Source organism: Lolium perenne, chromosome 5 (genome assembly GCF_019359855.2).
Source record: "Lolium perenne isolate Kyuss_39 chromosome 5, Kyuss_2.0, whole genome shotgun sequence".
Lineage (NCBI taxonomy): Eukaryota > Viridiplantae > Streptophyta > Magnoliopsida > Poales > Poaceae > Lolium > Lolium perenne.
In genome coordinates, this window is record NC_067248.2 from 186,376,275 (window position 1) to 186,448,363 (window position 72,089).

Below are 72,089 nucleotides of genomic sequence, written 5' to 3' on the forward strand. Positions count from 1 at the left end.
CATCACAAAATAAAATACCATCCCGATGATCCATCGCTATTTGCAAAGCGCAATTGAACATAGCAAATCAAGAAAGTCTAGAAGTCACCATCGTCACTCTTGAAAGTTCAGATCTTGCTGAAAAAATAGTGTTCTGATTCTTGCTTCTTTGTACTTACACTATAATTGCTTTCTTACAGATCTAAATTTTACTGACAGAGAATACGTCATCATAGTAAAAGAATTGAGAATCATTACGGGGTTGATGCATTCATATAGAATGATCTCTTCTTCCATACACCAATACCTAATCAGGTTAGATTTCATATGTAGTAGTTCGACATGGAATTTTTTTCTAAATGTCAAGCAGCTATTATTTTTCTTAGTTGTGCTTCAAATCAAGATGATGCCACTGCAATTAATGGATTTGACCAAGGTTTCTATTGATGTCGGTTGCAGTTACCCAACTATGGATGTATATGTACAAGCTGACAGAGCTCCAAGTGCTGAACATTTCGTTCCCATCTGTCAGGGTACTATCTGTAGACTCTATGTTGTATGGTAGTGTAGTGTTTTTGTTCCGTTGGAGACATATTGCCTTTCTATTGACAGTACTGTAAGTTGGTACATGTGTGTTCACTCACAGTGTACCACTTTTTAGTGCCTCCGAACAATGTTGTTGTCTGTACTTTTGGGCCCATCCCGGAGAAACAATTTCTCTATCGTTTGCATTTCACTCTTATCTATCTGGCCGTTTCCAGTCTACTCAACTATATCACTCTACAAATAGTAGACCATCAAGATCTCCCTATCTTCCGCTTTCATGTATTTTAATTCATTTGTTCATCTGCAACAACTATGAGATAGAATACTATGTCATTTCTTAATGAGCTCGATCTCAGTCCAATCTGTAGGCTGCCCAATTGGGTGATTTCGGTCTTTACCGGAAATGGTAACCGGCCCATCAAGGACCTCAGATGCAATGCCAATTTCGTGGTGTCTACCAACAACAACACAATCGATGGACCAGTTCTCACCCTCTCTTTGGATTAAGATGATAGTGATGCAAGCCTAAACTGGCCGTAGGAACTACTTCACTTTGCTGCCTGATATCTATGTTAGTAGTTGTGTAGCTTAGTGCCATGGGGTCAGTTTATTTCCTCCATGCTTTCAACATAAAAGCAGCAAACTATCGACGATTCAACATCAAAATCCATTGCAGCAAAAAAAAAAGCAGACCACCAACGATTCAGTCCTAACTTGATCTATAAAACCATAGAGAATGTCACCCTTCCGACACCCCTTTCAAACCAAAAAACCGGCATCCATACAAAAGAGATAACTCCACGGGCGCGGCGTGCCGCCGTGCCAAGGCCTACTAGTATAGGATTACATAAAGATGATCTTGATCATGTAGGGCAGCTCACAAGATCGATACATGAAGCACAAAGTGGAGAAGATAATCATCTACCTACTGCTATGGACCCATAGTCCAGGGATGAACTACTCACGCATCACTTCGGAGGTGGGCATGGGGATATAGATGCCTCCGGCGATGATTTCCCCCTCCGGCAGGGTGCCAGGAAGAGCTTCAGAACCCCCCGAGATGGGTTCGGCGATGGCGGCCACGACGGAACTTTTCGCGGATGGAGGCTCGGGCATCCAGGGTTTTCCCGAGAAAGATGTATAAATATGCGGAGGATTGAGGTCGGTTGGGCGCCTGGTGGCCCCACACCTACCCTAGGCGCGGGCCAGGCCTAGGCCGCGCCTAGGGGTGGTGTGGGCACCCTAGTGCGCCTCTTCGTCTCCCCTCCGACTTCGTCTTCGTTTGGTAAATATTGACTTTGACTTTTGTTTCGTCCAATTCCGAAAATATTTCTTGTACAACTTTTCTGAAATACAAAAACAGCAGAAAACAGGGAACTGACACTATGGCATCTTGTTAATAGGTTAGTGCCGGAAATCATGTAAAAGTGCAACGAAGTGTGAACAAAACATATAATAAGCATGGTGCATCAAAAATTATAGATACGTTTGAAGACGTATCAGGGTTGCCTACTTCCAGGCGCAATACGACATGGAGATGCACAGCACCACCGGCCTCGTCGGTGGGCCGAACAGCTGGAACAGGGACAGGGGCCTCATATTCTGGGGCGTTCCGAGGCGCACCCTAGAGAACGTCATCGATGGCATCCACAACGGCGCTCCATGGTTGGAGGCGCCATCCTCACCACCACCATCTCCCGCAGTGCGCTGGCAGCCGAGGAGGACATACTCATCCTCCTCCAACTCTTCCTCATCAGGGCCGGCCGACGCCGCCCTTGTCGCACCGCTCCGCGCCCCACACCGTCCCCAAGCGCGTGGTGAAGGAGGAGTCGGCGACGCCCATCAATCTGAGACGCGGCGGCAGCGGCAGCCGACAGCAGCAAAGGCGCGGCGGCAGCGCCCTCCTCATCTCGAAGCTGGAGGTGAAGGAGGAGCAGGACGACGAGGAAGCGGCAAAGGCGGCGCTGCTGGCGAAGTACGAGCGGCAGCAGCGACGACCCCGAGGACTGCCCAGGGCTGCGAGCGGCGTGCTTGGCGTCGCTGAACGACAAGGATGCCTGGAGGGGCGACCACGAGACGGCGATCGCCATGCCCATCCGCGACACCGGCAAGCCGCTCGTGGACCTCACCCACGACGGCGAGGTAGGACCAAGCGGCCTGGTGAAGGACGAGCCCGTCGACGAGCCTGACGAGCGCGTCAAGCAGGAGGTCATCACCGACGACATGTACAGCTTCCACCAGTACTACGACGCCTCCGGCCGCCGCAAGTACTTCTAGATTAGGGTTTAGTTTAAATTTAATCAAATCTCGTTCGAATCTATGTAATATATAGCAAATTTGGATGGATTAACTCAACTTTTAAATTCCCAAAAATTTATTTGGAGGACGCGGCTGGGGAGCGACGTCACCCAAACGCTCGATCCGTCGCCGTTTGGGGATGGTTTTGGGACGCGGCTCAACGAAACATTGTTTCACATCCTCGCCTAGCCAGTAACACCACTAGTCGGTGCACGATACGGAATGCTCCTTGTGTGGTATGGTATGAAATAAAGAATTTGAATCTACAACCCAACTTATAGCATCATCACGAACAACACTATGATATTATTTATCTTCAACGACTAACTAGTTCTCACGTAACGTAGAAGTAGTGGTATTTGTATCACCCTTTGCTTTGCATATTTAGCATTCGCGAGGTCTCTTATGTATTTCATACACTCAGCTTAAAAAGTTCAACCATAAATAACTAACCTTCCAAAGTTTAGCGAAATCTAACATTTTTAATCAACCAGAGTCTCTAAGTATTGAACTTTGTATAACTTGACCTAATTAAACAAAACAAAAAATCTAGCTTTAGTTAAACTAATTTAAAAGCCTCGTAACTAACAATGAGGAGTTATCGTAAGAAGATTTGTAGGTTTTGAAGTAGTTGCGGCTGTCCTCTCCTTAGGTTGGTTCGGACTCCTCCTGCAGCGGATCATGCCTTCTGCGAATACGTTGTCAATCTCTGCCTTTGACATTGCTCTAGTTCTGTCTCCGCTGCCGTCCATTGCCCCGCACGAATTTCTTCTCGAATGATGTCCCGTGGCATGCTGCTCCGACTTGCGAGCTTTGCACCTCGGGTGTCCATCACAATCTGTTGCTCGCCATTGAAGACGCCCGAATGCTTGCTTGTAGCAAGATCATTTCCAGTGTTGTTCGTGGTCCATTCTTAGTTAGAAAATCGCGACAGATGGCGATCTTTTTTAGGCGACCACATGACGCCAATCAACCACCGTGCGTCACATCCCATTTTAACGTTGAAATCATTACATTTGACAGTTAATTTTTTTGTATAATTAATTGTTTAAACCATTTTATACTACATTTTTTTTACTTTCATTAACCTACTTTGTTACTACCCATGTATCAACGTTTATTAATACAATGTTTAACATTCAATCTTCCATATTAAATGGGACCAGCATGGTAATTTTAAATATTCTTGTGCTACATGAAATTGTGTTTTTCTAGTGGACAGTGTATATATTTTTTTTCATCAAATTTGAGACACCTTTAAGACTTTCAGTAAACTAAATTGTCTAATGAAAAATTGACATTCACGCAAAAAGATATTTTCTACCACATAAATCTACAATAGTCTATTTATGTGGGTTCTTTTTCACTTTTCATGCATGTCTTAAATATCCTAGGATTCCAGAGCATATGAGCAACTTGGTTCCTAAAGTACGATTGTCTATCTAAATAGCGAAGTGTTTGCCATTTTTATTTAAACAGAGAATTCTAGAGATTATCGACAAGTCATTACCCTTGGATCCCTACTCGCGGTATCTTTTGTATCAATTGTTCCTTCGTACGTTTTTTGGGTCTCTATGATTTACTAGATTATGTAAACATAAGATTAGGAAAAGTGCAGGATTAGAGTGTCATGCACTCATGCTATCCTTAATCCTTAGGGTTTATAAGTGATGTTTGATACAACATAGGAAAACCATAGGAATTCTAAAAGGGGTTGGAGTGGATGAAATTTTTCCTCCAAAACATACCAAATTGATTATTTAGGAGCTCCTCATAATGATAATACCTGCGACGCGCTTGCTTGCTACGTTTGGCCGTCCAGCGATTGGCGGAGAACACACTGCAGTGCACATGCTATGCTATGCTGCAGCCTGCACGCCTTGCAGCTAGGCTGGGCTAGCCTTGTTTTTATTTTTAGAGAGGCTGGCCATTATTGAGACGTGTTTGGTTGCAAGTCCATACTTTTTCTTGCATCCAATAAAAAAACAGGTGTTTGGTTGTCTGATCCATTTTTAAATCTGGATCCATATATATGAAAGTCGGCGGGAGAAATGTTCACCTTTGCTCGGCTCATCGCCGAATGTCGTGCCACCATTTCCTCCCATTTGAGCTCTCAGTCCGGCGAGGAGCTTCACCGACGAGCAAGTAAGTGGCGCCATCAATGTCGATCACTGCCATATAACGGTTGCAAGCGGGCTTCCTCATTTTCTCCGAGCTGGTCGTGGCCGTCTCCATTCCTCCGATGGCACTGGGTACTGCAAACCCTAGAGCTTGTAGCTAAGATATTTGAACTAGTGGTAGATTTTAATTTGAGTAGTGGATGTGGCAGATAAGTAGTCGTATGACTCATATTGCTTGTCGGTTCTGAATTATGTGCATGTATGGCGATAGATCGAAGACTTTGTGGGCGTATGGAAGATTTTTGTTAGTTGTTAGTGTATTCCGCTGGCATTAATGTGTAGTATTTTCTTGTTTATAAATCTTGCTCATGTGTATAATGGTATTGTGTAGATGTTGATTATGTATGCTAAAGTTGTAGGTCTGACAAAATCTTGCTCATGTGCAGTATGCTAGCTTCTACACTATGTAGTTCTTGCCGATGTTGAGTTCAAAAATTTTCATTGTCGTGCACTCCATGTATAAACTGTTGGTACGAGGATTCTCGGAGGTGAGAGCAGTGATTTTTCATGTGATTTTTTTCTTACCATTTATATACAATGATACTCCATTACTAACAAGATATCTTTCTATTTTAGCTAGCTTTTATATAGAACGATAATCCTTACTAGCAAGAAATAAATGCAAGGCACGCCGCAAAAATTAGCAACACGTAGCATATTCGTTGGTTAAGAAAAAAAAGAGTGAGGCAAATCCGTGTGCATCCTAGAACATTGCTTGTCTTGTTAGAGGCGGAAATAGGCGCCAACTATTGGCGTGGAGCAAAAACTACATAAAAGCTCCGAATGCAAAGGATGCATCTAATCTTGCTTCTGGCCTTCACCACGATCAAGTTGGTCATTTCTCATTATCATACTAACAGGCCCCCGCTGTGTCGCGTTCAATTGGATTAGATAAATCGGGGTATGACAAAAACAAGGAAAAGGAAAAGGTGACTTACGTTGACCAAGGAAATCGGACAATAGGTTCCTGCCCACTAGATTGGGATTACAGTGAGGCAATCCGTCTTCGCAGGAAGTATGTCTATCTACCTTAGGAAGTTGCCTACGTCTATCTACCCTAGGAAGTTGCCTACAATTTTTCAACTGATATGTTGGTATAGAAAGATCTGCTTAGGGCAAAAGCAAATCAAAAAGCCCTTGCTTGGAGCTTCACGTTAAACTCCATCCAACTGATGGCTCCAATACCCCTCTAAGGTCAAAACCGAATAAGAAAACGGAATATTCTCTCTCATAGTTTTGAAATAGAGCTCTTTTTGTTTTTATTTAGTGTTGCGTCGCTACGGGTTCAGCGACAAGTTCCTCGATTGGTTAGCCATCCTGCTCAGCTCTGCTAGCACCCGTGTGCTGATCAACGGAGAGCCTGGCCCACCTATATGGCATCGACGCGGGCTGCGCCAAGGCGACCCTCTATCCCCGCAGCTCTTCGTGCTCGCTGTCGACGTGCTCGGGCGCCTGATCAGCCACGCTGCGACACTCGGCATCCTCCAGCAGCTACACCCTCGTCGCCATGTCCCCGTCATGTCCCTCTACGCCGACGACGTGGTGCTCTTCTGCCGCCCATCCCGCAGCGACACCACCGCCATCCGTGAGCTCTTACACCTCTTCGGACAGGCATCTGGCCTCCACGTCAACTACGGCAAGAGCTCGGCGGCCCTCATCAACTGCTCGGACGATGACATAGCCACAGTTACCGCCGGCCTGGGATGCCCCGTTGTGGAGTTGCCCATCACCTACCTGGGTATTCCCCTCACCATCAGGCGCCCCACGAGAGCTCAGATGCAGCCCGTGATCGACCGTGTTGCGGCAAAGCTTCCCACCTAGAAGGCGCATCTGATGGACAAGGCCGGGCGGCTGAAACTGATAAAGTCCGTGCTCAGTGCAATCCCCATCCACCAGCTCCTCGTCTATGCCCCGGACAAGAAGACGTTGCACCTCATCGAAAAGATACAGCGAGGTTTCCTCTGAGCCGGGCGCAAGGAGGCCCATGGTGGCAACTGCCACGTCAACTGGGACCGGGTTTGTCGTCCCATCGACCGTGGCGGCCTCGGCGTCCTAAACCTTGACAAGGCTGGCATCGCTCTTCGCCACCGCTGGCTTTGGTTCGGTCGAACAGACCCAAGCAGAGCCTGGCAGGGCCTTGACCTGCAATTCTCGGCCGTGGAACGCGCGCTGTTCTTCGCCTCGACGACCATGGTCCTCGGCAACGGGCGCACGGCGCTCTTCTGGGAAGACCGCTGGCTGGGCGGGTGCTCCATCAGCGAGATTGCTCCCCACCTGTACGCGTGCATCCCCAAACGCAGACGCCGCATTAGGACGATCGCGGATGGCATGCGTGACCACTCCTGGGCGCGCGACATCCACGGCTCGATTGGGATCCCTGAGATTGGCGAGTACCTCCTGCTCTGGCGACAGCTCGAGCCCGTGGAACTGTCCAACCAGGCCGATACCCTTACCTGGAAGTGGAGCGACACCGGAACCTACTCCGCCAAGTCCTGCTACAACGACATGTTCCAGGGATCAACCCACTGCGGCGCCTGGAAGCTCACTTGGCGCACCTGGGCCCCTCATCGCGTCAAGTTTTTCCATTGGTTAGCTAACCTCGACCGATGCTGGACGGCCGCACGCCTACAACGCCGGGGACTCCAACACCACCCCCGCTGCCTCCTTTGCGATCAGGAGATGGAGTCCATGCAGCACCTCCTGACAGGATGCTGCTTCTCCCAGCAGGTTTGGTTCGAGGTCTTGGCCTGGCTGCGCGCCACCTGCAACCCCCCGGAACGTGACGACTCGCTCCAAACCTGGTGGCACAGGGCACATCGGACCTCCCCTACTCCCAGCCACAAGGGCCTAGCCTCCATTACCCTGCTCATCCCTTGGATGCTCTGGAAGCACCGCAACAATTGCGTGTTCAATGGAGCTCAACCCTCCATCAGCACCGTCGTCAACAACATCAAGGAGGAGGCCGCGCTATGGGCAAGGGCTGGAGCGCAGGGGCTACGCCTGATCCTTCCTCAGACCTGGGATGTACACTAGTTTTTTTCCTTTTTGTCCCTTCCGTGTTGTATCGCCTCTTTGGGGGCCTGTAACCGCAAACCTTCTACCTATCCAATGAAATGAAACGCAAAGGCTTTTTGCGTTTTCTCGAAAAAAAAAAAATTTTATAATAGTAACATTACAAATTTGTTGTTGACACCTTTTGTAACATCGTGTGTGTGTCGTACTGCTTGCAACAACGCTGGTCGGGCCGTCAATTTCTGGGAACAAACATGAATTCAAACATATCAAGCAGACTATGAAGCATATACAACATAAGAATCTTCCAACAAACAGCCTGCATTCCTAACGTGACCACTAGGTGTGATATACTTATCGATGCTGCTATCTTGGTCAACACTTCAGCGCAGTGAATAAATTCCAAGACTTCTTCCACTGTAGTGTCATTATCATGATAACCAGGAGAACACAGTGCCCACTTTGACACTCAACTGCAGCTCATAGGTAGCTAGAAGAAAGAATGGCTGAGCGTCGCCAATTTCTTCAAAATCATCCACCACCCTGAGCAACGACTGTGGAATCACAAACTGAACATCAGTAGCTCAGTTAGCAGCTGACCTGACATGGCCTCAGTCTTTTCATGATCCGGTTTCGGCTTTCTTAATCTCAAATATCAGCTTCGTCCACAACCAGAGGAGGAACTCTTCTGCAGAATGGTCCATAAGAGATGCAAGGGCCTCCAACATTCTCGGTGCCTCAACATGCTCCTTGGTGGATGCGACAACATACTCCACGAACTCTGGTATTTCCTCGCCAAAAATTTCAGTGGTCTTCTCTGAAATCCAAGGCCTCATCTTCTCATGCAATCCATGCTGCAGAAAATAGTATTTGATGTCATAAGAATGTGATGGGAGCTAATATCGTACAAGCATCGCCTGAAGGCAATAAATTGACTGGATCTCTTTTTGCGTTTACGTAAGTCAAACATCTTTTTCAAGCACTGAAATCTAAAATTTTGTAAGTTTGGATAATTATTTTTCACCTTATCATAAATTGCCCAATCAACATCATAAGCAAACAGTTCTTCCTTCGTCTTAGGCACAGCAGCAAGCAGCTGTTTTGCATCCAAAGTTTCCTCGTTCCCTGACTTGGATGGGGCTTGCAATTGTAAACCCACCTTCTCTCCTGGGGCACCGCTGTCCTGCTTATCCGATACTAGACCTGGTACAGATACAATGCCCGTTTCTTCATCACTGCTCTTATGAAACCCATCACCTGTCCAATGAAGCAAAAACAAAAGTTCAAGATATAACTAGAATATGGAGAACATATTGTAATTAGAAAGCAAAAAAAATACACTCACTTTCCATATGCTGACGTTTCCTCTTGTGATCAACTGTAGGTTCCCAGTCCATAGGGATATGCATTGATGAGACTGCATCAATTTGCAGAGAAGACGTTCCATCTTCAGACAGTTCCCCATCTTCCCTAATTTGCAGCGAAGACTCTCCATTTTCAGACACTTCCCCATCTTCCCTAATTTGCAGAGAAGACTCTCCATCTTCAGACACTTCCCCATCTTCCCTAACTTCCAATTTACTCTTCATTCTGTCTTCAATCATAAAACGGATCTTTTGCATAGCATCCTTGTCAGCGTCAGAATATTCTTCTGTGTCATACCGACATCTTTTTGTTTTCCCTTGACTGCTCATCTGCCCACCAACAACAGCTCCCATTTCCGTTAAATCTGGAATAGCTCTTGACGAGTCATTTCCATTGTCAGCTAAACATACCATTCCATCCATTGTTTCAGTTTCTGCTTCTCTGGCATTCTGTTCTGTGGTATTCTCCCCTAATTTCGTGGCTTCGTTGACATTAAGCTATTTTAGCAAAATAAAACAAGCATAGATGAGAACAAAATAAGCATTTCACTGGACTGAGAACCCAAGGACAGAAAAACCATTGCAAATCAAAGCTTCAAAAGGAAATTTAAAATGCTCCTGCAAACAAAGCAAAACTGGGAAAAACTCACTTCTTCAAATGCTTTGGCTTCACCGATGTACGATTGGCAAAAAAAAAGTAACCAAATCTTCATAACAAAAAAAGGTACAAATGTTAAAACTTCGTAATACGAACCTACAAGTTCAGAGTTGCTTTCAAGTATTATAACATTAATGGTAAGCAATTTTACAAGGTTAAGACTTCCTTTTATAGACAGCTCGCTGAACTCAATCATTCAGCAGCGCTAAGATGGTTTCATATATTACCGACTTCAAGTATTATATGATCTACTACACAACAATTGTTTTAACAAACACTGCAGAAGAATAGAGACATCACTAGTAGTTCTGGGCTTCTGGCAACAATCCTACTTTAGTAACATGCACAAGATACATATATGGTTCCCAAGTCCCAACACTTGAAAATTTCAAGAAATCATTACTGTGATCACTATAAATTACTTAACTAAATGAAACCTTGCATCAACTCCACAAGTTTTGAAGCCAATTCAGCTTAAGTTCTTAATTTTCACGCAGATCACCACCCTTATGTTAGGTGCACTTATACAAATACCACTCGGCTCTCCGTCCATTTAACAGTTATAAGTGCGGCATCAAATAACAAAAATACCCCTAGGGCCCCCACATGTCAGAATCATCTCTGCATTCACTGCCACATGGGCCCATCTTCCAGACCTTCTGCCTCTAGAGAGGTGCATCAAGCCGCTCCCCACTACTCCACCCGAATTCCCCAAGTCACCAGGGCTCCCCTCCCCCCGCCTATTTTCCCCAAGTTACCATGGCTCCCCTGCCCCCAAGTCACCATGCATATCTACAAATTGATATATATGATGCACTAATAAATCATTATTATATCCCCATCATGATAATAATAACTCGAACAAGGGTTAACTTCATTCCAGGAAATCATATATCCTAATCTATATATTTATCAGTAAATGTTGCAAGCATAAATAGCAGTCAGATGCATCCGAGTACATACCACCAGTTCTTGGCCATCAATGCTCAGTTTGTTGAGCAACTGCCTTGCACGAAGACCGCCTTCGGCAGAATCAAATTCACAAAAGCCAAACGCAGTACGAGTTCCATCTGGGTTTCTGACTCGATTCCAACTTTTTACAACTCCACAGACCTGTAGCAAAAAAGATGGAAATACATATTACTTTCTACTCAACTGATCCAAAGAATATGGCATCTAATGCCTCCCAAACTTTCCTTCTATACGCTCAAATTAACTAACTTTTATCCATGATAAATATCCTATAACATGCTTTGACATAACCTAAACGGTCTTCCAAGGTCAGTTGAACCCACAACCTTATTCTAGTGATACCATCCAAAGAGATCATCTTATGAACATAGGAAGTACTATAAGTTAATAAGAGGCAAAACAACAATACCTGAAGAAGAGAAAGAACAAAATTACTGTTCACTGTTGACGCAATCCTGCCAACAAATACTATAAATTGTGGTTCATCAGCTGGAGCAACAGGTGCGAAAACGGTAGGTGGTCTGGACACGGCTACAGGGCCAGATGTTCCGTCAATTACTGCTGGCCGTTGATGTGATAAAACACCAATGGGAGGATATATGGGTCTTGGAGGGAAGCCTAGAGGCTGTTGGTAGACAGGATACTGCGTGATATACCTAGGATCTACTGTAGACAAAAAAAAACCAGAAAATTCCTTCTGCCATATTAGTAAGCCTTCAGTAATTCAAACACGTAATGCAACTAATGCTATCCTTACAAACAAATAAAGCTAGCGACCAAACAAAAACAAAAACAACCTATAGTTAGGAAAGTATGAATAGCTTCAAGAAACAAGAGAAAATAATAAGATCATTCAGCTGAGACATGCAAGTAATTTCAGGCAGAATAGCCTGAGAAAAATCTATACTTCTCCAATCAAGAGGACGAGTAAAACTGGTCATTACTCTCAGCTTCCCTTTGAGCAGAAGGGTGCATTGGTAGGTTTAATTGCAAAATTTAGAGATATTGTACATAAGTGGAAATTTATAGTAAATTACCAAGTATAAAAAATACTTATATGCATATCTTGATATCAATACAAATAGTCAGAATGACATTTACGCAAAACAAAATATATGATAACTTTCAAGTTGGCAGATTTCTGCAGCCTAGAGGCAAATCTAGGTAGATATACAATTATTAGCTAACCGAACTCAATAGGTTTGTAGTGCTTATTTGCAAAACTCAGTGAGATCGTGGCATCGTGCTACCATAACCAATGCATACCATACGATCGCTTCAAGATTTGTTTAGGTATCAATGGCTTATTAAAATGGCTGGGGTGAGTTGAACATAAAAATGGAAATGATATAGCACGGACCTAAGGAATGTTACTTTGAAGTTTGCAGGTATCCGCGGTGGGATGATGTACATATACACAATATTATTTAAATAGCATGCATCATTTTATATTCATATATACACAATATTATGCATGCTAATTCAGTAGGCAAAGTAAGACGACAGTATGTAACAATTAGACCACTCAAAGGATGTGCACTGCATTTGATTTAATGTAAAATAAGCATTACCAAACAACAACAAGGGTATCTCAAAAAAAAAAAAACAAGGTCGTGAAAACACACCAAAGGTCGTGTACAATCATTAGATCTTCTGAAACAAACACGAGGCTCGCTCTCGTGTAGGGAAGTGTGTCCCGGCACAACCAAATACTGTCACAGAGAAGCAGTCAGCCATAGGTAAACGGGTAAATAATAATAAAAAATTGCAGCCAATTTTATTTTAAAATCTAACACCGAATCTGAATCTGTGGTCCCCTCTGACTTGATCTAATCCGACATAGTAATTCCAAAAGTTGACAAGAACCATCTTAACATGATGAGAGAGACCGGTTGCAAAACCCACAAGGGATTTTCTTTTCCACAGAAAAAGATCAGAAATTACCTGTTCTTTGATCTAACTCAAAGTCATGCGCTGTTTCAAAAAAAAGAAAAAGATCAACAATTTTCATTGCAGTAACTGAACAAACGTACTTACCATAGGGGTTGAATGGGGGGCCTGGGAATGGAATGAATCCACCCGGCGGCGGTGGCCGAGGCAGGTATGCGTGAGGACCGTGGAAGGCGGCGGGCGGGAATACCGGGGGCCGTCTCATTTGGTAGAAGGACGCCGGGTACGGCGCCGGCGGCGGAACGGCGAAAGGTCGGAAGCGACCGTCGAACGGAACAGGAATAGGGTGCCTGGGTGCGGGGCCGGCGGCGTTGATCCGCGCATTGTACACGGGGGCGGGGGCGGCGACGGTGGCACTGGGCTGGGCGGCGGAGGCGCTGTGCGGGGCGTGTGGGCGCGACATGCCGGCCGCAGCGCCGGAGGAAGAGGAGAATCAGGCGGCAGAAGAAAATTTTGGAACTGGGACCTCCAAGAGAAGAATCGGCGCCGCCGAGGGAAGAAATCGTGGCCAATTTAAACCTAAACCTCGCTAGGGTTTCGCCATTTGCCTGCCCGATTTCAAACGGGCCAACGGCGGCTAGCCGGGGCCGGCTACCGCGTTTGGAGCGGCCGATCGAGGCTAACCGCGTTTTGGCAGGCGGATTGAGGTGTTGGCGTTTACGCTTTCTTCCCTCGGTGGCGTAGATTCTTCTCTTGGAGGTCTGAGAGCCTAAATTTTCTTCCGCCGGCTGCCTCTACTCTTCCTCCGATGCAGTGTCCGGCATGTCACGCCCAAACGGCCCGTCCTGCGCCTCCGCCGCCCAACCCAATGCCACCGTCGCCGCCAACAGCTGCCGTTTCTCTTTCTCCAACACCGCGGTCGACATGTCACGCCTACCGCCGCCTAGGTCTACGCTTCCACCGCCCAACCTACACGCACAAGCGCTGCCACCCCACACTTAGGCTAGCCCCATTCAGATCCCCTTTGCTAGCCGCCTCCAACCCCTCGGCACTTTGCCGTCGCCAACACCGTACCCAACTCCCTTGTACCTATGGAACCCTACTATATGGCCTTTCATGTCACATGTGGCTTTTCGTGTACAAGCAAGTTGGGTAGATTCAATCCATACCCAATCACTACCCCTTCCCCCCAAGACCTTCCTCGCGAGGTTTTCTAAAACTATGGGCACTCCAAATCCGTATATGATACATGGCTAAGTTTTAGAGGGTGGCTGTGATTTCTACCGTGGGTTGCTGGTCTTTATATAGAGAGAGCGATATTCGGTTTTTATCAAGAAATTAATGCACGCGGATTGGTGACCGTATCCTCCGCGTCACCGGGATGCGTTGGCCGGATGTCATTGGTCAAAAATTTGGTAGTGGATCTAGATACAATCTATTTGGTTGACCACTGTAACACGGCACTCGCAAGATCACGATAGCACGTGCTTGTTTTGTTCGCGAGACAAGGCTTATAACATTATACCTGTCATGATTTTCGGATAAGTGTGTTAACTAATCGTATTTGACACGATCATATAGGATCATTGTATAAGATATGCATGATTTGGTGTAATCAAGATGGTTATGAACTACCATATTCGTAAAGATTTGTTTAGGTTGTGACTTGACCTATAAGTCCTCGGCGACATATATCTCCCTGGCAAAGGGGGAAATCACGGCAAACACGGAGGGTTTCAAACTATGAGTATACTTACCACCATAAATATGGTTTGTCATACTTGAAAATTCATATGGTTTACGTGGTTTATGTGATAGATACCCAACTTTTTGTTGAGTTTCAATCTAATATTTTGGGTTAGCTAGTCCTTAGCCTTGAACTAACATGGCAAAGTTAGCAATGGACAAGATATACCAAAATCTATATTAACTAGCTAAATACTCATGCATTGATTTGTAAAAAATCATCATGATTGTGTAGAAAAAAAAAGATCGGGTATAGAAGTTTCTTTTACATAAAAGGCACAAAGTATCTGCCTTTAAATTAATAGAGACCAAGGTTTAAAATAGCTCACTATTTCTTCACGAATGGCACGCTATAGCATACCCGGAGGGTCAGCGCTAAAGTTTATTAATTTTTCTCGCTATCACACTATTTATGAATAGCATGCTATATCGCGCTAAAACATCGTAATATTATCGCGTTATTTTTCCAGCCTATTGGCCCAAAGGCATAAGCTTTGTTCCTTAAGAAAATAAAGGTTTATTTCTCTTTGTCGTGTTGATGAACTATAAGCTATTGGTTACTCCTTGTAAAATGTTGATGTTGGGCTTCTAAAAAATTGAAAAACTTTTGTTTGTATGTGGTTATGTATGTATGGTCCTTCACTTTGGACTATATCATTGTTTTTTTTCTGAAATCCTTCATTGTGGGGTATATCTAATATATCTTTTTAAAACACTATTTAAAATATAGCACGCTGTTAGCACGATGTAGTTTGCGTTTGGGAGAGGACGCCACTATTTCATTTACCACACTATTTGAAAAACCTTGATAGAGACCCAACAACGAACTAACGAGCCATAACAATACACTGAGGGTGTCACCTTGACATTAAACAACAACACACGGATGAAACAAAGGGATAAATAGTAAGAAGTTTGACATATTGATACGTCTCCAACGTACCTATAATTTCTGATGTTCCATGCTTGTTTTATGACAATACTTACATGTTTTGCTTGCACTTTATAATGTTTTTATGCATTTTCCGGAATTAACCTATTAACAAGATGCCGAAGTGCCAGTTCCTGTTTTCTGCTGTTTTTGGTTCCAGAAAGGCTGTTCGGGCAATATTCTCGGAATTGAACGAAATCAACGCCAAAGATCTTATTTTTCCCGGAAGGCTCCAGAACACCGAAGGGGAGTCGGAGGAGGGCCAGAGTGCCACCACACCATAAGGCGGCGCGGCCAGGCCTGGGCCCGCGCCAGCCTATGGTGAGGAGCCCCCAGGCGCCCCCTTGCGCCGCCTCTTCGCCTATTTAACCCCTTTCGACCTAAAAAACGAGAGACCTTTTGAAAAACTCCAGAAAGACTCCAGGGGCGCCGCCACCATCGCGAAACTCCGTTTCGGGGACGAAAGTCTCTCGTTCGGCACCTGCCGGACGGGAAGTGCCCCCGGAAGCCATCTCCATCGACGCCACCGCCTCCATCATGCTCCGTGAGTAGTTCCCCCATGGACTACGGGTTCTAGCTGTAGCTAGTTGGTATTCTCTCTCCCATGTACTTCAATACAATGATCTCATGAGCTGCCTTACATGATTGAGATTCATCTGATGTAATCGGTGTTGTGTTTGTTGGGATCCGATGGATTATTACATTATGATTAGTCTATCTATAAAGTTTGTGAAGTTATTGTTGCTGCAATCTTGTTGTGTTTAATGCTTGTCACTAGGGCCCGAGTGGCATGATCTTAGATTTAAGCTCTATACTTATTGCTTAGATTGTATCTACAAGTTGTATGCACATGTCTATGTCCGGAACCAAAGGCCCCAAAGTGATAGAAATTGGGACAACTGGAGGGGAAGACTTAGATATGAGGATCACATGTTTTCACGGAGTGTTAATGCTTTGCTCCGGTGCTCTATTAAAAGGAGTACCTTAATTTCCAGTAGATTCCCTAGAGGCCCGGCTGCCACCGGCTGGTAGGACAAAAGATGTTGTACAAGTTTCTCATTGCGAGCACGTATGACTATATATGGGAAACATGCCTACATGATTAATAATCTAGATGTTCTGTCTTAATGCTATTTCAATCCTATCAATTGCCCAACTGTAATTTGTTCACCCAACACTTGTTATTGGAGAGTTACCACTAGTGTACATAGCTGGGAACCCCGGTCCATCTCTCATCATCATATACTCGTTTTACATGACATTGGAAGTAGTATCAACTGTTTTCTGGTGCCATTGCTCTCATATTACTGCTACTGCTGCTATTCATTATTACTGCTCTCATATTACTCCTGCTTTCACATCACCCCTGTTACTATGCTTTTCCAGGTGCAGCTGAATTGACAACTCAGTTGTTAAGGCTTATAAGTATTCTTTACCTCCCCTTGTGTCGAATCAATAAATTTGGGTTTTACTTCCCTCGAAGACTGTTGCGATCCCTATACTTGTGGGTTATCAAGACTATTTTCTGGCGCCGTTGCCGGGGAGGCATAGCTCTACTCATAAGTTCACCTGGGGAGTACACTCTACCTCTCTCTGTTTTATTTTATTTTGTTAGTTTACTTCTGTCTAGTTTATTTGTGCTTAGTTTATTTCTGTCTAGTATTACTTTGCTTAGTTTACTTTTGTCTAGTTTGTTTTTGTTTTGTTTTATTTTCCTTATATACCCGAAAATCCATAAAAATTTGAAAAACCGAAAAATTAAAAACTGTTGCTATGGGAGAACCTACAACCTACTTGGAGCTTATAGAATATTATAATAATTATAGAGAATCAAGAGCGAGAAAAGTGATGAGTGCTGTGATAGAAAAATTGAATACAATTGCTAAAATCTTGCTTAAACGCCATGATATAAACTGTTGCTCTCAACATGATACTAAACATCTTAAATTTCAATGTGGCTTTAGTGAGGAAGTTTTAATTAAGAACTATAATTGGAATAGCTATATTCATTTTGGGTTCGAAGAGGTAGAACAATTTGTCATGTTTATGGGAGCCTCTGAGATAGAATCCTTCATGGTTAAAAATTATGAAACTTGTGTTGTTTGTAAGGACCTTAAAGATTATGTCTCTTCTATCCTTAATTTTTGCATAGAAAGCTACAGTGATAATCCTTATATCATTGATTATAAAGAGAGACTCATTAATGCAAAAGAATGCACTCACAATTTGCAGGAACATGTGGAAGAAGAAATTGATGAACCTGAAAGCTCATTGGATGAAAAAGAGGAGGAAATTGATGAACCTGAAAGCTCATTGGATGAAAAGGAAGAGGAGAGTGATGAACAAAAGGAGGAAGAATGGATTAGCTACCCATGCCAACCTTCTAATGAGAGTAACTCTTTATCTCTTACACTATTTGATTGTCCTCCATGCTTACCGAAAGAGGTTGAATGTTATGTTCCTGTGGATTCTCTTGCAATATTCCCTATGAGTAAAACTTGTGAGAATAATTATGCTACTGTTATCTATGATAATCCATGCTACTTTGATAAATCTTATGATAATGCTTTGTTTATGCCTGATGTCGAAATGCATGGTACTAAAGAATTTTGCGTAGCAAATGTTTATGATAAAGCTCTTGATGATGATCCTATGTTATTTGATAATATTAATTGTACTACTAATAAAAATGGGATTGGAGAGGTCTTGACATTATCTATGAGTCCCATATCTCTTGAGATTGATCAACCATCTTGTTATATTATTGATAAAAGTGTGTTTGAAAGTTTTAATCGCACTATTTTTGAGCTTGATAAAAATTATGTGTTTATGGATCATGAAAAGCATGCTATATGTGATAGTTATATTATTGAGTTTGTTCATGAAGCTACTGAAAATTATTATGAGAGAGGAAAATATGGTTGTAGAAATTTGCATGGTACTAAAACACCTCTCTATATGCTTAAAATTTTGAAGTTACTCTTGTTTTATCTTCTTATGCTTGTCACTTTGTTCTACATGAATTTATTTGTGTACAAGATTCCTAAGCATAGGAAGTGGGTTAGACTTAAATTTGTTTTGAACTTGCTTTTTGATGCTCTCTTTTGCTTCAACTCTCATCCTTACGAGTGCATCATTAAAACGGCTGAGCCCATCTTAATGGCTATAAAGAAAGAACTTCTTGGGAGATAACCCATGTCTTTATTTTGCTACTGTTTTGTTGTGTCTTCGAAGTTGTTACTACTGTAGCAACCACTCCTTATCTTTATTTTATTGCATTGTTGTGCCAAGTGAAGTCTCTAATCGAAGGTTGATGCTAGATTTGGATTTCTGCGCAGAAACAGATTTCTATCTGTCACGAATCTGGGCTGTTTTCTCTGTAGGTAACTCAGAAAAATATGCCAATATACGTGCATGTTCCTCAGATATGTACGCAACTTTCATTAGTTTTGAGTTTTCTGATTTGAGCAACGGAAGTACCTGTTTAAAATTCGTCTTTACTGGCTATTCTGTTTTGGCAGATTCTGTCTCTGTTTTTTGCATTGTCTCTTGTGGACTTTAAGCAAGGCTTTCTAGACGTGGAGAGCTGTAGCTAATAATTTATTGAGTTCTTGCAATGTGTCACTACAGGACCAAGGTGGATTCAAGTTTTTTGAGTACTAACCCCTCTAATGAAGTTTATGAGAAGTTTGGTGTGAAGGAAGTTTTCAAGGGTCAAGAGAGGAGGATGATATATGATCAAGAAGAGTGAAAAGTCTAAGCTTGGGGATGCCCCCGTGGTTCATCCCTGCATATTTCAAGAAGACTCAAGCGTCTAAGCTTGGGGATGCCCAAGGCATCCCCTTCTTCATCAACTTATCAGGTTTCTTCTATTGAAACTATATTTTTATTCGGTCACATCATATGTGCTTTACTTGGAGCGTCTGTTTGTTTTTATTTTTGTTTGTGTTTGAATAAATTCGGATCCTAGCAATCCTTGTGTGGGAGAGAGACACGCTCCGCTTTTTCATATGAACACTGGTGTTCTTAGCTTTATTTTAATGTTCATGGCGGAGTTGAAAACCGCTGCACTTATTGATATTTGGTTGGAAATAGAAAGTGCTTCATAATGTCTTGAATAATTTGACACTTGGCAATTGTTTTGAGCTCTCAAGTAGATCATGATTAAGTTTTTTCATGTAGTTTAAACCTATTAGTGGAGAACTACTGTAGAGCTTGTTGAAATTGGTTTGCATGATTGGTCTCTCTTAAGGTCTAGATATTTTCTGGTAAAAGTGTTTGAGCAACAAGGAAGACAGTGTAGAGTTTTATAATGCTTGCAATATGTTCTTATGTAAGTTTTGATGTACCAGTTCATACTTGTGTTTGCTTCAAACAACCTTGCTAGCCCAAATCCTTGTACTGAGAGGGAATGCTTCTCGTGCATCCAAAACCTTGAGCCAAAACCTATGCCATTTGTGTCCACCATATCTACCTACTATGTGGTATTTCCTGCCATTCCAAGCAAATACTTCATGTGCTACCTTTAAACAATTCAAAAGCTATTATCTCTTATTTGTGTCAATGTTTTATTGCTCATGAGGAAGTATGTGGTGTTTATCTTTCGATCTTGTCATTTACTTCGGACAGACTTTCACCAATGGACTAGTGGCTTCATCCGCTTATCCAATAATTTTGCAAAAAGAGCTGGCGCGGGGTTCCCAGCCCCCAATTAATCAACTTTCATTAATAATTCTCTTCACATGTTTTGCTCTGATTCATCAGTAAGCAACTTAATTTTGCAAATAGACACTCCTTCATGGTATGTGAATGTTGGAAGGCACCCGAGGATTCGGTTAGCCATGGATTGTGAAAGCAAAAGGTTGGGAGGAGTGTCAACCATAAATAAAACTAAAATACATGTGTAAACAAAAGAGAAGAGGGATGATCTACCTTGCTGGTAGAGATAACGTCCTTCATGGGAGCCGCTCTTGAAAGTCTGGTTGATGAGGTAGTTAGAGTGCCCACTACCATTCGTTGATAACAACAAACACCTCTCAAAATTTTACTTTTATGCTCTCTATATGATTTCAAAACTTGAAAAGCTCTAGCACATGATTTAATCCCTGCTTCCCTCTGCGAAGGGCCATTCTTTTACTTTATGTTGAGTAAGTTTACCTACTTCCTTCCATCTTATAAGCAAACACTTGTGTCAACTGTGCATTGATTCTTACATACTTGCATATTTGCATTCATCATATTACTTTATGTTGACAATTATCCATAAGATATGCATGTTGAAAGTTGAAAGCAACTGCTGAAACTTAAATCTTCCTCTGTGTTGCTTCAATGCCTTTACTTTGAATTTATTGCTTTATGAGTTAACTCTTGTGCATGGCTTTTGATGCTTGTCTTGAAAGTACTCTTCATGAAAAGTTTTGCTATATGTTATCTATTTGTTAGCAACTATAGATCATTGCCTTGAGTCACTTCATTCATCTCATATGCTTTGTAATAGTATGATCAAGATTATGTAAGTAGCATGTCACTACATAAATTACTCTTTTTATCGTTTACCTACTCGAGGGCGAGCAGGAACTAAGCTTGGGGATGCTTGATACGTCTCCAACGTACCTATAATTTCTGATGTTCCATGCTTGTTTTATGACAATACTTACATGTTTTGCTTGCACTTTATAATGTTTTTATGCATTTTCCGGAACTAACCTATTAACAAGATGCCGAAGTGCCAGTTCCTGTTTTCTGCTGTTTTTGGTTCCAGAAAGGCTGTTCGGGCAATATTCTCGGAATTGGACGAATTCAACGCCAAAGATCTTATTTTTCCCGGAAGGCTCCAGAACACCAAAGGGGAGTCGGAGGAGGGCCAGAGGGCCACCACACCATAAGGCGGCGCGGCCAGGCCTGGGCCCGCGCCAGCCTATGGTGAGGAGCCCCCAGGCGCCCCCTTGCGCCGCCTCTTCGCCTATTTAACCCCTTTCGACCTAAAAACGCGAGACCTTTTGAAAAACTCCAGAAAGACTCCAGGGGCGCCGCCACCATCGCGAAACTCTGTTTCGGGGGACAGAAGTCTCTGTTCCGGCACCCTGCCGGGACGGGGAAGTGCCCCCGGAAGCCATCTCCATCGACGCCACCGCCTCCATCATGCTCCGTGAGTAGTTCCCCCATGGACTACGGGTTCGAGCTGTAGCTAGTTGGTATTCTCTCTCCCATGTACTTCAATACAATGATCTCATGAGCTACCTTACATGATTGAGATTCATCTGATGTAATCGGTGTTGTGTTTGTTGGGATCCGATGGATTGTTACATTATGATTAGTCTATCTATAAAGTTTGTGAAGTTATTCTTGCTGCAATCTTGTTGTGTTTAATGCTTGTCACTAGGGCCCGAGTGGCATGATCTTAGATTTAAGCTCTATACTTATTTCTTAGATTGTATCTACAAGTTGTATGCACATGTCTATGTCCGGAACCAAAGGCCCCAAAGTGACAGAAATTGGGACAACTGGAGGGGAAGGCTTAGATATGAGGATCACATGTTTTCACGGAGTGTTAATGCTTTGCTCCTGTGCTCTATTAAAAGGAGTACCTTAATTTCCAGTAGATTCCCTAGAGGCCCGGCTGCCACCGGCTGGTAGGACAAAAGATGTTGTACAAGTTTCTCATTGCGAGCACGTATGACTATATATGGGAAATATGCCTACATGATTAATAATCTAGATGTTCTGTCTTAATGCTATTTCAATCCTATCAATTACCCAACTGTAATTTGTTCACCCAACACTTGTTATTGGAGAGTTACCACTAGTGTAGATAGCTGGAACCCCGGTCCATCTCTCATCATCATATACTCGTTTTACATGACATTGGAAGTAGTATCAACTGTTTTCTGGTGCCATTGCTCTCATATTACTGCTACTGCTGCTGTGTTACTGTTATTACTGCTCTCATATTACTCCTGCTTTCACATCACCCCTGTTACTAGTGCTTTTCCAGGTGCAGCTGAATTGACAACTCAGTTGTTAAGGCTTATAAGTATTCTTTACCTCCCCTTGTGTCGAATCAATAAATTTGGGTTTTACTTCCCTCGAAGACTGTTGCGATCCCCTATACTTGTGGATTATCACATATCACAAGCCAAAAACAAACAAACAACCACATGTATGAAGACAATCGAGGAACAATTGAAGGAGTGTAAGTGTTGGAGAAGAGCTTCGTAAGCATCCCCTCCATTGTTGGGTGGGCCTTGTTTTTATAAGCGGTTAACACTGCTCTAAGGAAATAAGTGCTTTGAAACTACAATCAGTAGCTAGAAAACCAGCCTTCAATGGTTAGTTTGTCTCTCATTGTCCAAAGGGCCCAGCATTACGCTGCAAAACAATTCCATCGGAATCTCGTAGTTTTATCCGAACAACTATGGAGAATGGCAAAGGGTGATGAAAGTTACTAGGTTTCCATGGACAAACCAACTTCTCACAAACTCACTCCACATCAATTCGACAAAAACACATGAGAATAAAATGTGTTTAAGTTCCTCTCATTATGCACACATGGCACAACTTCGATCGTACAAGCTCTGATGGTTGTGGATCTGACCAATGGAAGAAAGTTGTTCTCGAGTCGGTAACCAACTAAAAATTCAATTGTGGGGGGTATATTTTGCATGAGCAATCCCGACCCTTGGCTTATTTCTTGGTAGATGGATTTTGCAGAAAAACCTCCCAAGGGTTCCATGGCATAGGAGGTGGAACTCGGGTTATCAATTGGCATGATATCCTCAATTACCTCTCCTAGTCGTTCCACTAGGTCACCTTTCTAGGCGTAAAAGACCAACATAAACGTCAGAACCATTGTATCATTTGTGAGCTTGACTGACTTAGCTAAGTAGGCAAGGAAAATGTTAAAGAGACCCACAAGTCATACTAGAATAGAATCCTACATACATGTCTCAATCTTTGGCCCAAACTTTTTATTTATTTATCTTGCGTAATTAAGTTGTGTGAAAATTAAGCCCCCCTCGCGGTGAGCACAGAGAGATGGTGGACACCCTATTGTACTTGGCTTTTATATTCCTTTGCCAAAGGCTCTAGTCCCCCTCCCCGGTAAATAGCCTCCAAACCCACTTAGAAGCGAGAGATGTGTTTATGAACTTTGAGTTTGTGACCCCAATATCTCTTGGTATTTGGGTCAGTATACTTTTATCCAACTAACGAGGTGGTAATTTCTTTTCTTTTAAGGTCCTTCCCAAAGGAATCATGCACTACAAGAAAAGTTCCGATAGACAACGTCTCAAAATCGTCCGCTAAGGGGTATTTTTCGTCGCCTATGGGCCTAACCCGACGATATGGGTTCTGTTGTGGAAACTGCGTCAGGCAAAGTCCTACGATGATTTTTTCGGTCCGTCGCGCTTGGGCGCCCTTCCGCCACGGAAAATCGGACCGTTGCCCAAGTGTTTCCGGGAGCCCGTTGACTGCTGACGTCATGCAAACTGACACGTGGTAGACGCCGTTAACTGGCAGTTAACGGCGTTAACCGGCTGAAACCCCGTGGTAGATGGTAGGCCCACACGAGGCCTGCCACGTCTTAAGCGGGCCGGCCCATTAAGTTTGCAGGCCGGGCCAGCTGACTTAGTTTGACCGGTCAACTATATAGCTGGGTTGGTCCATTAGTTACGTGGGCCGGGCCTAACCTCTAAGGTTGACTGGTCAAAACTTTAATGGGCCGGCCCACTAAGCATGTGGGCCGGGCCGAATGCACTCGTTTGACCGGTCAACAGGCAAAAGGGCCGGCCCACAAGACATGTGGGACCCACTTTCCTGGTATCGGGCCGGCCCATTTACAAAGTGGGGTCCTGATACGTCTCCGACGTATCGATAATTTCTTATGTTCCATGCCACATTATTGATGTTATCTACATGTTTTATGCACACTTTATGTCATATTCGTGCATTTTCTGGAACTAACCTATTAACAAGATGCCGAAGTGCCGATTGCCGTTTCATTGCTTTTTGGTTTCGTAAATCCTAGTAACGAAATATTCTCGGAATTGGACGAAATCAACGCCCAGGGTCCTATTTTGCCACGAAGCTTCCGAAGTCCGAAGAGGAGACGAAGAGGGGCCACGAGGGGCCACACCCTAGGGCGGCGCGGCCCCCCCTTGGCCGCGCGGCCCTGTGGTGTGGGGCCCTCGTGCCGCCTCCTGACCTGCCCTTTCGCCTACTTAAAGCCTCCGTTGCGAAACCCCCAGTACCGAGAGCCACGATACGAAAAACCTTACTGAGACGCCGCCGCCGCCGATCCCATCTCGGGGGATCCAGGAGATCGCCTCCGGCACCCTGCCGGAGAGGGGAATCACCTCCCGGAGGACTCTACGCCGCCATGGTCGCCTCCGGAGTGATGTGTGAGTAGTCTACCCCTGGACTATGGGTCCATAGCAGTAGCTAGATGGTTGTCTTCTCCCCATTGTGCTATCATTGTTGGATCTTGTGAGCTGCTTAACATGATCAAGATCATCTATCTGTAATTCTATATGTTGCGTTTGTTGGGATCCGATGAATAGAGAATACTTGTTATGTTGATTATCAAAGTTATGTCTATGTGTTGTTTATGATCTTGCATGCTCTCCGTTACTAGTAGATGCTCTGGCCAAGTAGATGCTTGTAACTCCAAGAGGGAGTATTTATGCTCGATAGTGGGTTCATGCCTGCATTGACACCTGGGACAGTGATAGAAAGTTCTAAGGTTGTGTTGTGCTGTTGCCACTAGGGATAAAACATTGATGCTATGTCTAAGGATGTAGTTGTTGATTACATTACGCACCATACTTAATGCAATTGTCTGTTGCTTTGCAACTTAATACTGGAAGGGGTTCGGATGATAACTTTGAAGGTGGACTTTTAGGCATAGATGCAGTTGGATGGCGGTCTATGTACTTTGTCGTAATGCCCAATTAAATCTCACTATACTCATCATGATATGTATGTGCATGGTCATGCCCTCTTTATTTGTCAATTGCCCAACTGTAATTTGTTCACCCAACATGCTGTTTATCTTATGGGAGAGACACCTCTAGTGAACTGTGGACCCCGGTCCAATTCTCTTTACTGAAATACAATCATCTGCAATACTGTTCTCTTGTTTTCGCAAACAATCATCTTCCACACAATACGGTTAATCCTTTGTTACAGCAAGCCGGTGAGATTGACAACCTCACTGTTTCGTTGGGGCAAAGTACTTTGGTTGTGTTGTGCAGGTTCCACGTTGGCGCCGAAATCTCTGGTGTTGCGCCGCACTACATCCCGCCGCCATCAACCTTCAACGTGCTTCTTGGCTCCTCCTGGTTCGATAAACCTTGGTTTCTTTCTGAGGGAAAACTTGCTGCTGTGCGCATCATACCTTCCTCTTGGGGTTCCCAACGAACGTGTGAGTTACACGCCATCAGGTCCACATTAAAGCAACTGGGCCGGCCCAAGAAGTTATTGGGCCGGCCCAATTAGCATGTGGGTCCCACTTTCCTGCTATCGGGCCGGCCCATTTAGTACGTGGGGTCCACATTTGATCAAATGGGCTAGCCCAACAAGCCAGTGGGCCGGGCCAAAAGCACCGGTGGGTCCCACTTTCCTGTTAAAGGGCCAGCCCATTTAGTATGTGGGGTCCACCATATAGCAAGTGGGCCGGCCCAACAAGATAGTGGGCCGGGCCAAAAACACAGGTGGGTCCCACTTTCTAGTTAAAGGGCTGGCCCATTTAGTATGTGGGGTCCACCATATAGCAAGTGGGCCGGCCCAACAAGATAGTGGGCCGGGCCAAAACACTAGTGGGTCCCACTTTCCTGTTAAAGGGCCGACCCATTTAGTATGTGGGTTCCACCATATAGCAAGTGGGCCGGCCCAACACGCTAGTGGGCCGGGCCAAAAACACAGGTGGGTCCCACTTTCCTCTTAAAGGGCCGGCCCGTTTAGTATGTGGGGTCCACCATATAGCAAGTGGGCCGGCCCACCAAGATAGTGGGCCGGGTCAAAAACACTGGTGGGTCCCACTTTCGTCTTAAAGGGCCGGCCCATTTAGTATGCGGGGTCCACCGCAAAAGCAATTGGGCTGGCCCAACTAGTTAGTGGGCCGGCCCAGCATTGGGTGGGGTCCACCTTAAAGCAAGTGGGCCGGCCCAATTAGAGTGTGGGGTCCATAGTAAATCAAGTGGGCTGGCCCAATAAGTAAGTGGGCCAGCCCGTTTAGTTGTTGTTTATATGCCGGCGTAAAAGGCGCTTTAGGATTTTGCGGGCCGGCACGTATGTGATTTCGCTTAATTGGGCCGTTTAAGGGATAGGAATTCGTGATTTAGATACTGAGAATATTTACGCAGCATTGATTTCGCTTGATAGCCTCACTTACCACAAGCACCAAAGAAAAAATGCGCGAAAGAACTATAAAAACTAACTAAATATTACATCAGCTGCAAGGCTTTGAAAAAATATTACAGAACCCAGAGAAATTGAATGGTAATTAAACCTAGCAATACAATGAAGCGATCCGGCAATCTTTTAAGTTGTCCATGCAGCACCTATATCTGAAACAAAGACATTACAAGTTAAGACAGCAACAATGGAAACGCAAAGACACTGCAATATTGTTTGCCAAAGAATTTGGAACTCATCATTTCGTCGTTATAACAAGATCATTGTAATGCGCACAATAAGCAAACAAAGAGTGCATGCCGCATACCAACAACCAATATAACAGAGCATGTTAGAATGAAACTGCAGACTTACTAATCGTCGAGTCCCATGCAAACCAACATGTTCGGGGAGTACAAAATTGGCATGAACAACATAGTAGCAGCTATAAATTTTGTAACAACGATCGAGCAAGATGAAGTTATGATGGCTACATCTACAGAGCAGGGGAATGTAAACCAAAAATAGAAGTTACGATGGCAAAAGCTAAAGAGGAGGGAATGTGAACCAACATGTGCCAAGTGCAATTACTTCATTTTGGCCGTGAACTAAATAATACTCCTGAACTTATAGTGAAGGGGATGCAAATCAAGATGTTTCGGGATATAAACTTGTAATGAGCAACACATAGAGGATAGTTAATGCTGGAGCTTAGGATGGACCAGATACGAATATAGTGGGATCACACGTGAACTTGTATAAGAGGGAATGCAAACCAATATGTTCAGCTTTCCATATGTGAGCGTCATGCCAAGTCGAGAAACAAGTCAATAATGCAGCTTTTGAAGAACAAGATGGCACGCAAAATTATTATCTAGTAGTATGACAAGTTTATTTGTACTACGGGCTAGATAGCAGAGTGATAGCATGCCAAACTAAGTCCTTACTTTGTTAGCTTACAATGAACTAGATACAAAACAATGGCATCACACGTAGTACAGGGAATGCAAGCCAACATGTTCATGGAGTAAAAAATTGGCACAAACAACATAGTAGCAGGCCATAATTTTTGTAACAACGATTGAGCAAGATAAAGTTATGATGGCTAGATCTACAGAGCAGGGAATGTAAACCAAATATAGAAGTTACGATGCCAAAAGCTATAGAGCAGGGAATGCGAACCAACATGTGCAATTACTTAAAATTGGCCATGAACTAAATAATAGCAGGATGTTACTATAATACCTATAATTTTTGTAACAACGACCGAGCAAGATAGAAGTTATGATGGCTACATCTACAGAGCAGGGAATGCAAACCAAAATGTTCAATCGCTTAAAGTTAGCAATGAAGTAGAAAATAGCAACGTGTTACGGTCATAGCTAGGAATGAACTAAAAGAGCTTCAGACAAACAAGCATCTGAACCTAGAACATGGCGCTAAAACAAGGGACTTACATTAGGAGAAGCACTCTGTGGGAGTCACAGCAGATCTTCCTGGGGTTGATAGATCCGGTGATGAAGTACGCTACATGTGCTACTTGGGGTTGGAGAGACGGCCATTACACTTCATGATTACTCATCTCATCTGCAAAAACGTAACGGCGCGTCGTTAGCACAAACAGGTTCCCCCAAGATTAAACAAGAACTTGCAGGCAAGCAATAGAAAAGCGACAGTAGAAGAGTTTAGATCATGCAAGGCGCCGGTGAAGCAGATCCGGTTCATGCACAGCGGTGTCGGTGAGCAAGATCCGATGCGGTGGACGACGGATCCGGCGAAGCGGCTCCGGCGGGGTGGACGATACCGCAGCTGAAGCGACTGCGGTAGACTGCTGGATGAGCATATGGTTTCGAGGTACGGCGGGGATGATCCGGTCCGGTTGATGATGGCGTCGATGAAGCGGCTCCGGCAGGCAGCCGGATGACGAGGATCGCGAGGGCTCGGGTAGGCCAGGGAAGTCCGGCGGGGATGTTCCGGTGCGATGGTCGTGGAGGTGGGAGAGAGGGACTTGGGAAGTTCCGGTGGGTGGTCTGAAGGAAATGTATTTTTTTTGGGAGGGTTTCCTGGGCTAGGGAGGTGGTGATCCAAAAAATGACGGGCAGACCCCCCCACCAACCGACTTTGCTGCCATCTCCACAGGGGTAGAATGGGAATTTGGAAGCGTGTGAAATTTTTGTATTTTGTGGGCGGGAAGTTTTGCCGCTATGAGATTTTGAATTTGGCCACCGTCCAAGTATAATGATAAAAAATTGTGAGACCGTACTAGTACCTCTGTTCAAGGCCGAGTGCAAAATCAAATCATCATCACGTTGAAAATTTGTTACCAACTTACCATGATCATGATCTACCTCTGAAAATGGGCGCATCCACTAAAACTTGCAAAGTATAATGATACAAATTTGTGAGACCGTACTAGTACTTATGTTCAAGGTCGAGTGCAACATCAAATCATCATTACATTGAAAATTGTGTTACCATGATCATGATATTTCTCTGAATTTGGCGCATCCGCTAAATCTCGCAAAGGATAATGATAAAAAAATGTGAGATTGTACTAGTTCTTATGTTCAAGGCCGAGTACAAGATCAAATCATCATCACGTTGAAATTTGTTACAATGATCATGACATATCTCTAAAATTGGTGCATCCGCTAAATCTTGCACGTGGCGCATCTCGGTGCGGAGCAACAGGTCGGTGCTATCAAGGTTGAGGCGTCGGTAGCATCATCGGGCTCTCCTCTCTTGATAGATCTTCTACATGGCGCGGCGCACCACCCGCCGATAAGCAGTCACATGTGAGCCTGATACGTCTCCGACGTATCGATAATTTCTTATGTTCCATGCCACATTATTGATGTTATCTACATGTTTTATGCACACTTTATGTCATATTCGTGCATTTTCTGGAACTAACCTATTAACAAGATGCCGAAGTGCCGATTCTTTTCTGCTGTTTTTGGTTTCAGAAATCCTAGTAACGAAATATTCTCGGAATTGGACGAAATCAACGCCCCGGGGTCCTATTTTGCCACGAAGCTTCCTAAGTCCGAAGAGGAGACGAAGAGGGGCCACGAGGGGGCCACACCCTAGGGCGGCGCGGCCCCCCCCCCTTGGCCGCGCGGCCCTGTGGTGTGGGGCCCTCGTGCCGCCTCCTGACCTGCCCTTCCGCCTACTTAAAGCCTCCGTTGCGAAACCCCCAGTACCGAGAGCCACGATACGGAAAACCTTACTGAGACGCCGCCGCCGCCGATCCCATCTCGGGGGATCCAGGAGATCGCCTCTGGCACCCTGCCGGAGAGGGGATTCATCTCCCGGAGGACTCTACGCCGCCATGGTCACCTCCGGAGTGATGAGTGAGTAGTCTACCCCTGGACTATGGGTCCATAGCAGTAGCTAGATGGTTGTCTTCTCCTCATTGTGCTATGATGGCGTGTATTTCACACGTTCGTTGGGCAACCCCAAGAGGAAGGTATGATGCGCACAGCAGCAAGTTTTCCCTCAGAAAGAAACCAAGGTTTATCGAACCAGGAGGAGCCAAGAAGCACGTTGAAGGTTGATGGCGGCGAGATGTAGTGCGGCGCAACACCAGGGATTCCGGCGCCAACGTGGAACCTGCACAACACAACCAAAGTACTTTGCCCCAACGAAACAGTGAGGTTGTCAATCTCACCGGCTTGCTGTAACAAAGAGTTAACCGTATTGTGTGGAAGATGATTGTTTGCGAAAACAAGAGAACAAGTATTGCAGTAGATTGTATTTCAGTAAAGAGAATTGGACCGGGGTCCACAGTTCACTAGAGGTGTCTCTCCCATAAGACGAACAGCATGTTGGGTGAACAAATTACAGTTGGGCAATTGACAAATAAAGAGAGCATGACAATGCACATACATATCATGATGAGTATAGTGAGATTTAATTGGGCATTACGACAAAGTACATAGACCGCCATCCAACTGCATCTATGCCTAAAAAGTCCACCTTCAGGTTATCATCCGAACCCCCTCCAGTATTAAGTTGCAAGCAACAGACAATTGCATTAAGTATGGTGCGTAATGTAATCAACAACTACATCCTTAGACTTAGCATCAATGTTTTATCCCTAGTGGCAACAGCACAACACAACCTTAGAACTTTCTCATCGTCCTGTGTCAATGCGGGCATGAACCCACTATCGAGCATAAGTCCTCCCTCGTGGAGTTACCAGCATCTACGTGGCCAGAGCTTCTACTAGTTACGGAGAGCATGCAAGTTCATAAACAACACATAAGCATAACTTTGATAATCAACATAACAAGTATTCTCTATTCATCGGATCCCAACAAACGCAACATATAGAATTACAGATAGATGATCTTGATCATGTTAGGCAGCTCACAAGATCCGACAATGATAGCACAATGGGGAGAAGACAACCATCTAGCTACAGCTATGGACCCATAGTCCCGGGGTAGACTACTCACACATCACCCCGGAGGCGACCATGGCGGCGTAGAGTCCTCCGGGATATGATTCCCCTCTCCGGCAGGTGCCGGAGGCGATCTCTGGATCCGAGATGGGATCGGCGGCGGCGGCGTCTCTGGAAGGTTTTCCGTATCGTGGTTCTCGATGCGGGGTTTTCGTCACGGAGGCTATTTGTAGGCGGAAGGGCGTAGTCGGGAGCCGGACGAGGGGCCACACCATAGGGCGGCGCGGGCCCCCGGGCCGCGCCGCCACGTGGTGTCGCCACCTCGTGGCCCCACTTCGTGTGTTCTTCGGTCTTCGGAAGCTCCGTGGAAAAATAGGCCCTGGCTTTGATTTCGTCCAATTCCGAGAATATTTCCTTACTAGGATTTCTGAAACCAAAACAAGCAGAAACAAGAATCGGCACTTCGGCATCTTGTTAATAGGTTAGTTCCGTAAAATGCACGAATATGACATAAAGTGTGCATAAAACATGTAGATAACATCAATAATGTGGCATGGAACATAAGAAATTATCGATACGTCGAGACGTATCAGCATCCCCAAGCTTAGTTCTGCTTTCGTCCCGAGCAGGTAAAACGATAACACGAGATAATTTCGGAGTGACATGCCATCATAATCTTGATCATACTATTTGTAAAGCTTATGTAGTGAATGCAGCGATCAAAACAATGTGTATGACATGAGTAAACAAGTGAATCATATAGCAAAGACTTTTCATGAATAGCACTTCAAGACAAGCATCAATAAGTCTTGCATAAGAGTTAACTCATAAAGCAATAATTCAAAGTAAACGCATTGAAGCAACACAAAAGAAGATTAAGTTTCAGCGGTTGCTTTCAACTTGTAACATGTATATCTCATGGATATTGTCAACATAGAGTAATATAATAAGTGCAATAAGCAAGTATGTAGGAATCAATGCAGTTCACACAAGTGTTTGCTTCTTGAGGTGGAGAGAAATAGGTGAACTGACTCAACATTGAAAGTAAAAGAATGGTCCTCATAGAGGAAAAGCATCGATTGCTATATTTGTGCTAGAGCTTTGATTTTGAAAACATGAAACAATTTTGTCAACGGTAGTAATAAAGCATATGCATCATGTAAATTATATCTTATAAGTTGCAAGCCTCATGCATAGTGTACTAATAGTGCCCGCACCTTGTCCTAATTAGCTTGGACTACCTGGATTATCACCGCAATACATATGCTTTAACCAAGTATCACAAAGGGGTACCTCTATGTCACTTTGTACAAAGGTCTAAGGAGAAAGCTCGCATTGGATTTCTCGCTTTTGATTATTCTCAACTTAGACATCCATACCGGGACAACATAGACAACAGATAATGGACTCCTCTTTTAATGCTTTAAGCATTCAACAACAATTAATTCTTTTCTCATTAGAGATTTGAGGATGTTTGTCCAAAACTGAAACTTCCACCATGGAACATGGCTTCGGTTAGCGGCCCAATGTTCTTCTCTCACAATATGCATGCTCAAACCATTCAACTCAGAGTAGATCGCCCTTACTTAGACAAGACGAACATGCATAGCAACTCACATGAAATTCAACAATGAGTTGATGGCGTTCCCCGATAAACATGGTTATCGCACAACAAGCAACTTAATAAGAGATAAAGTGCATAATTACATATTCAATACCACAATAGTTTTTAAGCTATTTGTCCCATGAGCTATATATTGCATAGGTGAATGATGAAATTTTAAAGGTAGCACTCAAGCAATTTACTTTGGAATGGCTGGAAAATACCATGTAGTATAGGTAGGTATGGTGGACACAAATGGCATAGTGGTTGGCTCAAGTATTTTGGATGCATGAGAAGTATTCCCTCTCGATACAAGGTTTAGGCTAGCAAGGCTTATTTGAAACAAACACAAGGATGAACCGGTGCAGCAAAACTCACATAAAAGACATATTGAAAACATTATAAAACTCTACACCGTCTTCCTTGTTGTTCAAACTCAATACTAGAAATTATCTAGACCTTAGAGAAACCAAATATGCAAACCAAATTTTAGCATGCTCTATGTATTTCTTCATTAATGGGTGCAAAGCATATGATGCAAGAGCTTAAACATGAGCACAACAATTGCCAAGTATCACATTACCCAAAACATTTATAGCAATTACTACATGTATCATTTTCCAATTCCAACCATATAACAATTTAACGAAGGAGAAACTTCGCCATGAATACTATGAGTAGAAACCAAGGACATACTTGTCCATATGCTACAGCGGAGCGTGTATCTCTCCCATAAAGTGAATGCTAGGATCCATTTTATTCAAACAAAACAAAAACAAAAACAAACCGACGCTCCAAGAAAAAGCACATAAGATGTGATGGAATAAAAATATAGTTTCAGGGGAGGAACCTGATAATTTGTCGATGAAGAAGGGGATGCCTTGGGCATCCCCAAGCTTAGACGCTTGAGTCTTCTTGATATATGCAGGGGTGAACCACCGGGTGCATCCCCAAGCTTAGAGCTTTCACTCTCCTTGATCATGTTGCATCATACTCCTCTCTTGATCCTTGAAAACTTCCTCCACACCAAACTCGAAACAACTCATTAGAGGGTTAGTGCACAATATAAATTGACATATTCAGAGGTGACACAATCATTCTTAACACTTCTGGACATTGCATAATGCTACTGGACATTAGTGGATCAAAGAAATTCATCCAACATAGCGAAAGAGGCAATGCGAAATAAAAGGCAGAATCTGTCAAAACAGAACAGTTCGTATTGACGAATTTTAAAATGGCACCAGACTTGCTCAAATGAAAATGCTCAAATTGAATGAAAGTTGCATACATATCTGAGGATCATGTACGTAAATTGGCTTAATTTTCTGAGTTACCTACAGGGAGGTGGACCCAGATTCGTGACAGCAAAGAAATCTGGAACTGTGCAGTAATCCAAATCTAGTACTTACTTTTCTATCAACGGCTTAACTTGGCACAACAAAACACAAAACTAAGATAAGGAGAGGTTGCTACAGTAGTAAACAACTTCCAAGACACAAAATAAAAACAAAGTACTGTAGGTAAAAACATGGGTTGTCTCCCATAAGCGCTTTTCTTTAACGCCTTTCAGCTAGGCGCAGAAAGTGTGTATCAAGTATTATCAAGAGATGAAGTGTCAACATCATAATTTGTTCTCATAATAGAATCAAAAGGTACCTTCATTCTCTTTCTAGGGAAGTGTTCCATACCTTTCTTGAGAGGAAATTGATATTTTATATTACCTTCCTTCATATCAATGGTAGCACCAACAGTTCGAAGAAAAGGTCTTCCCAATATAATGGGACAAGATGCATTGCATTCAATATCCAAGACAACAAAATCAACGGGAACCAGGTTATTGTTAACGGTAATGCGAACATTATCAACTTTACCCAAAGGTTTCTTTGTAGAATGATCAGCAAGATTAACATCCAAATAACAATTTTTCAGCGGTGGCAAGTCGAGCATATTATAAATTTTCTTAGGCATAACAGAAATACTTGCACCAAGATCACATAAAGCATTACAATCAAAATCTTTAACCTTCATCTTAATGATGGGCTCCCAACCATCCTCTAGCTTTTTAGGAATAGAGGCTTCACGCTCTAGTTTCTCTTCTCTAGCTTTTATGAGGGCATTTGTAATATGATGCGTGAAAGCCAAATTTATAGCACTAGCATTAGGACTTTTAGCAAGTTTTTGCAAGAACTTTATAACTTCAGAGATGTGGCAATCATCAAAATTCAAAACATTATAATCTAAAGCAATGGGATCATCATCCCCAATGTTGGAAAAAATTTCAGCAGCTTTATCACAAAAAAGCCAAAGTAGCTTTAGCAAGTTTGAGCAGTTTTTCGCGCTTTGCATTAGAAGTGGAAACATTGCTAACACCAATTCTTTTATTAGTATGAGTAGAAGGTGCAGCAACATGTGTAGCATTAGCATTACTAGTGGTGGTAATAGTCCAAACTTTAGCTATATTCTTCTCTTTAGCTAGTTTTTCATTTTCTTCTCTATCCCACCTAGCACGCAGCTCAGCCATTAATCTTATATTCTCATTAATTCTAACTTGAATGGCATTTGCTGTAGTAGTAATTTTATTATGATGATTCTCATTAGGCAAAACTTTTGATTTCAAAAGATCAACATCAGCGACAAGACTATCAACTTTAGAAGCAAGTATATCAATTTTCCCAAGCTTTTCTTCAACAGATTTGTTAAAAGCAGTTTGTGTACTAATAAATTCTTTAAGCATGGCTTCAAGTCCAGGGGGTGAACTCCTATTATTGTTGTAAGAATTTCCATAAGAATTACCATAGCCGTTGCCATTATTATAAGGATATGGCCTATAGTTGTTACTAGAATTGTTCCGGTAAGCATTGTTGTCAAAATTATTATTTTTAATGAAGTTTACATCAACATGTTCTTCTTGTGCAACCAATGAAGCTAATGGAACATTATTAGGATCAATATTAGTCCTATCATTCACAAGCATAGACATAATAGCATCAATCTTATCACTCAAGGAAGAGGTTTCTTCGACAGAATTTACCTTCTTACCTTGTGGAGCTCTCTCCGTGTGCCATTCAGAGTAGTTGATCATCATATTATCAAGAAGCTTTGTTGCTTCACCAAGAGTGATGGACATAAAGGTACCTCCAGCAGCTGAATCCAATAAATTCCGTGAAGAAAAATTTAGTCCTGCATAGAAGGTTTGGATGATCATCCAAGTAGTCAGTCCATGGGTTGGGCAATTTTTAACCAGAGATTTCATTCTTTCCCAAGCTTGAGCAACATGTTCAGTATCTAATTGTTTAAAATTCATTATGCTACTCCTCAAAGATATAATTTTAGCAGGGGATAATATCTACCAATAAAAGCATCCTTGCATTTAGTCCATGAATCAATACTATTCTTAGGCAGAGATAGCAACCAATCTTTAGCTCTTCCTCTTAATGAGAAAGGGAACAATTTTAGTTTAATAATATCACCATCTACATCTTTATATTTTTGCATTTCACATAGTTCAACAAAATTATTAAGATGGGCAGCAGCATCATCAGAACTAACACCAGAAAATTGATTGTTCATAACAAGATTAAGTAAAGCAGGTTTAATTTCAAAGAATTCTGCTGTAGTAGCAGGTGGAGCAATAGGTGTGCATAAGAAATCATTATTATTTGTGGTTGTGAAGTCACACAACTTAGTATTTTCAGCGTTGGCCATTTTAGCAACAGTAAATAAAGCAAACTAGATAAAGTAAATGCAAGTAAACTAATTTTTTTGTGTTTTCAATATAGCAAACAAGATAGCAAATAAAGTAAAACTAGCAACTAATTTTTTGTATTTTGATTTAGTGCAGCAAACAAAGTAGTAAATAAAACTAAGCAAGACAAAAACAAAGTAAAGAGATTGAGAAGTGGAGACTCCCCTTGCAGCGTGTCTTGATCTCCCGGCAACAGCGCCAGAAAAAGAGCTTGATGGCGTGTATTTCACACGTTCGTTGGGCAACCCCAAGAGGAAGGTATGATGCGCACAGCAGCAAGTTTTCCCTCAGAAAGAAACCAAGGTTTATCGAACCAGGAGGAGCCAAGAAGCACGTTGAAGGTTGATGGCGGCGAGATGTAGTGCGGCGCAACACCAGGGATTCCGGCGCCAACGTGGAACTGCACAACACAACCAAAGTACTTTGCCCCAACGAAAGCAGTGAGGTTGTCAATCTCACCGGCTTGCTGTAACAAAGAGTTAACCGTATTGTGTGGAAGATGATTGTTTGCAGAAAACAGTAGAACAAGTATTGCGATGAGATTGTATTTCAGTAAAGAGAATTGGACCGGGGTCCACAGTTCACTAGAGGTGTCTCTCCCATAAGACGAACAGCATGTTGGGTGAACAAATTACAGTTGGGCAATTGACAAATAAAGAGAGCATGACAATGCACATACATATCATGATGAGTATAGTGAGATTTAATTGGGCATTACGACAAAGTACATAGACCGCCATCCAACTGCATCTATGCCTAAAAAGTCCACCTTCAGGTTATCATCCGAACCCCCTCCAGGATTAAGTTGCAAGCAACAGACAATTGCATTAAGTATGGTGCGTAATGTAATCAACAACTACATCCTTAGACATAGCATCAATGTTTTATCCCTAGTGCCAACAACACAACACAACCTTAGAACTTTCATCACACGTCCCGGTGTCAATGCGGCATGAACCCACTATCGAGCATAAGTACTCCCTCTTGGAGTTACAAGCATCTACTTGGCCAGAGCATCTACTAGTAACGGAGAGCATGCAAGATCATAAACAACACATAAGCATAACTTTGATAATCAACATAACAAGTATTCTCTATTCATCGGATCCCAACAAACGCAACATATAGAATTACAGATAGATGATCTTGATCATGTTAGGCAGCTCACAAGATCCGACAATGATAGCACAATGGGGAGAAGACAACCATCTAGCTACTGCTATGGACCCATAGTCCAGGGGTAGACTACTCACACATCACACCGGAGGCGACCATGGCGGCGTAGAGTCCTCCGGGAGATGATTCCCCTCTCCGGCAGGTGCGGAGGCGATCTCTGGATCCCCCGAGATGGGATCGGCGGCGGCGTCTCTGGAAGGTTTTCCGTATCGTGGTTCTGGGTACGGGGGTTTTTGTCTCGGTGGCTATTGGGCGGCGGACGGGCCGAGTCGGGAGGCAGACGCGGGGGCAACACCATAGGGGGGCGCGGGCCCCCTGGGCCGCGCCGCCACGTGGTGTCGCCACCTCGTGGCCCCACTTCGTGTGTTCTTCGGTCTTACGGAAGCTCCGTGGAAAAATAGGCCCCCTGGGCTTTGATTTCGTCCAATTCCGAGAATATTTCCTTACTAGGATTTCTGAAACCAAAAACAGCAGAAAACGACAATCGGCACTTCGGCATCTTGTTAATAGGTTAGTTCCAGAAAATGCACGAATATGACATAAAGTGTGCATAAAACATGTAGATAACATCAATAATGTGGCATGGAACATAAGAAATTATCGATACGTCGGAGACGTATCATGCTATCATTGTCGGATCTTGTGAGCTGCCTAACATGATCAAGATCATCTATCTGTAATTCTATATGTTGCGTTTGTTGGGATCCGATGAATAGAGAATACTTGTTATGTTGATTATCAAAGTTATGTCTATGTGTTGTTTATGATCTTGCATGCTCTCCGTTACTAGTAGATGCTCTGGCCAAGTAGATGCTTGTAACTCCAAGAGGGAGTATTTATGCTCGATAGTGGGTTCATGCATGCATTGACACCTGGGACAATGACAGAAAGTTCTAAGGTTGTGTTGTGCTGTTGCCACTAGGGATAAAACATTGATGCTATGTCTAAGGATGTAGTTGTTGATTACATTACGCACCATACTTAATGCAATTGTCTGTTGCTTTGCAACTTAATACTGGAAGGGGTTCGGATGATAACCTGAAGGTGGACTTTTTAGGCATAGATGCAGTTGGATGGCGGTCTATGTACTTTGTCGTAATGCCCAATTAAATCTCACTATACTCATCATGATATGTATGTGCATGGTCATGCCCTCTTTATTTGTCAATTGCCCAACTGTAATTTGTTCACCCAACATGCTTTTTATCTTATGGGAGAGACACCTCTAGTGAACTGTGGACCCCGGCCCAATTCTCTTTACTGAAATACAATCTACTGCAATACCTGTTCTACTGTTTTCTGCAAACAATCATCTTCCACACAATACGGTTAATCCTTTGTTACAGCAAGCCGGTGAGATTGACAACCTCACTGTTTCGTTGGGGCAAAGTACTTTGGTTGTGTTGTGCAGGTTCCACGTTGGCGCCGGAATCTCTGGTGTTGCGCCGCACTACATCCCGCCGCCATCAACCTTCAACGTGCTTCTTGGCTCCTCCTGGTTCGATAAACCTTGGTTTCTTTCTGAGGGAAAACTTGCTGCTGTGCGCATCATACCTTCCTCTTGGGGTTCCCAACGAACGTGTGAGTTACACGCCATCAAGCTCTTTTTCTGGCGCCGTTGCCGGGGAACGAAGAAAAGTTACACCGCAAAGATTTTCAACTCCCACGTCAACAGCTCTTTTTCTGGCGCCGTTGCCGGGGAGATCAAGACACGCTGCAAGGGGAGTCTCCACTTCTCAATCTCTTTACTTTGTTTTTGTCTTGCTTAGTTTTATTTACTACTTTGTTTGCTGCACTAAATCAAAATACAAAAAAATTAGTTGCTAGTTTTACTTTATTTGCTATCTTGTTTGCTATATCAAAAACACAAAAAAATTAGTTACTTGCATTTACTTTATCTAGTTTGCTTTATTTACTGTCTTGCACTCTATATTAAGAATTCTAAAAAAATTAGTTACTTTTGCTACCATGTCTAGCTCTGAACCTGTTACTTCTTCGCCTGAAGAATTAGTCTTTACTTTTAAACAAGGGGATGAGGAGAGTTTTAAGGATGCTTGGTCTAGAATTTTTACTTCTTATCGTAAAACTGAACCTCAAATGACTCTAAGTTTGCTCCTTAGTAATTTTTATTTTGGTCTTATGGTTCACTATAGATATGCTTTGGATACTTTAGTGGGAGGAGATTTCCTTCATTGCAATGGGGATCAAGCTTTTAATGCCATAAAGAAGTTGGTTGCATCACATGATTCAGCTAATAACTTTGATTCAGCCCTCACTAGCATTTATAATAGATTAAACAATCTCGAGATAAGTACATCTCGCTTGGATGACAACTATTGCCATGTTCGTAATCGTCTTGAACAAGTTTTAGTGAACTCTAAACTTTCATTGTGGGATCCTACTGTTAAAATTGTTATCGGTGATCGAACTCTTCATGCCAACTGTGATATTATGTCTGAATTTTGCCTTATGCCTGAGAGCATTTATAAATCTTTGAAACTTTGGGGAGTCGAGGAAGGAGGAGAAGAAATAACTTTCATTGATAACTCTGTTATAATTCCTAAGGGAATAGCTGCAGGTGTGCATACAACCATTCTTGGAAGAACAATATCCATTGATTATCTTGTTGTTGAATGTGTAGGGACAGGAAAAATCACACTCGGAAGATCCCTGCTGAAACTATTGGGAGCAGTCATTGATGTGGGAGAAGGCACTCTGAAATTCACCTCTGTACCGGGGGGAAATCATATATTTCCTAAATCAAAGGAAAAGAAAAACAATAAGAAAGGTAAGGGTAAAGCCCAAGGTAAGGTTGACACACCATCTCTTGATAATACTTGATACACACTTTCTGCGCCTAGCTGAAAGGCGTTAAAGAAAAGCGCTTGTGGGAGACAACCCATGTTTTTACCTACAGTAATTTGTTTTTATTTTGTGTCTTGGAAGTTGTTTACTACTGTAGCAACCTCTCCTTATCTTAGTTTAGTGTTTTATTGTGCCAAGTAAAGTCTTTGATAGAAAAGTAAGTACTAGATTTGGATTACTGCGCAGAAACAGATTTCTTTGCTGTCACGAATCTGGGTCTACCTCCCTGTAGGTAGCTCAGAAAATTAAGCCAATTTACGTGCATGATCCTCAGATATGTACGCAACTTTCATTCAATTTGAGCATTTTCATTTGAGCAAGTCTGGTGGCCTAATAAAATTCGTCAATACGAACTGTTCTGTTTTGACAGATTCTGCCTTTTATTTTGCATTGCCTCTTTTGCTATGTTGGATGAATTTCTTTGATCCACTAATGTCCAGTAGCTTTATGCAATGTCCAGAAGTGTTAAGAATGATTGTGTCACCTCTGAATATGTTAATTTTTATTGTCGCTAACCCTCTAATGAGTTGTTCTAAGTTTGGTGTGGAGGAAGTTTTCAAGGATCAAGAGAGGAGTATGATGCAACATGATCAAGGAGAGTGAAAGCTCTAAGCTTGGGGATGCCCCGGTGGTTCACCCCTGCATATATCAAGAAGACTCAAGCGTCTAAGCTTGGGGATGCCCAAGGCATCCCCTTCTTCATCGACAACATTATCAGGTTCCTCCCCTGAAACTATATTTTTATTCCATCACATCTTATGTGCTTTGCTTGGAGCGTCGGTTTGTTTTTGTTTTTTTTGTTTTGTTTGAATAAAATGGATCCTAGCATTCACTTTATGGGAGAGAGACACGCTCCGCTGTAGCATATGGACAAGTATGTCCTTAGTTTCTACTCATAGTATTCATGGCGAAGTTTCTTCTTCGTTAAATTGTTATATGGTTGGAATTGGAAAATGATACATGTAGTAATTGCTATAAATGTCTTAGGTAATGTGATACTTGGCAATTGTTGTGCTCATGTTTAAGCTCTTGCATCATATGCTTTGCACCCATTAATGAAGAAATACATAGAGCATGCTAAAATTTGGTTTGCATATTTGGTTTCTCTAAGGTCTAGATAATCTCTAGTATTGAGTTTGAACAACAAGGAAGACGGTGTAGAGTCTTATAATGTTTACAATATGTCTTTTATGTGAGTTTTGCTGCACCGGTTCATCCTTGTATTTGTTTCAAATAAGCCTTGCTAGCCTAAACCTTGTATCGAGAGGGAATACTTCTCATGCATCCAAAACACTTGAGCCAACCACTATGCCATTTGTGTCCACCATACCTACCTACTACATGGTATTTTCCGCCATTCCAAAGTAAATTGCTTGAGTGCTACCTTTAAAATTCCATCATTCACCTTGCAATATATAGCTCATGGGACAAATAGCTTAAAAACTATTGTGGTATTGAATATGTAATTATGCACTTTATCTCTTATTAAGTTGCTTGTTGTGCGATAACCATGTTTCTGGGGACGCCATCAACTATTCTTTGTTGAATATCATGTGAGTTGCTATGCATGTTCGTCTTGTCTGAAGTAAGAGCGATCTACCACCTTATGGTTAAGCATGCATATTGTTAGAGAAGAACATTGGGCCGCTAACTAAAGCCATGATCTATGGTGGAAGTTTCAGTTTTGGACATATATCCTCAATCTCAAATGAGAAAATTATTAATTGTTGTTACATGCTTATGCATAAAAGAGGAGTCCATTATCTGTTGTCTATGTTGTCCCGGTATGGATGTCTAAGTTGAGAATAATCAATAGCGAGAAATCCAATGCGAGCTTTCTCCTTAGACCTTTGTACAGGCGGCATAGAGGTACCCCATTGTGACACTTGGTTAAAACATGTGCATTGTGATGATCCGGTAGTCCAAGCTAATTAGGACAAGGTGCGGGCACTATTAGTATACTATGCATGAGGCTTGCAACTTGTAAGATATAATTTACATGATACATATGCTTTGTTACTACCGTTGACAAAATTGTTTCATGTTTTCAAAATCAAAGCTCTAGCACAAATATAGCAATCGATGCTTTTCCTCTATGAGGACCATTCTTTTACTTTCATTGTTGAGTCAGTTCACCTATTTCTCTCCACCTCAAGAAGCAAACACTTGTGTGAACTGTGCATTGATTCCTACATATTTGCATATTGCACTTATTATATTACTCTATGTTGACAATATCCATGAGATATGCATGTTACAAGTTGAAAGCAATCGCTGAAACTTAATCTTCCATTGTGTTGCTTCAATGTCTTTACTTTGAATTATTGCTTTATGAGTTAACTCTTATGCAAGACTTATTGATGCTTGTCTTGAAGTGCTATTCATGAAAAGTCTTTGCTTTATGATTCACTTATTTACTCATGTCATATACGTTGTTCTGATCGCTGCATTCACTACATATGCTTTACAAATAGTATGATCAAGATTATGATGGCATGTCACTCCAGAAATTATCTGTGTTATCGTTTTACCTGCTCGGGACGAGCAGAACTAAGCTTGGGGATGCTGATACGTCTCCGACGTATCGATAATTTCTTATGTTCCATGCCACATTATTGATGTTATCTACATGTTTTATGCACACTTTATGTCATATTCGTGCATTTTCTGGAACTAACCTATTAACAAGATGCCGAAGTGCCAGTTGCTGTTTTTTGCTGTTTTTGGTTTCAGAAATCCTAGTAACGAAATATTCTCGGAATTGGACGAAATCAACGCACAGGGTCCTATTTTGCCACGAAGCTTCCAGAAGTCCGAAGAGGAGACGAAGAGGGGCCACGAGGGGGCCACACCCTAGGGCGGCGCGGCCCCCCCTTGGCCGCGCGGCCCTGTGGTGTGGGGCCCTCGTGCCGCCTCCTGACCTGCCCTTCCGCCTACTTAAAGCCTCCGTTGCGAAACCCCCAGTACCGAGAGCCACGATACGGAAAACCTTACTGAGACGCCGCCGCCGCCGATCCCATCTCGGGGGATCCAGGAGATCGCCTCCGGCACCCTGCCGGAGAGGGGATTCATCTCCTGGAGGACTCTACGCCGCCATGGTCGCCTCCGGAGTGATGAGTGAGTAGTCTACCCCTGGACTATGGGTCCATAGCAGTAGCTAGATGGTTTTCTTCTCCCCATTGTGCTATCATTGTCGGATCTTGTGAGCTGCCTAACATGATCATGATCATCTATCTGTAATTCTATATGTTGCGTTTGTTGGGATCCGATGAATAGAGAATACTTGTTATGTTGATTATCAAAGTTATGTCTATGTGTTGTTTATGATCTTGCATGCTCTCCGTTACTAGTAGATGCTCTGGCCAAGTAGATGCTTGTAACTCCAAGAGGGAGTATTTATGCTCGATAGTGGGTTCATGCCTGCATTGACACCGGGACGATGTGACGAAAGTTCTAAGGTTGTGTTGTCTTTGTTGCCACTAGGGATAAAACATTGATGCTATGTCTAAGGATGTAGTTGTTGATTACATTACGCACCATACTTAATGCAATTGTCTGTTGCTTTGCAACTTAATACTGGAAGGGGTTCGGATGATAACCTGAAGGTGGACTTTTTAGGCATAGATGCAGTTGGATGGCGGTCCATGTACTTTGTCGTAATGCCCAATTAAATCTCACTATACTCATCATGATATGTATGTGCATGGTCATGCCCTCTTTATTTGTCAATTGCCCAACTGTAATTTGTTCACCCAACATGCTTTTTATCTTATGGGAGAGACACCTCTAGTGAACTGTGGACCCCGGTCCAATTCTCTTTACTGAAATACAATCACGCAATACATTCTCTCGTTTTCTGCAAACAATCATCTTCCACACAATACGGTTAATCCTTTGTTACAGCAAGCCGGTGAGATTGACAACCTCACTATTTCGTTGGGGCAAAGTACTTTGGTTGTGTTGTGCAGGTTCCACGTTGGCGCCGGAATCTCTGGTGTTGCGCCGCACTACATCCCGCCGCCATCAACCTTCAACGTGCTTCTTGGCTCCTCCTGGTTCGATAAACCTTGGTTTCTTTCTGAGGGAAAACTTGCTGCTGTGCGCATCATACCTTCCTCTTGGGGTTCCCAACGAACGTGTGAGTTACACGCCATCAGAGACCGAGGTGGAGACGTCCCTGGCATCCTCGAGGCGCGGCCGCCCTTCTACGAGCCAGCGTCGACTCAAGGTATGAATCCATGTGGTGCCTTAGATTTATTGTTCTTCTCTTATGATTATTTTGAGCCGAACATGTGTGCTCTTTCTCTGAATATATTGCTTGAAAAGCTTACCAAGTTACTTAAATTCACTTCGTTCTTAATCTTGCGAGCTAATATTGTTATTTTAATGAACGGTGGTGCGCGCAAGCAGAATTATTTGTGGGTGTGTTGAGCTGTTAGGCATAAGTCGAAATCCTCATCTAAACGAGGCCTCAGCTTAACACATAAAAAAGGTGTTCAATCTCGCCCACAATACCCTCTTCTTTCCTCTCCCTTTATTGGAACTTGTTTTGCAGACAAGGAAAGTGGCACGTGTAATGTGAGTAAAACCCTCTTAGCCAAAATCATCTACGAGCAAGATTTTCTATATTGTAGATGCCCCAATTGACTCTTATCCCCAAAGTAGTTTTTTTATGTCAGTATAGACTTCTTTACTGGATGTATACTATCGTACATGGCATGCATTTGCCTAATGAGCAGCATTGTATTGCTATTCTAGCCAACCTGATCGATATGTCAAGCTTCATGCACGAGATGCCATGTTTAATTTACTCCCTCGCTCTGATCCATATTTCTTGATCTGAAATGAATGTGAATCGGAGGGAGTACTTTTCTTAGATAGTACTATATCATTTTAAAAAAAAGTACTACTACATCACAAATGCATCAAAAGAGTACTACATCACAAGACCACCACGGTTGTACTAGTAGAGTTTAATGCTGAACTTCCAAAGGGATTAAGATTACACATATGAACTTTAAACATGACCAGGAGCATGAGGGCCAGCAGCAGGGCGTTGACGTGGAGCAAGCTAGGCAAGACGTAATTCTGGAGGAAGAGGCCATATGATGCGTGCTTGGCCTTGGTTGCAGGGCGGTGTTTCCCCCTATGTACTTAGGCCTACACCCATCGCATGTTGGATCAGGCTGTGGATGTCCTTCTAGAGAAATTTGCCACATAATGGGCAAAATAGCTCCCCGCGCATGCAGAAACGAATTTCACCACCCTTCAACCGCTTGAGAACATAGCGGCTTTTCCGGTCCCTGCGCACCTTGTTGTTGTCCATGTCATCAGAATACTCCTATGAATTATTAAGTACTACATAATCAGGTTTTTTATGACAGATCGAATAAATACTCCACTAACATAATCAAACCTTAGAAACCCTAAAATTAAATGTGTAGAACAAGTAAATGGCAGAAGAAATCGTAATAAATCATGAGAAACCCTATGAACAACCATGAACATAAGCCACAACAATTGCAAGTCCACTAAGTATGAACACATAAATTGATTATATGACTACATGGCAGATTAGTCGAAATTAAACTAGAATCTGATCTTACGAATCGTAGAATCAATTACATCTACAAGAACAAGGTAGGATATCAAATCAATCAAGAACCAGGCTCGTGCAAACCATGTGAACAGCAATATGACACAAAGAGGGTTGGGACAGTTTCGGTAAAAGAGAAGTACCTCCTCGTCATCACCCTCAACATCCTCCTGGAACTGAACGTTTGGGCCGAAATCGTCGAAGGGGTCGAGGTTCGCGTCCAGCATCGGGCCTAGGAAGACCTCGCCGTGGTGGCCTGCAACGCCGTGCACATCTTCGGCGGGATAAACAACATTGGTATCCACCTTCTGCTCGACGGCCAGGACGCCCGTTTCGACCAAGGTCGAAGAACCAGACAAGCAGAGGAGACGAGCGGCATGGGTGCCCGGTGAAGCCTCACCCGTCGTGACGGCCAGGACGCCCATTTCGACCGAGGTCGAAGAATCCGACAAGCAGAGGAGACGAGCGGCCTAGGTGCCCGGTGAAGCCTCACCCACCGCGACGGCCACTACCGTAGAGGCATCCTCTGCATGGGCGGTCGCCTATTGCTCCACCTCGTATGCAATACCTATCTTCATGCTGCTGCGGTTGGAAACGGGAAAGTCGATACCTCAGAGGTGCGGTGAGTGGATGGGGGGTTTTCACAGTGTGGGGGAGGCAAGTTGGGGGAGTGGAGAGGACGAGCTCGCGAGAGATGATGAGGCCGATTATGTTATAGCCTCTGACTCTCTGTATCCGGAGTGGACGCGTGAAGTCATGCATGTACTCGACTTTCCACTTTCTGGGAGACGTGTACGAAACTTTTTTTTTGGACCATTTAACTTCATGTGGGACTCATGTATACCAATACTTCCAAACGTCATAAGTAATTCAAAATCATTCAGAATAATATGAGACCTTAACATTTTATTTTTTGTGTCAGATATTGTCTATGAAAAATAACATCCTTCAAAAAATAAATCCCCTATGCCAATCTGATCATGCCCGTCTACTCCAACTAGCTTCCTCGAGTAATTTGTCACCTTACATTCTTAAAATGAACCAAAATTTGGCACAGGGGTGCATCATCACATGGAAAATGATGTTACCATTCTGTCTTCCCATTTTTTTTTGAATTTTTCAAAATTGTCATGCTCTAACGGAAAAAATGTACTCCTTCTAAGAAGCATGTATCAGAATGGCATTACCAAAACCTAGGGGTGGGGTGGGGGGAGGGGGGCACATGGTGGTGCGATGATACATCACATTTGGACCACACAACACCATTTCGACCAACCAAAAAAAAACCACCCTACACAAACCCTGGTCAAAACTAGTTTGACCAATATTACAAAAGTTGTACGGAGTACATAATTCAGAAACCGTCAGAAATATACGAAGCATTCAGGAGTCCCCAAAGTCAGTGACTTTGAGTCACTTACAACTGTGGTCCACATATCAGTCACCCAAAGTCATGGCAAAGTCAGCTTGTCAAAGTCACCGACAGACAAAGCAAGCAAAGTGAATGCACAACTCCGTAGCACTGAAAAGACATCTCACAGAAAAGGCTAGTACTACCTTTTCTTCCCAGATAAGCAAAAATAGCTGATCGGTACTGACGAAATGCACCAGGTCCGCAATGTACTCCAGCTATAAGTGAAGCATGCCTACCACTGAAGAGGAAATTCAAGATTCCACCAGATCCCCATATCACTCTTTTGCATAAAACATGGACATATCTTTTGCACAATTCACCACTTGTTGGTCTAATCTATCGCAGCTTCCATCAGTTGGTCATCCAATTAACGATTTAACGGATTAGAAAAATAAGCGGTGGAATTAGAAGTACTAGTAGCGAAATGTGCAAAATATACCGTCCTTCCCGAGGGGGTTTGTCCAGAAGAGGGCCGGATGACAATGTCCCGGGTGCATCCAGAAACGAGAGGGGTAGTTTCTAATACATGTAAGAAATTATTTTACAAAAAGGTACATATTAAGTAGTACAAATATTAGTACAAGACTACTATTTCGAGGAAAATGCCATGTCGTGCGACCTCTAATCAATGAGTAGAAGTTGTAGGTGCGCATAACATGCATTGCTGAAAGCTGGTTCCGCTGGAATTTGAGCTCAGCCGGGCGGATTCTGCGAAGTTCGCCTGACGTCACTCATGTATCCCACCAAACTGCTCACTTCTTTCAATGTCTCTTCTCTTTCACTGCAGCTCTCCAACATCAGGTGCATCAACTTATCTTGTGCCTTCTGCCTCTCGAGAAGGGCAAGGATGGCGATGTCAGCATATTCAAGGTTCAACTTTTGGAGCTGTACTTTATCCTGAAAAAGGATTTTGTACTCTATATCAGACTTGTCTCTTTCGAGGCACACAGTCTTGAGTATGCTGCTGGCTTTCTCCGCTGATGCAATGTTCCTCTCTTTCTGCTTAATCAGCTCGTTCTTCAACATATCGCGCTCATTGCGAAGGCTGCAAATGAGCTCCACAAGAGTTTTCGAATTCTTCTTCTTGGCAGCCAAATCGTCTCGGAGGCGATCACACTCTAAGCTGAGCTCCTCGTTTTTTTCCATCAAGATAGCGACAGTGGTGTCGATAGTCGGCGCCGCTTCCTTCAGGGCGAAATCATCGGTAGCAAGTAAGCGCAAAGGAAGAAGAAGAAGAAGAAGATAACTACACAGTGCTTGGTGCTACCTCATTTCGCCGGGGTAGGGCCGGGTTGAAATCATCGGACGACGATGATTCCTTGGTCGTGGAAGTTGGTGCAGTACGGGCGTCGTTGGAACTTCCAACCCTTTAAGATGTATAACCATAGAGACTCTTAAAGAGCTTGAGCCCGGGCAAGAAGAAACGAAAGTACATGGCGAAGGAAACTAACCCGGTGAGCACAGCACGGACGCGTTTCGGCGACGGCGGCGACGGCGAGCCCACTTGGTTTCTGGAACCGTCTCTCGAAATTTCGAGCCGGCGTTTTTTATCCGCGTACTTGACCGCCGGCGACCTGAAGTTTGAACACATTAATTGCTGGAGGAGAGAGCGATGAAAGAAACGAAAGTACATGGCGAAGGAAACTAACCCGGTGAGCACAGCACGGATGCGTTTCGGCGGCGGCGGCGGCGACGGCGAGCCCACTTGGTTTCTGGAAGCGTCTCTCGAAATTTCGAGCCGGCGTTTTTTCTCCGCGTACTTGACCGCCGACGACCTGAATTTTGAAGATATTGCTGGAGGAGAGAGCGACGAACAAATGTTTGTTAGGTGGAGAGAGGAAGAAAGTGAATGGAACGAGAGAGTTTAGCGTTTTGCCCTTATAGTCATAGTCGCTAACCGTGACGCGGGAAGGTTGGTCGTCGGCGTTTAATGGTCTCCCGCGTGGAAACCGAGGCGGCCACGAGGCAGCGGCTGGCCACGCGGCGTCCAGTCGCCTACGCCGCCGTAAATGAGGGTAGTTGCCTACCACCACCAGGTGACATGCACCTTTTGCATGTCACCGTGTGACATGCGGCCTAAATTCAAATTTAAAACATTGCGAAAAAAATCATGCATCCGGTGACATGCCCATGGCATGCCACCGATGAAGAGTTCCGTGCCATGCACTCTGGCACTCTGCGCCGTCTTGGATCAGAAAATGAGCGAAGAACGAGGACGAGGCACTAGTTCAAATTTAGGATGAAGTTTAAGTTTTATTTTGGTTTAAATTAGATTAGAGGGAGTAGTACTCTTACTTTATTACTCGTACTTGTGTTAATGTAGTAGTATTATTATGGTGGTGTACTTGCGTTCATGTACTTGTTTCAATTTGTTTTGGTGAAGGAGACATGCATCACCTTTTTTGGTGATGTATCTAGTCGTCATGTAGCCCTTGTCAAATTCCTCTGATATACTGATGGGAGGGCTTGTTCACCCCATACTGATGGGAGCCCTTGTCAAATCGTAATCATAGCCAAAAGGTGCATTTTTTCCCGATATTACTCGATGCTCAAGGCGCGGGTGGTTGTGGTTCAGTTATCTCCCTAATTTGCACCTGCTTTCCCGTTTCCACTAGTCGAAAGTCGAAACCTGGCCACATTAACCCAAGATCCTGAAGCCGCCGCCTCAACCCTAGCCGCCTCCAGTTCTTCCTCCTCCATAGATTGGTTCCCCCTCCTCCGGTTGGCTTCGCCGACATCAGGAGGAGTGGGGAACCCGATCTATGCGTGGAGTTTCGAATAAAAGTATTGTTTTCATTAGATTATATTAGATTATGTTAGGATTTTGGTAGCCGCCTTCTTGTTGGTTTCCCCTCAATGGAGATGGCATCGTCTGCAATAAGTGATCTTCGGCCTTTCGTTCGGCGACGAGATCTTCTTCCCGGCGTCAATGGTGGTCTTGAACGATCACAATTTTCTAGGTATGGGCCTTTGGATCTTGCTTCGCCAGATCGATTTTGGATCTTTTGTCTTTGTTGCCGTGGGGAGGATTATCCTCGCAGTTTTTGTCCCGGCTGCTACGTCCTCGACAATGGTGATTCGTACTCTCGGCTCTCCATCGACGATGACAAAGCTAGTCGGTTATTATTCCCTGATATACTGGTGTTGGTACTCTTGCCGATGTTGTATGACTGCTTTAATGGTTGCGTGCGTGCACGCAACTTTGGCATTGCGGCTCAAAAAATTATGGGAGAACTTTCATCGGTATCTACAGGTCTATGGTTAGTTATCTATTTTTGGCTGCCTTCAGAAAAGTACAAGATTGTGTTCTGGAAGAAGAAAAAAATTGAAGACCTCGAAGATTTGTTACTATCTTTTAGACTTTATTTTGTAATCGTTGGAGTCAGTTCATGTATCTCTACCATGTACTATTTGTTGCTATGAATATATGTGGTATTGATTGTCAAAAAAAAACCCAAGATCCTGAAAAACTGTTGGTCTATCCCGAGAAACGAGGAGGTTTAAGGAAACGAGGAGTCCAGCGCGTGCGGAAGGAGCTTTAATCGTGCGAGCATGCAGGGGCAAAATGAGGAAACTAGCGATTACTTTCTCTCCTGCCAGTCTTATACCTTAATAAATGGGCAACCGAGCACGTTGTAGCTAATCCTTTTATTAATTAAGCAGCTATATTAGTCAAAAAGGTTGCCTTATGTTTTTCCTCGCTTTCGCCAAGCCCTTATTTGTAACCCGAGAAGGAGCTCAGACGGGAGGATTCCAGTTTAGTTGACCGTTCCGTGCTGACGTGTGGGGCTAGTAGAAAGGGACCGCGTGGGACAGGACGAGACCGCGTTTGGTTGTACGTGAGCAGGAGCTGGGTTCTGTCTCTCTCGGCGCGAATTGGCATTTTTAAGAGCACCTTTTCCCCCTCTGTCTCTTTGTCTTTATTAACCAAATTAGTATCAAACCTAGAGAAGCTTGCATTTTTGTCTTTCTTCAATTATTTGTGCCTTTTGGCCCTCGTTGTTTGCCCAATATGGCAGCAAATCTAGTACTCCCTCTGGTCCATATGTATGTAGTTAAATCTAGAAGCAAATCTCCAGGGTAATGTACTCCGTACGACAAATTCACAGTAATAGTAAATCGAGAAAACAAAGTAGGGCCAACAAAATATACTCCAAGAGAATAGGGATAGATAATAGGGATCCCTCCCTAGATAATAAGCTGCATACACAGCAGCCAACAGGTTCGAGGTTCTTCACAACACCATCATACTAACAACATAACAACAAGGGATCCCTAGCTAACAACAAAATAGAAGCTGCTTTGCAGCAGCAGCACACGTCCAGGACTCCGCCTACCCCATCTGCCTCTGCCTCCACTTGTTGCTCCCCTTGGGAGCCTTGGGCTTGAGCGGAGGCATGCGCCCGGCGGAGATCTCCACCCGCTGGATGCTGCGGAGGTGCATGCCGAGCGCCATGTGCTTGGCGCGGAAGGAGTGGGGGTTCACCGACGCGCCGACCTTGGGGTTGGTGTTGCCGATGTTCTCGGCATGCGTGAGGAGGCAGTTTGAAGTCGGTGCGGCCGAGCCTCCTAGTGCGAAGGGGCACTGTAGACACCCTTGGCGAAGTAGGAGACGATCGGCCGACTGCAGCCTCCGCAGCACTGGCGAGTCTTGACGTCATGGTGCTCGTCGTTGCCGCCGACGTCGCTGCCGAACAACTGATCCATATCAAACGGGAACTATTAGTGAATGAGATGCAACGATGACTAACGTGCATGATAACAAAGTAAGGAAAAACAGAGCCAGCCTCAGTTAGAGTGGACACGATTATATGTCTACAGGGATGGTGTTAGCGAACCATAGCTCATGCACAACAGATTTGTACACAGCAATGGTTCGCTGAACCCACTCTGTAAAAATTTGTGCCCAACGATTCATCATAGGCAAAGAAACAGATTCCAGATCTGATTTTGAACAGATTCCAGAATATTTGCAAAATTAAACGGTTGATATCTTTTGATTCGTGCATAAAATAACTGACTGAGATCCCATAAATTAACTGATTGAGATCCCATTATTACTTGCATAAATTAACCGAACGGCCGAACTCCAAATCTTAAACGAAATCAAGAAGGGATCAAAGCAAAATGGAATAAAATCGGCGCAAATATTAACCCAATACTCAACCATCTACAGATCGGCACTAATAGTTACTAGGGAACCAGGAAAAATAGGGTTCAAAAAGGAATGGGGAACAAAAAGGGAGCAAACCATAGTTACCTCGTTCCATGGGTCGTCCATGCAGGTGTCGTAGGGGTTCGGAGGCGAGATGTACGGCACCGGCTCATAGGGGTCCCATCCCGGCGGGATACGACCGCCACCGGCGGCGGCGACGGCCTTTGAGGGGACGACGTCGAAGAGGGAGGCGTCGCGCTTGGAGCCGACGGCATCATGGACGATGGGATTCGCATTCTCCATGTCCATCTCGCCTGCAGAGAGGGAGAGGGTTTTTTCTTTGGAGAAGATGATGGGACGTGAGAGGCGGCGTTGCATGAGCGAGTGAGAGTGACAGAGATAGTGCGAGGAGGCATCTATAAAGGCGAGGGGTGGTTAATGCGACCCGCGTCCTACGCGTCCACCATTTAACGTCTGCACGTCTTGGGCTTCTGCAACGCGACACGCGTCCACGATTGCACGTCTTCGACTTCTGCACCGCGACTCGCGTCAGTACCCATCAACAATTGCACGTCTTCCACTTCTGCACCGCAACACGCGTACTCGAGTCTAACCCTGAAAATTTAGATATACTCTCGAGTCTTATACTGTAGCATTTTTTGTGTGCTCAGTTTTCCCCTTGAGTACTAATACTGGCTAGTGCAATATACTCAGTTTTACCTCAAGTGCCTGGTCAACAGAGAGTCAACAAATGGGATTAACTAGTTAAATGAGTCAACAAATGGGATTATCAGTTCGTTTTCACGTGTTAAACTTGTCTAAATATTGGTCAAACCTAGGATTTGACCAAGATTCAAATGGGCAGAAAATAAAAAAACAGAAAAATGAAAAACCAAAGCACATAGTCTTCTTATGTCATATAGTAAGCATTAAAGGTGATAAACAAGGTCTAGACATATTCAAACCATACAAATCATGTATCTACCCCCTAACCCCTAAACTCTGTCTTATGAAGTCAAGCATGAAGAGAAGTGGTTTTGGGTTTCAAACATGGAAATTTCAAAAACCTCCCAAAAACTTCATTTTAGAGTGACTAAGAAGGATGCATGCTTCCGTTTTCATTTTCATGTCTTAAACTTGTTTAAATCTTGGTCAAACCTAGGATTTGACCAAGATTCAAATGGGCATTGATACGTCTCCGACGTATCGATAATTTCTTATGTTCCATGCCACATTATTGATGTTATCTACATGTTTTATGCACACTTTATGTCATATTCGTGCATTTTCTGGAACTAACCTATTAACAAGATGCCGAAGTGCCAGTTCCTGTTTCTCATTGTTTTTGGTTTCAGAAATCCTAGTAACGAAATATTCTCGGAATCGGACGAAATCAACGCCCAGGTTCCTATTTTTCCCGGAACCATCCAGAACACCCGAGAGCCGCCAGAGGGGAGCCCTGGGGGCCCCACACCACACCCTGGCGCGGCCAAGGGGGCCGCGCCGCCCTATGGTGTGGGCCCCCCAGAAGCCCTCCTGCGCCGCCTCTTCGCCTATATAAAGCCTCCGTCGCAAAAACCCTGATGCGTTCAACGAAACCCACAGAAACCTTCCAGAGCCGCCGCCATCGCGAGGCCAAGATCTGGGGGACAGGAGTCTCTGTTCCGGCACGCTGCCGGAGCGGGGAAGTGCCCCCGGAAGGCTTCTCCATCGACACCGCTGCCATCTTCACCGCCATCTTCATCACCGCTGCTGCTCCCATGAGGAGGGAGTAGTTCTCCATCGAGGCTCGGGGCTGTACCGGTAGCTATGTGGTTCATCTCTCGCATGTACCTCAATACAATAATCTCATGAGCTGCTTTACATGATTGAGATTCATATGAGTTTGTATCACAATTTATCTATGTGCTACTCTAGCAAAGTTATTAAAGTAGTCCTATTCCTCCTGCACGTGTGTAAAGGTGACAGTGTGTGCACCGTGTTAGTACTTGGTTTATGCTATGATCATGATCTCTTGTAGATTGCGAAGTTAACTATTGCTATGATAATATTGATGTGATCTATTCCTCCTACATATGCATGAAGGTGACAGTGTGCATGCTATGCTAGTACTTGGTTTAGTCTTTTGATCTATCTTACACTAAAGGTTACTAAAATATGAGCATTATTGTGGAGCTTGTTAACTCCGGCATTGAGGGTTCGTGTAATCCTACGCAATGTGTTCATCATCCAACAAGAGTGTAGAGTATGCATTTATCTATTCTGTTATGTGATCAATGTTGAGAGTGTCCACTAGTGAAAGTGTAATCCCTAGGCCTTGTTCCTAAATACTGCTATCATTTGCTTGTTTCTTGTTTCTTTGCGTTACTACGCTGCAATACTACCACCATCAACTACACGCCAAAGAAGCTATTTTCTGGCACCGTTGCTATTGCTCATATATATTCATACCACCTGTATTTCACTATCTCTTCGCCGAACTAGTGCACCTATTAGGTGTGTTGGGGACACAAGAGACTTCTTGCTTTGTGGTTGCAGGGTTGCATGAGAGGGATATCTTTGACCTCTTCCTCCCTGAGTTCGATAAACCTTGGGTGATCCACTTAAGGGAAAACTTGCTGCTGTTCTACAAACCTCTGCTCTTGGAGGCCCAACACTGTCTACATGAAAATGAGGGGGCGTAGACATCAAGCTATTTTCTGGCGCCGTTGCCAGGGACCAGAAAGCTACACAACGGGATTTCCTCCCTCGTCAACCACGCGCCAGTCCTGGACAGCATCAAGTATTTTCTGGCGCCGTTGCCGAGGAGGAAAGGTAAAAGGTACTCACACTCCGGATCTCGGCTACTAAGCTATTTTCCGGCGTTGTAAGTACTCGAAGCTATTTCCTTTAGATCCTGCAATTGCATCTTTTTGTTTCTTGTTTACACTAGTAAGGCATAATGGAAAACATCTGTGAGCTTTTTATTCTATTTCCTGAGTCAAGACATGAATGGTTTAATGCGAAAATTAAAAAACCTATGGAATCTCATTTGCATGCTAGTAGCAATGATATTAGTATGAACGCTTTGAACACCATTGTTGCTAATGATATGGAAAATTCTAAGCTTGGGGAAGCTGGTTTTGATGAGCATGATCTTTTTAGTCCCCCAAGCATTGAGGAGAAAATTTTCTTTGATGATACTTTGCCTCCTATTTATGATGATTATAATGATATTGGTCTTTTGGTGCCACCGACTATGGAGAGTGAATTTGATTATGATTACAATATGCCTCCTATATTTGATGATGAGAATAATAATGATAGCTACTTTGTTGAATTTGCTCCCACTACATCTAATAAAATTGATTATGCTTATGTGGAGAGTAATAATTTTATGCATGAGACTCATGATAAGAATGCTTTATGTGATAGTTATATTGTTGAGTTTGCTCATGACACTACTGAAAGTTATTATGAGAGAGGAAAATATGGTTGTAGAAATTTTCATGTTACTAAAACACCTCTCTATGTGCTGAAATTTTTGAAGCTATACTTGTTTTATCTTCCTATGCTTGTTACTTTGCTTTTCATGAACTTGTTTATTTACAAGATTCCTATGCATAGGAAGCATGTTAGACTTAAATGTGTTTTGAATTTGCCTCTTGATGCTCTCTTTTGCTTCAAATACTATTTCTCGCGAGTGCATCATTAAAGCTACGAGCCCATCTTAACGGCTATAAAGAAAGAACTTCTTGGGAGATAACCCATGTGTTATTTTGCTACAGTACTTTATTTTATATTTGTGTCTTGGAAGTTGTTTACTACTGTAGCAACCTCTCCTTATCTTAGTTTTATGTTTTGTTGTGCCAAGTAAAGTCTTTGATAGAAAAGTAAATACTAGATTTGGATTACTGCGCAGAAACTGTTTTCTTGCTGTCACGAATCTGAGCCTAATTCTCTGTAGGTAACTCAGAAAATTATGCCAATTTTCGTGAGTGATCCTCAGATATGTACGCAACTTTCATTAAATTTGGGCATTTTCATCTGAGCAAGTCTGGTGCCATTTTAAAATTCGTCTTTACGGACTGTTCTGTTTTGACAGATTCTGCCTTTTATTTCGCATTGCTTCTTTCGCTGTGTTGGGTGGACTTCTTTGTTCCATTACCTTCCAGTAGCTTTGGGCAATGTCCAGAAGTGTTAAGAATGATTGTGTCACCTCTGAACATGTGAGTTTTTGATTATGCACTAACCCTCTAATGAAGTTTGTGAGAAGTTTGGTGCGAAGGAAGTTTTCAAGGGTCAAGAGAGGAGGATGATATACTATGATCAAGAAGAGTGAAAGCTCTAAGCTTGGGGATACCCCGGTGGTTCATCCCAGCATATTTCAAGAAGACTCAAGCGTCTAAGCTTGGGGATGCCCAAGGCATCCCCTTCTTCATCGACAAATTATCAGGTTCCTCCCCTGAAACGATATTTTTATTCGGTCACATCTTATGTACTTTACTTGGAGCGTCTGTGTGCTTTTATTTTTGTTTGTGTTTGAATACATTGGATTACATCATGCTTGTGTGGGAGAGAGACACGCTCCGCTGTTGCATATGAACACATGTGTTCTTAGCTTTTAATTTTCATGGCGAAGGTTGAAACTGCTTCGTTAAATTTTTATATGGTTGGAATTGGAAAATGCTACATGTAGTAATTGCTATAATGTCTTGGGTAATGTGATACTTGGCAATTGTTGTGCTCATGTTTAAGCTCTTGCATCATATACTTTGCACCTAGTAATTAAGAAATACATAGAGCATGCTAAAATTTGGTTTGCATAATTGGTCTCTCTAAGGTCTAGATAATTTCTAGTATTGAGTTTGAACAACAAGGAAGACGGTGTAAAGTCTTATAATGTTTACAATATGTCTTTTATGTGAGTTTTGCTGCACCGGTTCATCCTTGTGTTTGTTTCAAATAACCTTGCTAGCCTAAGCCTTGTATCGAGAGGGAATACTTCTCATGCATCCAAATCCTTGAGCCAAACAACACTATGCCATTTGTGTCCACCATACCTACCTACTACATGGTATTTCCTGCCATTCCAAAGTAAATTGCTTGAGTGCCACCTTTAAACAATTCAAAATTTATCACCTCTGATTTGTGTCAATGTTTTATAGCTCATGAGGAAGTATGTGGTGTTTATCTTTCAATCTTGTTGGGCAACTTTCACCAATGGACTAGTGGCTTCATCCGCTTATCCAATAATTTTGCAAAAAGAGCTGGCAATGGGATTCCCAGTCCCAAATTAATCAACAAAAATAGACACTCCTCCATGGTATGTGATTGTTGGACGGCACCCGAAGGATTCGGTTAGCCATGGCTTGTGTAAGCAAAGGTTGGGAGGAGTGTCATCATAATAAAACTAAAATAAAAAGGTACTCCTTCATGGTATGAGATTGTTGGCAGGCACCCGAGGATTCGGTTAGCCATGGTTTGTGAAAGAAAGGTTGGAAGGAGTGCCACCCAAAAATAAAATAAAATGGGAGCCGCTTTTTGAAGGTTTGCCTGGCAAGGGGGTTAGAGTACCCGCTACCATTCGTTGACAACAACATACACCTCTCAAAACTTTATTTTTATGCTCTCTTTATGTTTTCAAAATAAAAGCTCTAGCACAAATATAGCAATCGATGCTTTCCTCTGCGAAGGGCTGATACGTCTCTGACGTATCGATAATTTCTTATGTTCCATGCCACATTATTGATGTTATCTACATGTTTTATGCACACTTTATGTCATATTCGTGCATTTTCTGGAACTAACCTATTAACAAGATGCCGAAGTGCCGATTCTTGTTTTCTGCTGTTTTTGGTTTCAGAAATCCTAGTAAGGAAATATTCTCGGAATTGGACGAAATCAAAGCCCAGGGGCCTATTTTCTCACGAAGCTTCCAGAAGTCCGAAGGAGAGACGAAGAGGGGCCACGGAGGGGCCACACCATAGGGCGGCGCGGCCCCCCCTTGGCCGCGCGGCCCTGTGGTGTGGGGCCCCCGTGCCGCCTCTTGACCTGCCCTTCCGCCTATAAAAAGTCTCCGTGACGAAACCCCCAGTACCGAGAGCCACGATACGGAAAACCTTCCAGAGACGCCGCCGCCGCCGATCCCATCTCGGGGGATCCAGGAGATCGCCTCCGGCACCCTGCCGGAGAGGGGAATCATCTCCCGGAGGACTCTACGCCGCCATGGTCGCCTCCGGTGTGATGTGTGAGTAGTCTACCCCTGGACTATGGGTCCATAGCAGTAGCTAGATGGTTGTCTTCTCCCCATTGTGCTATCATTGTCGGATCTTGTGAGCTGCCTAACATGATCAAGATCATCTATCTGTAATTCTATATGTTGCGTTTGTTGGGATCCGATGAATAGAGAATACTTGTTATGTTGATTATCAAAGTTATATCTATGTGTTGTTTATGATCTTGCATGCTCTCCGTTATTAGTAGATGCTCTGGCCAAGTTGATGCTAGTAACTCCAAGAGGGAGTATTTATGCTCGATAGTGGGTTCATGTCTCCGTGAATCTGGAGGAGTGACAAGAACCACTAAGATTACGGATGTGCTGTTGCCACTAGGGATAAAACATTAGTGCTATGTTCAAGGATGTAGTCACTAGTTACATTACGCGCAATACTTAATGCAATTGGTTGTTGTTAGCAACTTAATACTGGAGGGGGTTTGGATGATAACCTGAAGGTGGACTTTTTAGGCATAGATGCAGTTGGATGACGGTCTATGTACTTTGTCGTAATGCCCAATTAAATCTCACTATACTCATCATGATATGTATGTGCATGGTCATGCTCTCTTTATTTGTCAATTGCCCAACTGTAATTTGTTCACCCAACATGCTGTTCGTCTTATGGGAGAGACACCTCTAGTGAACTGTGGACCCCGGTCCAATTCTCTTTCCTGAAAAACAATCATCTGCAATACTTGTTCTACTGTTTTCTGCAAACAATCATCTTCCACACAATACGGTTAACTCTTTGTTACAGCAAGCCGGTGAGATTGACAACCTCACTGTTTCGTTGGGGCAAAGTACTTTGGTTGTGTTGTGCAGGTTCCACGTTGGCGCCGGAATCCCTGGTGTTGCGCCGCACTACATCTCGCCGCCATCAACCTTCAACGTGCTTCTTGACTCCTACTGGTCCGATTAAACCTTGGTTTCTTACTGAGGGAAACTTGCCGCTGTGCGCATCACACCTTCCTCTTGGGGTTCCCAACGGACGTGCCAACCACACGCATCAAGCAAATTTCTGGCGCCGTTGCCGGGGAGATCAAGACACGCTGCAAGGGGAGTTTCCACTTCTCAATCTCTTTACTTTGTTTTTGTCTTGCTTAGTTTTATTTGCTACTTTGTTTGCTGCACTAAATCAAAATACAAAAAAATTAGTTGCTAGTTTTACTTTATTTGCTATCTTGTTTGCTATATCAAAAACACAAAAAAATTAGTTTACTTGCATTTACTTTATCTAGTTTGCTTTATTGTCTTGCACTCTATATTAAAATACAAAAAAAATTAGTTACTTTTGTTACCATGTCTAGCTCTGAACCTGTTACTTCTTCGCCTGAAGAATTAGTCTTCACTTTTAAACAAGGGGATGAGGAGAGTTTTAAGGATGCTTGGTCTAGAATTTTTACTTCTTATCGTAAAACTGAACCTCAAATGACTCTAAGTTTGCTCCTCAGTAATTTTTATTTTGGTCTTATGGTTCGCTATAGATATGCTTTGGATACTTTAGTGGGAGGAGATTTCCTTCATTGCAATGGGGATCAAGCTTTTAATGCCATAAAGAAGTTGGTTGCATCACATGATTCAGCTAATAACTTTGATTCAGTCCTCACTAGCATTTATAGTAGATTAAATAATCTCGAGATAAGTACATCTCGCTTGAATGATAATTATTGCCACGTTCGTAATCGTCTTGAACAAGTCTTAGTGAACTCTAAACTCTCAATGTGGGATCCTGCTGTTAAAATTGTCATCGGTGATCGAACTCTCCACGCCTCTTTGTGATATTATGTATGAATTTTGCCTTATGCCTGAAAGTATTTATAAATATTTGAAACTTTGGGGAGTCGAGGAAGGAGGAGAAGAAATAACTCTCATTGATAACTCTACTATAATTCCTAAAGGAATAGCCGCAGGTGTGCATACAACCATTCTTGGAAGAACAATATCCATTGATTATCTTGTTGTTGAAACAGGAAAACTCACACTCGGAAGATCCCTGCTGAAACTATTGGGAGCAGTCATTGATGTTGGAGAAGGCACTCTGAAATTCACCTCTATACCGGGGGAAACTCATACATTTCCTAAACCAAAGGGAAAGAAAAACAATAAGAAAGGTAAGGGTAAAGCCCAAGGTAATGTTGACACTTCGTCTCTTGATAATACTTGATACACACTTTCTGCGCCTAGCTGAAAGGCGTTAAAGAAAAGCGCTTATGGGAGACAACCCATGTTTTTACCTACAGTACTTTGTTTTTATTTTGTGTCTTGGAAGTTGTTTACTACTGTAGCAACCTCTCCTTATCTTAGTTTTGTGTTTTATTGTGCCAAGTTAAGCCGTTGATAGAAAAGTAAGTACTAGATTTGGATTACTGCACAGTTCCAGATTTCTTTGCTGTCACGAATCTGAGTCCACCTCCCTGTAGGTAGCTCAGAAAACTAAGCCAATTTACGTGCATGATCCTCAGATATGTACGCAACTTTCATTCAATTTGAGCATTTTCATTTGAGCAAGTCTGGTGCCATTTTAAAATTCGTCAATACGAACTGTTCTGTTTTGACAGATTCTGCCTTTTATTTCGCATTGCCTCTTTCGCTATGTTGGATGAATTTCTTTGATCCATTAATGTCCAGTAGCATTATGCAATGTCCAGAAGTGTTAAGAATGATTGTGTCACCTCTGAATATGTCAATTTATATTGTGCACTAACCCTCTAATGAGTTGTTTCGAGTTTGGTGTGGAGGAAGTTTTCAAGGATCAAGAGAGGAGTATGATGCAACATGATCAAGGAGAGTGAAAGCTCTAAGCTTGGGGATGCACCCGGTGGTTCACCCCTGCATATATCAAGAAGACTCAAGCGTCTAAGCTTGGGGATGCCCAAGGCATCCCCTTCTTCATCGACAACATTATCAGGTTCCTCCCCTGAAACTATATTTTTATTCCATCACATCTTATGTGCTTTTTCTTGGAGCGTCGGTTTGTTTTTGTTTTTGTTTTGTTTGAATAAAATGGATCCTAGCATTCACTTTATGGGAGAGAGACACGCTCCGCTGTAGCATATGGACAAGTATGTCCTTGGTTTCTACTCATAGTATTCATGGCGAAGTTTCTCCTTCGTTAAATTGTTATATGGTTGGAATTGGAAAATGATACATGTAGTAATTGCTATAAATGTCTTGGGTAATGTGATACTTGGCAATTGTTGTGCTCATGTTTAAGCTCTTGCATCATATGCTTTGCACCCATTAATGAAGAAATACATAGAGCATGCTAAAATTTGGTTTGCATATTTGGTTTCTCTAAGGTCTAGATAATTTCTAGTTTTGAGTTTGAACAACAAGGAAGACGGTGTAGAGTCTTATAATGTTTTCAATATGTCTTTTATGTGAGTTTTGCTGCACCGGTTCATCCTTGTGTTTGTTTCAAATAAGCCTTGCTAGCCTAAACCTTGTATCGAGAGGGAATACTTCTCATGCATCCAAAATACTTGAGCCAACCACTATGCCATTTGTGTCCACCATACCTACCTATACTACATGGTATTTTCCGCCATTCCAAAGTAAATTGCTTGAGTGCTACCTTTAAAATTCCATCATTCACCTTTGCAATATATAGCTCATGGGACAAATAGCTTAAAAACTATTGTGGTATTGAATATGTAATTATGCACTTTATCTCTTATTAAGTTGCTTGTTGTGCGATAACCATGTTCACTGGGGACGCCATCAACTATTCATTGTTGAATTTCATGTGAGTTGCTATGCATGTTCGTCTTGTCTGAAGTAAGAGAGATCTACCACCATATGGTTAAGCATGCATATGTTAGAGAAGAACATTGGGCCGCTAACTAAAGCCATGCTCCATGGTGGAAGTTTCAGTTTTGGACAACAATCCTCAAATCTCAAATGAGAAAATTATTAATTGTTGGTATATGCTTATGCATAAAAGAGGAGTCCATTATCTGTTGTCTATGTTGTCCCGGTATGGATGTCTAAGTTGAAGAATAATCAATAGCGAGAAATCCAATGCGAGCTTTCTCCTTAGACCTTTGTACAGGCGGCATAGAGGTACCCCTTTGTGACACTTGGTAAAAACAATGCATTGTGATGATCCGGTAGTCCAAGCTAATTAGGACAAGGTGCGGGCACTATTAGTACACTATGCATGAGGCTTGCAACTTATAAGATATAATTTACATGATGCATATGCTTTATTACTACCGTTGACAAAATTGTTTCATGTTTTCAAAATCAAAGCTCTAGCACAAATATAGCAATCGATGCTTTTCCTCTATGGAGGACCATTCTTTTACTTTCAATGTTGAGTCAGTTCACCTATTTCTCTCCACCTCAAGAAGCAAACACTTGTGTGAACTGTGCATTGATTCCTACATATTTGCTTATTGCACTTATTATATTACTCTATGTTGACAATATCCATGAGATATACATGTTACAAGTTGAAAGCAACCGCTGAAACTTAGTCTTCTTTTGTGTTGCTTCAATGCCTTTACTTTGAATTATTGCTTCATGAGTTAACTCTTATGCAAGACTTATTGATGCTTGTCTTGAAGTGCTATTCATGAAAAGTCTTTGCTATATGATTCACTTGTTTACTCATGTCATATACATTGTTTTGATCGCTGCATTCACTACATATGCTTTACAAATAGTATGATCAAGATTATGATGGCATGTCACTCCAGAAATTATATGTGTTATCGTTTTACCTGCTCGGGACGAGCAGAACTAAGCTTGGGGATGCTGATACGTCTCCGACGTATCGATAATTTCTTATGTTCCATGCCACATTATTGATGTTATCTACATGTTTTATGCACACTTTATGTCATATTCGTGCATTTTCTGGAACTAACCTATTAACAAGATGCCGAAGTGCCAGTTTCTGTTTTCTGCTGTTTTTGGTTTCAGAAATCCTAGTAAGGAAATATTCTCGGAATTGGACGAAATCAAAGCCCAGGGGCCTATTTTCTCACGAAGCTTCCAGAAGTCCGAAGGAGAGACGAAGAGGGGCCACGGAGGGGCCACACCATAGGGCGGCGCGGCCCCCCCCTTGGCCGCGCGGCCCTGTGGTGTGGGGCCCCCGTGCCGCCTCTTGACCTGCCCTTCCGCCTATAAAAAGTCTCCGTGACGAAACCCCCAGTACCGAGAGCCACGATACGGAAAACCTTCCAGAGACGCCGCCGCCGCCGATCCCATCTCGGGGGATCCAGGAGATCGCCTCCGGCACCCTGCCGGAGAGGGGAATCATCTCCCGGAGGTACGCCGCCATGGTCGCCTCCGGTGTGATGTGTGAGTAGTCTACCCCTGGACTATGGGTCCATAGCAGTAGCTAGATGGTTGTCTTCTCCCCATTGTGCTATCATTGTCGGATCTTGTGAGCTGCCTAACATGATCAAGATCATCTATCTGTAATTCTATATGTTGCGTTTGTTGGGATCCGATGAATAGAGAATACTTGTTATGTTGATTATCAAAGTTATATCTATGTGTTGTTTATGATCTTGCATGCTCTCCGTTATTAGTAGATGCTCTGGCCAAGTTGATGCTAGTAACTCCAAGAGGGAGTATTTATGCTCGATAGTGGGTTCATGTCTCCGTGAATCTGGAGGAGTGACAAGAACCACTAAGATTACGGATGTGCTGTTGCCACTAGGGATAAAACATTAGTGCTATGTTCAAGGATGTAGTCACTAGTTACATTACGCGCAATACTTAATGCAATTGTCTGTTGTTAGCAACTTAATACTGGAGGGGGTTCGGATGATAACCTGAAGGTGGACTTTTTAGGCATAGATGCAGTTGGATGACGGTCTATGTACTTTGTCGTAATGCCCAATTAAATCTCACTATACTCATCATGATATGTATGTGCATGGTCATGCTCTCTTTATTTGTCAATTGCCCAACTGTAATTTGTTCACCCAACATGCTGTTCGTCTTATGGGAGAGACACCTCTAGTGAACTGTGGACCCCGGTCCAATTCTCTTTACTGAAATACAATCTACTGCAATACTTGTTCTACTGTTTTCTGCAAACAATCATCTTCCACACAATACGGTTAACTCTTTGTTACAGCAAGCCGGTGAGATTGACAACCTCACTGTTTCGTTGGGGCAAAGTACTTTGGTTGTGTTGTGCAGGTTCCACGTTGGCGCCGGAATCCCTGGTGTTGCGCCGCACTACATCTCGCCGCCATCAACCTTCAACGTGCTTCTTGACTCCTACTGGTCCGATTAAACCTTGGTTTCTTACTGAGGGAAACTTGCCGCTGTGCGCATCACACCTTCCTCTTGGGGTTCCCAACGGACGTGCCAACCACACGCATCAAGGGCCATTCTTTTACTTTTATTGTTGAGTCAGTTCACCTATTTCTCTCCACCTCAAGAAGCAAACACTTGTATGAACTGTGCATTGATTCCTACATATTTGCTTATTGCACTTATTATATTACTCTATGTTGACAATATCCATGAGATATACATGTTATAAGTTGAAAGCAACCGCTGAAACTTCATCTTCCTTTGTGTTGCTTCAATACCTTTACTTTGAATTATTGCTTTATGAGTTAACTCTTATGCAAGACTTATTGATGCTTGTCTTGAAGTGCTATTCATGAAAAGTCTTTGCTTTATGATTCAGTTGTTTACTCATGTCATTACCATTGTTTTGATCGCTGCATTCACTACATATGCTTTACAAATAGTATGATCAAGGTTATGATGGCATGTCACTCCAGAAATTATCTGTGTTATCGTTTTACCTGCTCGGGACGAGCAGAACTAAGCTTGGGGATGCTGATACGTCTCCGACGTATCGATAATTTCTTATGTTCCATGCCACATTATTGATGTTATCTACATGTTTTATGCACACTTTATGTCATATTCGTGCATTTTCTGGAACTAACCTATTAACAAGATGCCGAAGTGCCAGTTCCTGTTTTCTGCTGTTTTTGGTTTCAGAAATCCTAGTAACGAAATATTCTCGGAATCGGACGAAATCAACGCCCAGGTTCCTATTTTTCCCGGAACCATCCAGAACACCCGAGAGCCGCCAGAGGGGAGCCCTGGGGGCCCCACACCACACCCTGGCGCGGCCAGAGGGGGGGCCGCGCCGCCCTATGGTGTGGGCCCCCCAGAAGCCCTCCTGCGCCGCCTCTTCGCCTATATAAAGCCTCCATCGCGAAAACCCTGATGCGTTCAACGAAACCCACAGAAACCTTCCAGAGCCGCCGCCATCGCGAGGCCAAGATCTGGGGACAGAGTCTGTTCCGGCACGCTGCCGGAGCGGGAAGTGCCCGGAAGGCTTCTCCATCGACACCGCTGCCATCTTCACCGCCATCTTCATCACCGCTGCTGCTCCCATGAGGAGGGAGTAGTTCTCCATCGAGGCTCGGGGCTGTACCGGTAGCTATGTGGTTCATCTCTCCCATGTACCTCAATACAATAATCTCATGAGCCGCTTTACATGATTGAGATTCATATGAGTTTGTATCACAATTTATCTATGTGCTACTCTAGCAAAGTTATTAAAGTAGTCCTATTCCTCCTGCACGTGTGTAAAGGTGACAGTGTGTGCACCGTGTTAGTACTTGGTTTATGCTATGATCATGATCTCTTGTAGATTGCGAAGTTAACTATTGCTATGATAATATTGATGTGATCTATTCCTCCTACATATGCATGAAGGTGACAGTGTGCATGCTATGCTAGTACTTGGTTTAGTCTTTTGATCTATCTTACACTAAAGGTTACTAAAATATGAGCATTATTGTGGAGCTTGTTAACTCCGGCATTGAGGGTTCGTGTAATCCTACGCAATGTGTTCATCATCCAACAAGAGTGTAGAGTATGCATTTATCTATTTTGTTATGTGATCAATGTTGAGAGTGTCCACTAGTGAAAGTGTAATCCCTAGGCCTTGTTCCTAAATACTGCTATCGCTGCTTGTTTACTGTTTTACTGCGTTACTACTGCTGCAATACTACCACCATCAACTACACGCCAGCAAGCTATTTTCTGGCACCGTTGCTATTGCTCATATATATTCATACCACCTGTATTTCACTATCTCTTCGCCGAACTAGTGCACCTATTAGGTGTGTTGGGGACACAAGAGACTTCTTGCTTTGTGGTTGCAGGGTTGCATGAGAGGGATATCTTTGACCTCTTCCTCCCTGAGTTCGATAAACCTTGGGTGATCCACTTAAGGGAAAACTTGCTGCTGTTCTACAAACCTCTGCTCTTGGAGGCCCAACACTGTCTACAGGAAAAGGAGGGGGCGTAGACATCAAGCTATTTTCTGGCGTCGTTGCCAGGGACCAGAAAGCTACACAACGGGATTTCCTCCCTCGTCAACCACGCGCCAGTCCTGGACAGCATCAGGCATTAAAATTTAAAAATCAGAAAAATGAAAAACCAAAGCACATAGTGTTCTTATGTCATATAGTAAGCATTAAAGTTGATAAACAAGGTCTAGACATATTCAAACCATACAAATCATGTATCTACCCCCTAACCCCTAAACTCTGTCTTATGAAGTCAAGCATGAAGAGAACTGGTTTTGGGTTTCAAACATGGAAATTTCAAAAACCTCCCAAAAACTTCATTTTAGAGTGACTAAGAAGGATACATGCTTCCCTTTTCATTTTCATGTTTTAAACTTGTTTAAATCTTGGTCAAACCTAGGATTTGACCAAGATTCAAATGGGCATCAAAATTAAAAAAAAAATAGAAAAATGAAAAACCAAAGCACATAGTTTTCTTATGCCATATAGTAAGCATTCAAGTTGATAAACAAGGTCTATACATATTTAAACCAGACAAATCATGTATCTATACCCCTAAACCTTAAACTCTGTCTTATGAAGTCTAGCATGAAGAGAAGTCGTTTTGGGTTTCAAACATGGAAATTTCAAGAACATCCCAAAAGCTTCATTTTAGTGTGACTAAGAAGGATCAAGACTTACCTTTTCATTTTCATGTTTTAAACTTGTTTAAATCCTGGTCAAATATAGGTTTGACCAAGATTCAAATGGGCATAAAATAAAAATATAGAAAAATGAAAAACCAAAGCACATAGTCTTCTTATGTCATATAGTAAGCATTAAAGTTGATAAACAAAGTCTAGTCTTATTCAAACTAGACAAATCATGTATCTACCCGCTAACCCCTAAACTCTGTCTTATGAAGTCTAGCATGAAGAGAAGTCGTTTTGGGTTCAAACATGGAAATTTCAAGAACATCCCAAAAGCTTCATTTTAGTGTGACTAAGAAGGATCAAGGCTTACCTTTTCATTTTCATGTTTTAAACTTGTTTAAATCCTGGTTAAATCTAGGATTTGACCAAGATTCAAATGGGCATAAAATAAAAAAATAGAAAAATGAAAAACCAAAGCACATAGTCTTCTTATGTCATATAGTAAGCATTAAAGTTGATAAACAAGGTCTAGACTTATTCAAACTAGATAAATCATGTATCTATCCGCAAACCCCTAAACTCTATCTTATGAAGTCAAGCATGAAGAGAAGTGCATGGTTTTGGGTTTCAAACATGGAAATTTCAAAAAACTCCCAAAAATTCATTTTAGAGTGACTAAGAAGGATACATGCTTCCCTTTTCATTTTCATGTTATATACTTGTTTAAATCTTGGTCAAACCTAGGATTTTACCAAGATTCAAATGTGCATCAAAATTCCAAAAAAATCAAAAAAATGAAAAAACAAAGCACATAGTTTTCTTATGTCATATAGTAAGCATTAAAGTTGATAAACAAGGTCTAGACATATTCAAACAAGAAAAATCATGTGTCTACCCCCTAACCCTAAACTCTGTCTTATGTAGTCAAGCATGAAGAGAAGTGCTTTTGGGTTTCAAACATGGAAATTTCAAAAACCACCCAAAAGCTTTATTTTAGAGTGACTAAGAAGGATCCATGCTTATCTTTTCATTTTCATATTTTAAACTTGTTTAAATCATTGTCAAACCTAGGATTTGACCAAGATTCAAATGGGCATAAAATTAAAAAAATCAGAAAAATGAAAAACTAAAGCACATAGTCTTCTTATGTCATATATATAGTAAGCATTTAAAAGATGATAAATAAGGTCTAGACAATTCAAATAATACAAATCATGTATCTACCCCTAACCCTAAACTCTATCTTATGAAGTCAAGCATGAAGAGAAGTGGTTTTTGGTTTCAAACACGAAAATTTCAAAAACCTCCCAAAAGCTTCATTTTAATTAGACTAACTTATTAATTATGAAGGATCCAAGATTGATTACCTTTTCATTGTCATGTTTTAAACTTGTTTAAATCTTGGTCAAACCTGGGATTTGACCAAGATTCGAATGGGCATAAAAATTAAGAAAAAAATCGTAAGAATGAAAAACCAAAGCACATAGCCTTCTTATGTCATATAGTAAGCATTCAAATTGATAAACAAGGTCTAGACATGTTCAAACCAGAAAAATCATGTATCTACCCCTAACCCTAAACTATTTCTTATGAAGTCAAGCATGCATGAAGAGAAGTGGTTTTGGGTTTCAAACATGAAAATTTCAAAAACCTCCCAAAAGCTTCATTTTAGAGCGACTAATAAGGATCGATGCTTACCCTTTTCATTTTCATGTTTTTACTTATTTGAATCTTGGTCAAATCCTAGGTTTGACCAAGATTTAAACAAGTTTAAAACATGAAAATGAAAATGGAAGTGTGTATCCTTCTTAGTCGGTCTAAAATGAAGCTTTTGGGATGTTCTCTAAGCAAGATTTTTATGAAGTCAAGCATGAAGAGAAGTGCTTTTGGGTTTCAAACATGGAAATTTCAAAAACCTCCCAAAAGCTTCATTTTACAGTGACTAATTAAGGAGGATCCATGCTTACCTTTTGGCTTAAACGTTTGAAACCAAAAACCACTTCTCTTCATGCATGCTTGACTTCATAAGACAGAGTTTAGCTAGGGCGTTAGGGGGTAGATACATGATTTTCCTGGTTTGAATATGTCTAGACCTGGTTTATCAACTTAATTAATTGATTGTTTACTATATGACATAAGAAGACTATGTGCCTTGGTTTTAAATTTTTCTGTTTTTTTTGAATTTTATTCCCATATATTTGAATCTTGGTCAAATCCTAGGTTTGACCAAGATTTAACCAAGTTTAAACATAAAAATGAAAAGGGAAGCATGTATCCTTCTTAGTCACTCTAAAATGAAGCTTTTGGGATGTTCTTGAAATTTCCATGTTTGAAACCAAAAACGACTTCTCTCTTCATGCTAGACTTCATAAGATCGACAGGGGGTAGATACATGATTTGTCTGGTTTGGATATACCTAGACCTCGTTTATCAACTTGAATTCATACGATATGACATATGAAGACTATGTGCTTTAATTTGTTTTTCATTTTTCTGATTTTTTTGAATTTTGTGCCCACCCATTTGTATATTGGTCAAATGCTTGGCTTGATAATGATTTAAACAAGTTTAAAATATGAAAATGCAAAGGTAAGCATGGATCCTTCTTAGAAACTCTAAAATGAAGTTTTTCGGAGGTTTTTGAAATTTCCATGTTTGCAACCCAAAACCACTTCCTCTTCACATGCTTGACTTCATAAGACAGAGTTTAGGGGTTAGGGGGTATAGATACATGATTTGTCTAGTTTGAATATGGAGAGTGAATTTGGTGATCAGATGGGTACGTGCGCACGCGTCTATCACCGTTGGATCTGGTGCCGCACCGTTGGATTCTGTCGTCCTTCACATTGTCAATAGATGGCCACCAGACGGTTCTATTAACTTTCCGTCTGTCCTTTATTTTGCTTTGCCAAGCGACAGCATCATGTGCGTTGTGTGTGGCCCACTTCAAAAAGTAGCCTGTGCTACCGATGCGATTTCTCTCTCTCAATCTATTCCTCTGTATTCCTCATTCAGTTGCCACCAGTCAATTGTCCACCGGCGACGGCGACTGAATGGATAGAGCCAGGAGGAAGACGGGCGAGCATGAACTTCCTCTGTATGGAGCCGCCGCCGCGCTCGCCCTCTTCCCACAGCTCGCGGGCTCCCTCCGTGACGACGCCCGCGTCGTCTTCTCCGGGACCAGCGACGACGGCGTAGCCCTCGTACTCGCGGCGTCCGAGCTTTCGGCTGCTGACGTCGACGCTGACACGCCGGAGTCACCGCTGACACGCCGGAGTCACCACTGCTCGACCGCCTCGCTCCGGGCAACAGAGACGGCAGACCGGCAGCGCTCGCGCTCCAGGCCACGCGGTTCGCGTGCCGTGGCGTCGCGCTCGGGATGCGGGTGGCGCACGCGCTCTGCAACCTTTCCTCCATCGATTCGACGTCATACACCGCGTCGTCCACCGGCCGGAGGGCACGGGATCTCGTCCGCACGAGCACTGGCCGCGCCGCCGGTCGCGATGCGGGCAGGAGGATGGCTCTGCATGGGGGAATCAGGAACGGCGGTGGCAGAAATTAGGTAGCCGCTCCCGTCGTCTCCGATTTGGCCTCCTCCCGCTCCTCGCGCCAGCATCTTCCGCACCGCTCATGCTCCGAGCTTAGCCGTGTCAAGGTTTCCTCGCCAGATTTGACGCCGAGCTTGAGCGATTTCTTCGCCGGAGGGGCGCATCTCCCGGATTGATGGCGCGGCAGCTCGAATCTGCTCATGATGGAGGGCATCTCGCTCGATCTGTGTGGATGCTCGGACATGCGCGCGCGCACACACAACAGAGACGCAGAGCTACGCGGAATCGATGCATAAACGATGCCGTCGAGCGGCTCCTTGAGATGCGGCGGCGTGCAGCGGCGGGTGCTTGGGCGTCTTCGTGCCGCTCCAGAGATCGAAATCAGGGCGGGGAACTAGACGACTAGACGTGCCTT

The 72,089-nt window shown here is 43.1% G+C and overlaps 1 long non-coding RNA gene and 1 pseudogene across 4 annotated transcripts in view; one reads left to right on the forward strand and one right to left on the reverse strand.

Annotated features, from left to right (window-relative positions):
- The window catches only part of LOC127301225 (uncharacterized), a 3,485-nt gene extending 2,705 nt beyond the window's left edge, over positions 1–780 (forward strand). For 3 of the 4 annotated variants that reach the window (XR_007851913.2, XR_007851912.2, XR_011745325.1), the window contains 2 exons: positions 180–294; positions 439–780. This is a non-coding gene — a long non-coding RNA (uncharacterized lncRNA). Of the gene's footprint in view, positions 1–179; positions 295–365 lie in introns of all 4 variants that reach the window. The other variant, XR_007851914.2, reaches the window with a different exon arrangement.
- Positions 781–8,221: 7,441 nt separating this feature from the next.
- Positions 8,222–13,630, reverse strand: LOC127301226 (uncharacterized; annotated as a pseudogene).
- Between the last annotated feature and the right edge of the window lie 58,459 nt (positions 13,631–72,089).